Source organism: Folsomia candida, unplaced genomic scaffold, assembly GCF_002217175.1.
Source record: "Folsomia candida strain VU population unplaced genomic scaffold, ASM221717v1 Fcan01_Sc033, whole genome shotgun sequence".
NCBI classification, from domain to species: Eukaryota; Metazoa; Arthropoda; class Collembola; order Entomobryomorpha; family Isotomidae; genus Folsomia; species Folsomia candida.
In genome coordinates this window covers 1-57055 of record NW_019091225.1, presented here as the reverse complement: position 1 = coordinate 57055, position 57055 = coordinate 1, and the positions used below count along the sequence as shown (strand labels likewise).

General features: G+C 37.8%; 5 protein-coding genes and 2 non-coding genes across 12 annotated transcripts; 4 read left to right on the top strand and 3 right to left on the bottom strand.

Annotated features, from left to right (window-relative positions):
* Positions 1 to 23169: 23169 nt before the first annotated feature.
* On the bottom strand, positions 23170 to 23243 carry Trnam-cau. Its single transcript has one exon. It is a non-coding gene; the product is annotated as a tRNA-Met (tRNA).
* Positions 23244 to 23816: 573 nt separating this feature from the next.
* Trnam-cau lies at positions 23817 to 23890 on the top strand. Its single transcript has one exon. It is a non-coding gene; the product is annotated as a tRNA-Met (tRNA).
* A 4971-nt stretch (positions 23891 to 28861) lies between these two features.
* On the bottom strand, positions 28862 to 35478 carry LOC110860580. 5 transcript variants are annotated; one of them, XM_022109640.2, is made up of 8 exons: positions 34961 to 35478; positions 33004 to 33080; positions 32659 to 32910; positions 32085 to 32164; positions 31934 to 32008; positions 30590 to 30661; positions 30400 to 30491; positions 28862 to 29488 (listed from the first exon to the last, which is right to left on the bottom strand). In XM_022109640.2, exons 2-8 carry the CDS (start codon positions 33024 to 33026, stop codon positions 29279 to 29281), a joined length of 804 nt encoding a protein of 267 aa, XP_021965332.1. In that variant the 5' UTR covers positions 33027 to 33080; positions 34961 to 35478; the 3' UTR covers positions 28862 to 29278. The 5 variants fall into 5 exon arrangements, with proteins under 5 accessions (XP_021965332.1, XP_021965333.1, XP_021965334.1 ...); XM_022109641.2 differs by lacking the exon at positions 34961 to 35478 and adding an exon at positions 34473 to 34491; XM_022109642.2 differs by lacking the exon at positions 34961 to 35478 and adding an exon at positions 33983 to 34279.
* Positions 35479 to 39156: 3678 nt separating this feature from the next.
* On the top strand, positions 39157 to 41064 carry LOC110860534. Its single transcript, XM_022109593.2, has 4 exons — positions 39157 to 39390; positions 39453 to 39545; positions 39623 to 39736; positions 40029 to 41064. The coding sequence occupies exons 1-4, from the start codon at positions 39340 to 39342 to the stop codon at positions 40956 to 40958; spliced, it is 1188 nt and encodes a 395-aa protein (XP_021965285.1). The 5' UTR covers positions 39157 to 39339; the 3' UTR covers positions 40959 to 41064.
* Positions 41065 to 41644: 580 nt separating this feature from the next.
* On the bottom strand, positions 41645 to 44195 carry LOC110860533 (vacuolar protein sorting-associated protein 4B). The gene is made up of 4 exons (XM_022109592.2): positions 43825 to 44195; positions 42920 to 43398; positions 42433 to 42586; positions 41645 to 42356 (listed from the first exon to the last, which is right to left on the bottom strand). Exons 1-4 carry the CDS (start codon positions 43987 to 43989, stop codon positions 42138 to 42140), a joined length of 1017 nt encoding a protein of 338 aa, XP_021965284.2. The 5' UTR covers positions 43990 to 44195; the 3' UTR covers positions 41645 to 42137.
* A 1351-nt stretch (positions 44196 to 45546) lies between these two features.
* Positions 45547 to 53533, top strand: LOC110860587. Of its 2 annotated transcripts, none has more exons than XM_035860481.1 (10): positions 45547 to 45647; positions 47173 to 47926; positions 50152 to 50332; positions 50410 to 50486; positions 50711 to 50843; positions 51117 to 51265; positions 51345 to 51855; positions 52129 to 52538; positions 52604 to 52816; positions 52894 to 53533. In XM_035860481.1, exons 2-10 carry the CDS (start codon positions 47842 to 47844, stop codon positions 53028 to 53030), a joined length of 1896 nt encoding a protein of 631 aa, XP_035716374.1. In that variant the 5' UTR covers positions 45547 to 45647; positions 47173 to 47841; the 3' UTR covers positions 53031 to 53533. The 2 variants fall into 2 exon arrangements, with proteins under 2 accessions (XP_035716374.1, XP_021965345.1); XM_022109653.2 differs by having other exon boundaries at positions 45560 to 47577; positions 47646 to 47926.
* A 298-nt stretch (positions 53534 to 53831) lies between these two features.
* On the top strand, positions 53832 to 56981 carry LOC110860562 (glucose dehydrogenase [FAD, quinone]; the record flags this gene model as incomplete). Its single annotated transcript, XM_022109624.1, has 8 exons — positions 53832 to 53934; positions 54560 to 54702; positions 54764 to 54950; positions 55402 to 55533; positions 55590 to 55702; positions 55773 to 55943; positions 56011 to 56167; positions 56649 to 56981. Coding segments are annotated over exons 1-8 (1339 nt in total), but the record flags the coding sequence as incomplete, so codon positions are not given.
* Between the last annotated feature and the right edge of the window lie 74 nt (positions 56982 to 57055).

Below are 57055 nucleotides of genomic sequence, written 5' to 3'. Positions count from 1 at the left end.
TGACTGGCTTGGCTGGAAGGGGCCTGGACGATGGTGCAATACTTTTCGTGGTCTGGTCGCGTGAGGAGAGATGAGAATTGGATGCTTAAAAATCGTCTTATTTTACAAGAATTTTGTTCAAACAGCATTATCGCACTTTTCATAGCAAAGTAGTAATCTTTCACAAATTCCACTATTTTGTGACGCAACTATTTGACCAGTGTCCACCCACCCGTCCGAAAATAGCAGCAGACTGGACACCGGACTCTGAATATCTTGTCTCCATCCGTCCACCAAACATTCAAAAGAAGACGAGGTGGCTAACGAGAATCGTGCAGCAATTTGGAGTAATTTTATCATCTCATCATCCTGATGGCCCTTTCTCTCCGTGCCATGTTCATGTTAAGGTAGTGATGTCATGCATGATGTGATGTGATGAGATATCTCCCCACCACCACCACCACCACCGAATGATATCCATTATTACACAACCAAGATTGAGGAGTTACAGATATAGCGTCATCATTATTACCACGACCAAGAACAAGAAGAATAATAGCTTTACCCAAGTTTCCACTACTACAAATGTTTGTGGGAGTGATGACGATACGACGATATAATATTCGAATTGGGCTGGAATGTCGCCGCTGCATGTTCTTTCCATGCATCTAGCCTGCTTTTTCTCGTTCGTGATTTCCTTCCGAATTCTCTCAGGACGAGCCTGGTTTCGTCTCAACCTTCAAACCACGTTCCCATCGCGGACAATTATTGTCTTCGAGATAGAATGAATCCAAGCGTGCCCGATGCATGGCAACTTTGTCTCCGTGTGGAAATGTTTTATTATTATTGCTCGTCCTCTAAAAACATGACATGGCACTACAGCAGCATTTGAAAATCATGGGAGAACGATTCCTCTACTCATTCATTCATGGATACATAAATTTGGGGACGAACGAATCCTTGCAAACTTGGTCAATACATTGTTTGTGTGCATACATTTCGTCGTTAATCCCTTATTATTCATTCACAATACGTAATAAGGTGTATATTCGAAATTGTGTGCGTATATATTTCGGTTGGACGCCTTATGGGACGTGGATGTGCATGCATGTGGTGGTGTTGCTTTACTGTGTATGTATTGTGTTCATGTATGCAAAGTGGCCAAATAATAAGTACTGCTAGGAAAGGGTTGAGAGCACTGTATGGATTTGGTCCGAGAGAGAGAGAGACATTTCACAACAGATTTATGGCCTCCTCGTTCTCCTTGTGCATTCATTTTCCCATCAAGCCCAAGTGATTTAATGTGGGAAATCTGTTTCAATCAAAGTGCAAATTGGGTGAGTAATTTCATATGCAAAGTAAAGGTTACACATGAGAAAAAGAGAGTGTGAGGGACGTGGCGTGTGGTGTTTTCTACACTTTTTGTGGTGGTGCTGCTTTCTCTGCTACTTTCTAATAAATAGAAATATGAAGGAGCAACTAATAATGGAGGTCTCCCAGTGTATGCTCTCTTGATTTTGACTAACAGTGTGAGGCGATCGCAAATTTGATTAGTATGAAATTTGCATATATGTTCACGTTTGGCAGACATATTTGCAGCCAACAGGAGAAACCGTGCGGAAAGTGTAACATTTGTCAACTTAGGGCACATTTTCTCCTCTTCGAATGCAAATATCCTGCAAAACCTGTACATTTGGATATCGTGTCTTTGCAAATTCGTGATCGATTGATACAAATTTGCCCAAAATCTGATAGCATACGCTGTGAGACCTCCATTGTAAGTCTAACCACCCACAAAAAATGGGAACGATCTCATTATTTAAGAAGCAGGGCAGCAGGAAAGATATTATTCAACACGGTTCATCATTCATCTACCCTACACAACAACCCGAGATTTATGGCTTTTAGTAAAACTCACTGAATCGGATTAGTAGTCAGTCGGTCGGTTGGTTGGTTGGTTGGTAGTGGTTTGGTCGGATAACTAAATCAAAATTCCGTTCCTTCAGGTTTAGCAAACATCTCACTATTGCAAAAACAACTTCCTGGTCCAGTCTTTCCTTCGAAAGAGCACCGTTTCGCAGTTAATGTTGGAGAAAACCGCGGCTGAGCCGAGATAACTCATCTCCTTCACGGGAAGGAAATCAGTGGGGATATCGGGTGAGATGATGGTGATGAGAGAAATGTTGCCCGTCTTGTGAGACGATTTATTTCTCCAGTTTTAATGCCCCCAATTTAACCTGAATAAATACATCAGCCATTTAAATTTCTGTACAAAGTTGCAAAGTAGACCAATTTTAGGAACATTTCTCTAATCGCAAGGCCATCAAGAAACTTCGCAGTACATAAAATGTACGAAAAAAGCAGGATTTTTTCCCCGATTTTTTCACATTCTTATCTTCTGTTCCTGCTATATTATCGTCTACCTGATTGTCTACCTGCCCTGATTTTATTACGTGTGCAGCCCGTAGGATGACGATGACGATGATCATCATCTTCCTCTTCCTCCCAGAAACAGAAAGTTTCCCCAAAAAACGTAGGAATTGGATCAAACCAAGTAAACAACAAAGGTGAAATAGAACGTAGCCCTATTTCGAATCCAATACCATTGAAGAAACCAACACGTCCGGAAAATCAAGCAGGAATGAATTGACTCCCAGTTTCTGTGCTCCTGGTTTTGATTCCGGTCTGGTTTTCCTACATACCTTCGCATCATATCATCCACCATTTATTTATATTTATATTGTATTGCGTTCCCATTTCCATAAAGTTTCTGGCAAGTATTTGCACTCTGAGCACATATTCCGTACGTACCAAAGAATACCTTGCTGCTTTCCTTCCTGGATGGATCAACGTGGATGTGATTCCATTTTATGGGCTTTCTTCCTTCTCATGATCACGCATTGACTGACTTTGAGATTTGTCACCTTTGGGGTTCGAGATTTCATTTCGTGACTCGCAGCAAGCAGATTTCGCTTCATTTGTAATGTGTCGTCGTAGTCGTCGTAAAATAATGATAATAACTTCGACCCGAGGTTATTTGTTCCAAAATTGGCGTGAAGTTATTACCTAATTTCGCCCCGTGTTATTTTCACGGGTGGAAAAACAGTAAATAATGCGATTTCAGGTACCTATTTAGCACTCGGATCATAATAATAGGTAGCTTATTTATTTTTGTCCAACCAAGGTCCGTCCACCCGTCGTCAAAAATATCAACAACCTCGACCAAAACCACTAACTACTTACCATTGCCAGGGACGAATAAGGTACTTATCTCCGTCATCCACCTCTGTACATACTTACTCCCACCACCACTTTCGGATAAAGCAAACCACAACAAGAACCGCACAGCCGAGCCACGAAACGAATGAACAAACACTTTTCATCTGAATCCTATATTTCTCTTTCTTCTGTATTACTCAATCCTTCCTCTTGTTGTTCAATTGACAAAGGATAAAAAAACTCGAGAACCCATAAGTTGGGCTAAATGTCTCTCTCTCGGATTGTGTCATTTTACACCAGATTTATGATACGCTGCTCTCAGGAGGGGAGCTTGCGAGGTTGATAATAACAGATCCTGATGCCCTTTGGATATGTGATAGGGACCCATGAGTGTACTAAAACCCTGAAGTGGTTTAACTCCATGGCCACATTTGCGCCCGCCACACCCACTCAAAAATACCCAAAAAACGCTTTCACTCCAGTTTTCACTCACTCAAAACCTCGCCAAAAATCCAATTTTACTCGGATTTTGAAATTTCTTTCACCATTACACTCCCAGATAGTTGCTTTCTTCAATCCAATATCAAACTCAATTTTGCTGATGATTATTTCGCAGGGATAATTTGCGTTGTTGATTACTACAACAATGCTCATTCAGAATTTTAAATTTTAAAAATACTAAAAATTTCGAAAATATTGAGTTTGATATTGGATTGAAGAAAGCAACTATCTGGGAGTGTAATGGTGAAAGAAATTGCAAAATCTGAGTAAAATTGGATTTTTGGCGTGGATTTGAGTGAGTGAAAACTGGTGTGAAAGCGTTTTTTGGGCATTTTTGAGTGGGTGTGGCGGGCGCAAATGTGGCCATGGAGTCAAACCACTTCAGGGTTTTAGTACACTCATGGGACCCTACCACATATCCAAAGGGCATCAGGATCTGTTATTATCAACCTCGCAAGCTCCCCTCCTCAGACCAAGTCTTGTACTTTTTAAGAGAGAGAGAAGAAAAATCCGATCAAGTGAGAGCATCAACTATACTTTTTCCCAATTGTTGTGTTGCTTGCTTACCTCGGAATCCTCTTAAATAAAGAAAAGAGCGAAATCATTGTTGCAAAATTATTCGAATTGTTGGTCCACGGATCCAAGTGCTGAGCAAGTTATGGGTTCAATCCTATTTTATTTTATTTTATGTCATGTTACACCTTTCTTACAGACTCGAATTCTTTCATCGATTGAATAGTATGCAGTCAGCCAGCGACAACGAGAATTCTGTGATACGGCACATTTTTTACCTCACTCCCCAACGACGCCTATAGTGTCAACATGTCAGCAAAGTTGATGAGCGTATGGGCAACAACGTTGAAACAAAGATTAGACTTTCGGCACGACTCTCCAGTCCAAAAAGACAATTTGTAAGTGTAACAATTTACAATTGTTTTGTCCTCGTGGTGTTTGTTGCTGGCTGGTGACGTGCAAAATACAGCAGGGGAATTTGTAAACCTCGTGAGGAAAGTATTGTCACGGACATTTGCAAGTTTTTACGTCAACACTTGTTTGGCATTATCCACGTCGGGAAAACTTATGGGTATTGGTCATACGACAGTTTAGACACGCTGGACGAATGGGACGCTAATAAATTTGGTGGGTAAAAAGTGAACAATCTTAACAATTTTTCTCCCAGAAAATTTTCTGTTTTACGTGCAAACTGAATTAACCATTTTTTTAATGAGTGTATGTATCACTACCAAAACTCATATTAAGCAGACACACCCACACACACAAAGTGGCCGCGGAAGCGTAGGTGGGGACAGGAGGACAATCGGTTATTCGATGTCCCCATCATCTCCCCATGTTATAAAATCCCTCCTTCCCCTATCCTACAATGTTAATGTCCCCCCGATGTCCCCACGGCTTCCGCGGCCACTGCACACCCAGCTTCTTCTTCTACTTTACTTTTGCCATCAAACTTGTCGTCAAACTCTGGAGATACCCTTGATAATCAAAAGCCTAGTCCAGTCACGAATCGGGACAAAAAATAAAAACCAAATTTATTTTACTCCCTCAATTCCCCACTGACTTTTTGGTAGTGCTCATTCTTTACATATTACCAGCAACAGCACCACCGTTCCAAAATGTGTCGAATCTTCTACAACACAACACCAAAAGTCGAAAACAAACAGAATGCCAGGCAGATCGAGACGACGAAATACGAGAAACAAAGTAGTGGAGGAAACCTATCTAATCTCACGAGAAGACCAACTCACAAACTCGTGAAGAAAATGCAAAAGTAAAAAGAGAAAAATGCAAATTTTTACATTCTTGCTGACTTTTTGATCATCTTCTCACTCAAAACTTGTCTCTTACTTAGAACACGATCTCTTGTTTTATGCAGCAACACATATTTATTTACAATCCATTCTCAATTCTGTGGAAAATATGGGTTTTCTGGAATTGTTTGGGCAAACATTACGGACAATATAAACCGGCTTGAACGAACATAATAAAGTGGCGTCATACAGTAAAATGTAAAATGACAGTACTTGAAAATTATGTGACTTATGACCTTCGACCTCGTCCTCACGGTCATGGGTTGATCGTAGGTCAAAAGTATTTACGGCGTTAATTTCATGGTGAAAGCTCCTTTAAAATGACACCCCGTATAAAAATTAAGTTTAAATTTAATTTTCACCACACCCCCTGACGCTATGGAGTGGTTCGATTTACCCATTATCGAACTCTACCGAAAACTAAAAATTAGTAGAACAACGGTGTTGATTATGTACAGGTGTCCTGGAAGTATCCTGCTTGCAGACGGACAGACGTACGCACGGACGGACAAAACAATCACAATAAACGGCTTACACCACTTCACAATATCTTTCTTCTTTCCTCAGAGATTAGAATATGAAGCGAACGAGTAGGAGCGCAAGTAAGTAATTGTGTTTGTCTAGTTTGTCATCATGAGTGAATTTTGAAAATTTGTATTGTTATGATTATTGCTCTTTTTTATTCGGATTCTTTTTTCCCCATTCCTCCACGAATTGTTTGGTAAGTTGAGTGTTGAGTTGACTTTAATGGAACGAGATAAATAATACGGACGAGAGGATGAGCAACATGGGAGGACGAGGAGGATTAATAAAATAAAATATGGCCAGATCAAGAAGAGGGGAAAAGGACGGATAAATAAAAGTCTTAACGAAATCTCTGCAAGGTACGGACGGAGAATGACCATTAAGAGAAATATTTAGTTACTTTCTGTCCCGTCATGTCTGCATGCATCGCAGTCTGTTAAACTCTCATCGTCGTTACCTTATCATCATTTTCTTCCTCTTCAATGTCATCATTCTTGGCGTGGCAAAGCATTCTTCTTCTTCTCCTTAATTTCTTTATGTTGTTGTAATGTTATTGTTTTGTTTGCGAGTAAGAGGAGGACGAAAATCATCGTCTGAATCAAAAGTGGGAGTAGTTGGGCAGACGAGGCGAACCAACAACCAGGTTTTGGACAAATAAAAGAATTAAAAGGATTACTTAACAAGAAAAGAATTCCGAATCATTCATACTTAACGTTATCTCTCTGATTTAAGGTTATCTTTATCCCCATCTGGGATGCGATAAGGGTCCGTTTACATGCAACGAGTGGGTTGCATTTGGTTGGCTATAGTTTTTAGTGAGGTGCAAGGAGATTCTTTCGGGTTGGTTTTATTATTATTATGATAACGTAATATGCATTCCATGTATTGTGCTGTCAGCTTTGGGTCGGAATTGTGCTTAATTTGTTTTATGTGTGTTGTTTTTGTCAACGAAGAATTACCGCGGGTACAAATTAATTCGGAAAGCGTAATCTTTCCGTTGTGCTAATATTTATTAGGCAGACATGTCCGACAAACAGTGTTTCGGGTGCAAGTAAGTAACCACTTGCAAGAAATAACGGCAAGAAAGTGGTTTCTTGCAGCTATTTTGACCTGCAAGAAATGCAAGGCGCAAGAAACTACACCCCGATGCTATAGATCATACGGTGCGTGGCTGGATGGCGCATATTTCTTGCACTTTCTCCCAGTTTCTTGCACCTCTCATTTCTTGCGTTTCTTACTTTTCATTGCAAAAAATGCGTCGAACCCTTAACAAGCGAAACACTGCCGACAAATGATTGTAAGAAATTTACCGCTGCAAATCTACAAATTTAATAACTCAAGATATACATAATTAGAGATACACTAATTCTATCTGCAGCACTAACAAAAATTACAACATATTTTTCTTCCCACCCAGTCATGAAATATAAATTAATTGAATTCCGCCTTAAATAAGGAAAATACAAGCGGAGAAAATGCACCCCCTCTTTATTTCCCCAAGGTTTGATTTGATTGCCTTTGTTTTATTTAACTTTCTTGTTTTCTTATTATTACGGAAAGATGGGTGAAAGAAAATAACGTATTTCCTCCTCCGTATTCCCTCAACCACGACTACCTTTACCTTAATACGTAGGACAATTCTCCGGAAGAAGAAGAAGCAGAATTCATCTTCCAGTTTACTCACGACTTTAGGCGGTTTTGTTCCTGGCTAAACTAAATAAACAGGAATGAAATGAAATAAGAATACAACAAAACCAAACGCATAACGCAGGAGGGAAGAAGTGTGGTAAATTCTGACAACTAAAAAACACAGAATCATCATCATCTCTCTCTGAATCTGTTGCTCGAACGTACGCAGGTATTTATTTACCAAAAAGCAGTCGCCGCGGAACAGAGGGACAATGTCCCCACGGATATGTGATGTCCCCATCATCTCCCCATGCTATACAAACCCCGCCCTCCCCTATCCTTCAATGTTAACGTCCCCACAGCTTCCGCAGCCACTGACGAAAAGAAGAGTGGATTGGATAAGAAGACGCAGGGATCAAATGCCAGGGACGACACTGAAAAGGGAGCAAGTCTGCCCGCATGTCTGTATATTCTGCTTTATCTCCCTAATTGGATACGTATTGCGTAAAACAGGTAGTAGCTCAAGGCATCTTTTAATGTTTCAGTCGACATCATACACACACTCACATGGAGGAAAAGCCGTCTTCTTTTTTGACGTCTGAGTTCTGTACACGAATGTGGATTTCTCTTTCATCTCTCTCTCTCTCTCCATTTGTTTGCTTATTTATTACTTGAGAGAAGAGAGCTTTTAGGTTTCTGAACTTGTTTGCTTCCACATTTTCAGGAAGTAAACACAGTATTTATTTATATATGTATTTATATAAAGTTGGTTGGAAAACCTGGACGGATGGAATTCGGATTATTCAAAATTCATCCATTTCCTGTTAAATGTTTAATACACATTTTCAACCGAATAAATAGATGCAAACCTTGTCTCGATGATGATAAACTTTATTTCATTTGGTGGTTTGTTTTCACTCTAAATTTTCAGTTTCAACTTTGTGAAGTAACTCTTTTCCGAATACCTGGCGGAGTTGGGCAGTCAAGCTTTGCAACATGACGTAAATTGTGTTATGTTATGTTGAGCAATTGCATAAGCACTCTGCTGGGAAAGGAGCATGTGGTTGTGTCGATGTCGAAATAGTGCGGAATCATCACACAGACATTGCTAAATGGATGTAATGATGAGACTGTTGATTTTTGGAGATGATGATGAAGACACAAAACTTGTTTATTCAGATTATCCAACCTGCACTTTAACATGCAAAGCGAAAGTCCTCATTTATTATGCAATTTGGTAATATATACATCATACATAAAATAAATAAATAAATACAAAATATCAAACCATACTCGGGTAATTTTAATGCTCAATTATGATAACTTTCACTACTTACTTTCTCCACCATTAAAAGTATGAATACGACATCAAGCTCGCAATTACCCACCCATCCACCCACCAATTCAGTCAGGCAACAATAATTCATTTCCTGAAAAAGAAAGTTTCCGAGCAACAAACCCTTCCACACGCCACGCCGTCTACTCTGATTATCTCAATGGCTCCTCACAAGTTCAGTTCATGGTTCATAGTTGATAATAATGGTGATGAGTTTGAAAGCGGGGTCGGTCTCGTTGAATGCAAACAAATGTGGCGTTATTCCATGATGCTGTGCGTACGTATGAAATCCGGTGCGTTTCGGATTTTAAAAGGGGGTCCGCATCCACAACATCCACACCAACGAAAACTGGATGGCGGCGTGGGGTGATTGTAAGCTGCCACTTGCTGTCATCATCATTATGTTCTTAATACCGTGCTCTTTGTGTGATAATGGCTTTATCCATAACCCACAGTGCTTGTGCAGCTATGTATGCGACGAGAAGAACCTCCATGAAATTCTCTCTCGCGATGATCCCAGTTTGCAGTTTGCTCCCATTGTTCTCTGACCCTACGAGTAATAGTCGTCATGCCGCGTAAGTAGGCGATGTTTCTTATGCGCAATTACATACAAAAGTGCACTATGCGAGTGAGTGGAAGGAGACATTAAAATTGTTGATATGGATAAGCCACATTAGTCGATTTGACACATGCATAAGATGCTATTTTACAATCCGCTGGATACACAGTGCGTATGTATGTAAATTTTTGCGTAGACATGGCTCGAGTCGGGGGGAGGTTTCATATCATCCCGAAACAAGAGGAAGACGAGGGGGAAAGTATAATAAAGTCGATTTTTAACCAGAAAGTCGATCCAATATTCGTGCATCATTTGACTCTTCAACTGCACTGCTCACCCATCAAATGGCAGCAGCAGCAGAGTTATGTTAGGTTATATGAGCTTGTAAATGCATTTTTTAATGCGCTCCTCCACTCTCGCTGGCTGTAGGGATGACGAGAACTGCTAACAATGTGCATATACATAAAGGTTTGAGCGCATTATTTTTATGGGCAACATTGAGAATTATGTTTACGACGAGAAACTATCAAGTGTAATTGACTGCTATTGTTTTCTCGGGCTAGAGCAGCAATCAAATGCATATGTACGATATTTGATGGAATTTTTTTGTAAGCATGAAACAATTGACACTAGAAATGCGAGGAAGAAAAACATAGGTAATCCAAATACGCCATATTTGCTGTCTTGTGATGAAATTGGTTTCACAAGGAAAAAATAAGATTGCAAATATTTCTGAAATCGGAAAACAAACATTATTTTCACAGCGTAGTTAAAATAAGTATTTTGCTTTTCAAAGATTACAATTTATCAACCAGCTAATCTAAAAAAAATCTCGAAATATAATTCTTCCCATACAAAATTGCAGTTATCGAACTCAACCTGACTCAACTATCTCTCCGATATCTAAAGTATCTCTCTCCGTAGTTGAAAGGCAAACAGGAACTTAAACAGACCATCACCAGTCGTATGTAGCTGGGGCAGTAAAAAGGGAGATTTTATACTGAATCTTCCCCTGGATCTAAAATAATTATAGTGCTGGGGCGACTTAATTGAACACTTAGGGGGTCATTTAGACTAATAAATAAATGAGTGTACCCGGAATAAAGAAGAACAACTCTTTGGGCCCACCTACCTGGATGCTTTTACATCAATTACAACCCATGTTTTATGATCAACCGTTAATTTCTGGGTTTACGACTCGTCTTCTCCATTCACCTCGTCATATACATACATACGAACCACTAGTAAATAGTATAATCGGGCGATCGTCATCTTAAAAAATGGGACATGAAAAAAATGCTGGCTGAGCATATGGCATTTCCAGGATTTATTCCATTCATCCCCTTTTCCTTTGCCCGATATCTAACACCTCCATCAAGACGACGGGATTAGTGTCAATCACGTCACAAAGAATAAGCAAAAACTTTCAGCTTAGGTTTCCATCAGGTCGACATAAATTATTCGACATAAATTCGTCACGTCACGTACGAATTATTGTCACATCATCACCAGCCCTGATAGAATGTAAAGCTTTAAATAGATCCTCATATTTACATAAAGGTGAGTGAAAGTTGAATAGAAATTCGATAAGTAAATATCATATTTAAAAATATTTTTTATCGCGTATAAAAAATTTAGATAATGTCAAATATTTTTGTACGTGTCATTTTTATCGCGTACAAAAAATTTGTGGGGCCGATTACATAATTTATTTGTCAGTAAACAGCAAAATAGCGTAAAATAGTTGGGCATGGAATAATTTATTCGACCAAAATATATACGCTTCTGATCGTTAGTTAGCACCAAATATTTCTCACGTCCATCCATTGTTCATGTTCTCAAGTATATCTTTTTAGTAACAAATGAGTCCGAGACACGTAATGCAACTATCAAGTGAAACTTCAGAATTGTACTCGCTCCAGCACACCATATTGCGAATGGGTCGTTCATCATGGAATTGTGACAGCCTTGTCCCGCCCTGTTACTCGGATCCGAAATCGTTTTTTACTTACTGCTTGATAGCAGCTACGAATAAACAGCCAATTTTAGTATCGGAATCATTTCTATTATTAGGCCGGCATGCGACCGAAATCAACAGAAATAAGTAGAATGATAACTTCAGTATCGATTGGAAGGAAGGAAGGTTTTCTAATTTTAACCTAGCGATGGAGGAGGTCTCCCAGCGTATGGTCTCAGATTTTGACCAAATTAGGGACAAGCGACCAAAAATTTAATTCTTACGATATTTGCAAAAGACACCAGCTGTCTATGTGCAGGTTTGGCAGAGATATTTGCATCCGAAAAGGAGTAACTTTAGAAAGCGTTAAATTTGTCAACTTTAAGGCGGATTTTCTGCTCTTTTAGATGCAAATATCTCTGCCAAACGTGACCATTGGCCTTTCGCAAATACCATAATAATTAAATTTAGGATCGATTGACACTGGTTTGCTCAAAATCGGAGAGCATACACTCGGAGACCTTCATTGTAAGTATATATGACTCGTTTTACATTTTACTGCATCTGAAAATACTTTTTGGATCGATATTTCTCGACTTTCACCATATTTATGACATTTCACTGATATCGAATGTATCCTGATCACGACGACGACAAATTCCTGTCATTGAATCCCATGAAAAAATGCATTTCCCGACTGCATAATAGCATTTATGCAACAACAGGTCTTCTTTCAATTCAAATATCGATTTATCGAGGAAGGCCACCCGTAAAAAAAGTAATTCCGTCCAGATTTTTTTTGGAAAGACATCCTTTCATGAATTTGGATTGGACTTGATCCCAATATAAATAGAAAGAAATAGGAGAGGAGGCAAGCACAGTGATGAAAATAAGAAGGGGACCAACAAACATGCAACGATATTGTAAAGCTATGGATCTTCTGGCAAAAGGAATAATGCAATTTCACTCCAATCCCATCTTGCAGCCAGTGCAGTGCAGTGCAGCAGTTGCATCTCTGCTGCTGCATTATTATTGTCTGTGAAGGAAGTGCAGTGCAGTGAAAGCAGTCGTAGAAATATATGTACGAGAACGACCAAGCAGTGGCTGCGGAAGCTGTGGGGACGTCTGGGGACATTAGCATTGTAGGATAGAGGAGGGATGGGTTTGTATAACATGGGCAGATGGTAGGAACATCAAATACCCGTGAGGACATTGCCCCTATGTCCCCACCCAGACTTCCGCGGCCCCTGCGACCAAGAACGGAAGGAGATGAGAGAGCAACAGAGCAGAGACGACGAACGCACGAGGGGGAAAGTTTCCCCATTTCCGCATAAATCTGATTTTCACTGTCTCACTGACCATTGTTTGAATAAACAGGGAAATTGATGGTTAAGAAATCGAATCCTCTTTCACCACCGACCTTACATATCAAACCAAAAGGATATTCGTGCACTGACTGAATTTGTGTATTAAATAGTTTGATAGAGAAATACGCCGTTTCGTTGTTTTGTGCAACGTTCGGAACCAAAGTATAAAATTTTAGATAAATCTATTAGATAGTTCCTAATTAGTTCTACCTAAAATATGTTGCAATTAACGTAAGACTCGATGAGACTCGATGAGTCATTATCGAAATCGTTAAAATTAACACACTTTTAATCATTTCCCGACTCTGGGAATTAAAAAAAAATATACACTCCAAATTGAAGAAGGAGATCTCAAGTTTAAGAAGCCTTCAGAAAAATTGGAACTCGTCGAAACTGGCTAAAAAACTCACCGCCATTCTATTAATCAACTTATTGACTGCAAATTTGTCCTCCAGAATTTTAAAATAAATTCCCAGAATGGAAAAATGATTTAAAGTGTACTGGTTTTGACGATGAGTCATCGAGTGAAAGAGAATTCGATTTCCACGTTAACAAATGAATCGAATCCTCTTTCACCACCGAGCTTAAACCAAAAGGATCTTATTGACTGAATTTCTGTGTTATGATAATATTTTGCTAACGCGTTTCGCTAAATAAATACGCCGTTTGGTTATTTTGTGTCAAGTTTAGTAACAAATTATAAAGTTTAGGTATCTCACTTAACATTGATTATTGTCACCTAAAATATCTTGTAATTAAGTAAATAATTAATTACACGAAATATGCAATTATTACATCATATCCACTATGCACTTTTGAAGTGTAAATTTTAAACCCAGGTGAATGCAACGCACTAAATATCCCACCACATTATGCAAACACCGAGATTAATTCCTCATTCTAAATTCAGATTGCAACAATATATTTCACTTTTCCACTTAATGCAAAGGCCGTTCTGTTTGGTTGGGAAGGAAATTTTATGACCATTCCGTACAAACTTGCACCTGGACCCGGTTTAAAAACTTGTTTAAATGCAAATGCCTCTCTGATATCGGGTGGGAATTTAATTTTAGTGATATTTTATAAACCAGAGAGAGAGTAGAAATAAATGAGATGAGGTTGGTTGCTCTGGGCATAATTTTGATCATACAAAACGGCTGTCTCTCGAGCTCTGCAAAAATATTTCTCGCTACATTTTTCTCTGTCAACATCAAGAACATCACGAAAAACGACTGCGACAAAGTTCATGTTTCCCGTACATAAATTCCCTCCGGACAAATTTTCCAGTTTTTATCCTCCTCTTTCAAAAATGAATCGAATTGAATTTGAAATTCAGTTTAGGGCACACTTTTTACCATCATGAACGAACGAACGACCAGATCCACTCTGATGCATGCATCGTTAATGGTTATTTCTCAGCTTAAAAGATGATGATTCAATGTGTGTGCTTTCATTTATGCAAATCGACCCGTATTTTCACTTCACCCTTCGCTCTGAGAAATAGGGCACCCACCCCTCAATTAAGTTTCGTGGTGTAAATTGTAACCTATGCAAGTTGGAAGGATGGATGGATTGCATAGTGGTTGGCACATGGGTAAATATTGGGAGATGATCAGTGATCCAGTTATGCAAATCGGGGGACGGACCCATTCTTTTACTAGCTGTGACGTATGTAAATGTATGCAAATATGAGAACTGGACTCATTTTAGGAGTATTATTGGAGGCAAAATTACGACTGAGAATAATGATAATGACATTGTTAACTGGGGAATAATTCATATTTCATGATAATGAATTGTTTAGTGGTTAAACGGTAGTGAAAATTTTCGAAATTTTTTGAATTTTAGGAGCAACTTAAAAAATTCCGTATTTACAATTTTAAGGTACACTTTAGTGATTTTTTTGGAATTTTCAGTATTTTAGAAGTAAATTCAGGATTTTTTTCTATTTTATGTATAATTGAATAGTTACACATTAGGGAAATTTTGGGAATTTTCAGTATTTTAGAAGCAAATTCAGGATTTTTTTCTAATTTACGTACAATTTCAGCTCATTCTATGCACACATAATTACAAATATTAAAAATATTTGATTGCTTTCTCCCAGAGTTTGAAAACTTTGCAGGTTTTGTTTCACTACTTCAAGTCCCAATTTTCTCTCGACCTGGGAAATAGAGATGGTGATACGATGACACGACGACCCATCCGACCGTGCTCATCCAGCATGATGGTAATGCGGTAAACAAGGTTTGCCTCGCATGAGAGATGAGATCAGATTCAAAGTTGTGGGGTTGTGAGAAATGGAAGTCAATGCGGATCAAAGATGACATAAAATTTCCACATGAAAGATCACAACGAGATCATGCATCTCTCTGAACACTTTCTCCCCGTCAAACATCCTCATCTGTCACCACCACCGAGTCCACCGGCCACGATTTCTCTCTCCAGATCACATCACTGCCTCCCTTTTTGCCTCACTTGGACCTTATGATGTAATAATAATCATCATTTTTTCCCTACATTGTGGTCCATTCGATAGTGCAGTAATATGTATTTTCAGTGCATTAAGTTTCATCATGTTTTCTTACATAAGAAATGACCAGGGAGTGGATATCTAGTTATTTCCAACTTCTTTTATTTCATGACGGTCAAACTTTGTGGGTGTTTTCCTAACTCGAATTGAGCACAAAAATTTCAAAATTGTTTTTACATTTTGTAAGTTCTCAGGCAATATATTGGTAAATATTTCTGCTATTACTTTAAAAATAAGTAAATGTTTTAGATGTTTTTTCAAAAATACAGATATTCTGTAAATATTTCAACGATGTGAGAGACGAAATACATATTTTCGCTGAAAGAACTTGGTCCACAAAAAATCCAGAGCATTAAATTCAAAAATACAAATTTTTTGTTTTTATGTTGTTTTTTGGTACATATTTCGTACATGTTTTGGCCTTTCTCCGTAAATATTAAAATATGTACCAGTTTCAGCGATTTTATGTAAATATATATCCACCCTCTGGAAATGACCGTCAGAAGTTCGATATTCTTATGTCACTTATCCCATGAGGACGACCAACTGCCTCTGACGGGGGAGTTTTGATAACCTCGTCAACGTCGACGGCGACTTCATCATCATTTACGTCTTCATGAATGAACTACTTCAAAGCCTTCGGTACGATTACTTTGTCCGTATGCATTATGACGTTTCGATTGCTGCATTATAAATATCCTTATGTACAAGCCGAGAACGCCCCCGGGGAACCTATTCAAGGGAGAAATTGTATCCTTACTTGCAGCAATATTTTTAGACTCGCCTGGCCGAACGACCAAACCAAATGTCATTTTTTTAAGATATGATGATGATGATGATTGTTATAAATAAAATAAAAAAATGAAAGTAATCAACTTATTGAGTAATTTGAGAAGACTGGCAAGTATCCAGTCAGCCAGCCCTTGTCCATCCGATCAAAACTGGATCCTCCCCCTTCACATCGTTTCGTCTCAACGGCATGGAAAAGAGTTCAAATTTTGTTACGCGCATCTCACACGTGACGCCAAAATTTTTGTAATTAATGATTTTTTCACCATTTTACGGAAACTACTTCCTGGTATTTTTCGATGGATGCATGGGTGACCAATTTTTGTGCATGTATGTACATCCGTTCTCTTATCCATTTCACATATATCGGTTGTTCGATGTACAACGTACATTGCCATTCGACCAGGTGAGAAATTTCAGTCTGCTTTTTGGCCCTCTCCTCCGACAAATGAAGGCCAGGCACGTCAGAATGCTATCAAGCGAGAACCTGGAGGAAATACGGAGGCGTTTTCTATTGCCTTATGAGATTGCTGGGGGGCGTAAGTTTGCTCGCGTAGGAAAAAATCTCGATGTCCTAAATTCAAATCGGAATCCAATACTACGACTTCAACATGCTATACATCGCCGCTTGCTAAAGGTGAGCAAATGTCAATCCAACAAACTCCTTCTTCAGTCAGTGTTTCGTTTCTTGCGGGTTTGCTAAATACATTTCTTGCACTGTAAAGCAAGAAACGCGAAAAATGGGAGGTGCAAGAAACTGGGAGAAAGTGCACGAAATATGCGCCATCCAGCCACGCGCCGTATGATCTATAGCGTCGGGAACTTATTTCTTGCGCCTTGCATTTCTTGCAGGTCAAAATAGCTGTAACAAACAGAGTTTAATTTCTGGCGGGTTTGACATTTCTTGCACTTCAAACCAAGTAACGCAAGAAATGTGAGGTGCAAGAAACTGCAAGACAGTGCAAAAAATGTGCGCCATTAAGCCTGCGCCGTATGAAGTACAGCGGCGAGGGGTAGTTTCTTGCGCCTTACATTTCTTGCAGGTCAAAATAGCTGCAAGAAACCACTTTCTTCCCGTTATTTCTTGCATGTGATTACTTGCACCCGAAACACTGTCCTTCCTATTGTTACTTCTTCGTCTTTGGCGGAGGGTGAAATTATGGATTCGAATACGGCATAAATGAGCAGTCTTCTTCTTAAGGTGTAAAAAAAAGTTGGGTCGAATTCGAATTCGAATACTAGCAGCTATTTAATTCTTGTTCTTTTCCTGCAACGAGGTGGGAGCGAACGAGTCGTCCATCAGATATTTTTGACGGACAGGGATCCGCCTTCTCTTTGCACATTTGTGTACAATTAATGACTTACACCATTACGAACATGCCATGCTCTCTCTCTGAAATATTTCAGCTCCAATCTGCATTAAATTACTTTCCGGCTGAAGGGGACTAGTACTCAGCCGTTCCTGAGTTATTAACACTTATTCGGGAATTGTAATTAGAATTTTTTAGTATAAAATTAAGTTGAAGAGTTGTGACTGAATTTGGCTTTAATCTCGTCTCAAATTGAATGGAAAAGGAATGTGTGTAGGAGAGAAGAACAAATTAGTGGGCTGGAATTGCCAAAGGAAATTAATACCGGGTTTTCACCACGGCGGTACTATGACACGGACGTAAATTACTTTATGTGTTAAAAATTAAGCAATTTTTCATGTGCAGAAAAAGGGCAAAAATATATGAATATGTATGTATGCAAACGATATAAATTGTAAGGAAAGGATATTAACAGAGGGCGGATATATATTTAAGAAGAATAGCTGAAATATGTATTTAATATGACGCCAAAATATTTACGAAATATGTATATGTACGAAAAAAAATCTAAATTTTCGCAAAATTTGCACTTCTGAATATAAGTTCTCTGGCTTTTTTTGCAGTCGAATTTCGCTGAGAAAAAAATTTCATCTCGTATCGTTGAAATATTTACAAGATAAGTTGTAAGTATATGTACTTTTGAAAAATATCCAAAATACTTGGAAATATTTGGAAATTTTTATCCATGCGAGTTCGGGAACACACCCGCAAGGTTTGACCGTCCGTCATCATCAAATGAACAGGTTGAAAATAAATACATATCCGCACTCTGAAAATTAAACTTATGGCTGGTAGATTTACACTTATGCACACATTACTTGGAGGAGGCAAAGATAACAAGCAGCACGTCATAAATGGAGACGAAGCGAAATAGGTGTACGTAATCAAAACATGGTAACAATAAATGCTCTTGGCACTTCTCGGATGAGATGCGAGTTGATTGTTTTTCTTAATGAGATAAGAAGAAAGTCAAGTCGACTTGATGGACTCGGGGGAGGCGAGTACAACTTGTTGTGCGTCAGTGTGAAGGAAGGGTTGTCTTTTTAGCACCTTTGGATTCGAGAGGACTTGTGAAGGGCAAGTGTTAAAACGAGTACTAATTGCTAGGATGGACGCGTATTGGATGTCATGTTTGGCCAGAGGAAGAAAAAGAAGAACATACAATGATCGGCATATTTATAGAGAAACTTGTTGGTTGAAAATATACATAAATGTTGTGCTGTTTAAATATGCTCGTTTCATTATCATTCCAGCATTAATAAGCACTAATACGAGTACTCGTACATGTTGTGTACACTAAAATGTATAAAATTGTACATTTGCATTATGTACATATTTCCTGCATTGATGTTTATGTATCAGAACGGTGTAAATTATTCCGGGATGAATAGACTATTCAGAATAGTCATATTCTAATTTTACCAAGTTTTACCAGTTACAAAATCGATAATCACTACTGTCAACTGGTGGCGATTGCGATCTGCGATTTACCTCTTTCTGAATTAATTAATTTCATTTTGCAACAATGATTACATAAGTTTTGAGTTTTATATAAAATTTATGGCAATTTCTAAAAATATGTAATCATCTCATCCATTGCATCTGCATGTATTTGTCCGAAATTCAAATTTAAACCTTGTGACTCTCCAAGCAGAAGAAGATAACGTCACTTTTCCACATAATTATCCTCTCTCTTGACACTTGCACCACACCCGTCCATCCATCCAGCCTTCCACACCACCTTTCCCCAAACTGGAAGAATATTACGTATGCATTTGTTCCCCCAGAATTTTGAATTTAAACCGAACAACAAGAAACACGACTTGGCTATTAGACCTCACGAATAATTGATAACATGCAAATCTCACACGGAAGTGGAAATGGAGGGACAAATACAAATGGACAAGAGCACTTCATGTATTTCCTGCCATCCATCCACCCAGTTATGCAATAATATTTATCCTTCCCTTATCTCCACTTCACGATAAGTCAGACGACGGCTCCCATTATTAGATGACGTCAAGTATGTATGTAACTAATCAAGATCCAACATTTTACACCGTATTGCACTCCTGTCTCTCATTATATGAGGCATGAAACAGGTACTAAACGGGTTGTAAAAGTATGTACGTGGCACAAAATGGGCATAAAATGAAATTTCCAGTTTACTTACTCACATATTAGCTCACAATTTCTCTAGGGAGAGAAGAATAGAGTGCGTAGGCAGTGCCCGCGGAAGCGTGGGGATTGAGGGACAATGTCCCCGCGGTTATTCGATGTCCCCCTCATCTCCCCATGTTATTTAAACCTCTCCCTCCCCTATCCTACAATGTTAATGTCCCCACAGCTTCCGCGGCCACTGTGCGTAGAAGGTATAAAGTGTCATCAAAATGCAAATTTAAACCTTGTCATGTGTCTCTTTATTCCGGACGTGATGTGAGTTTGATACCTCATGAAGCGATTCACATGTTTCAGTGTCAAACGTTAATGGCTTGTGTGTGATGTACGTACAGCAGTTTCAATTAGTTTATTACTCAGTTATTTATTACGTGTCAGTCATCATACGAAGAAGTAAATGCGTGTCATTTAGACGGAACTTTAGCCTGTTAAATATTTAACTTCTTCATTATATTGACAATTTCGGATGGGATGAGAATTATAATAATTACATTGGAACAAGCGCTTTCCGACTTTCTCGTGGATAACAACCTTTCTCCATTTTCTTTAATTACGACCAAAATAATTATAACTGACGTTTAATTGCTTTAATCAAAACATTAATTATTACAGAGACACGTCGCCTTGTTCTAATTGCTCTTCCTTTAATCATATCAAGTTTCATTTCAAGGAGTCGCATATTTAATTCGTTTTTGGGATGGAAATTCGAACCCGTGTCTCATCTCAGGGTCTCACTTTATAAGATAATTGCTTTATTAAATCTACTTAATTGTTCAGTTAGTTAAATACTTATTTCTCCCACTCAGAATCTCGTTTGGCACTTATTTTGTTGATTATCCATCCGTACAAGTCAGTAATTTCATGCTATATGTACGTACGCATATCCAACTTTTCACGAACTAAACAACAGTTGCCGTCTTTTAATCAATGTCTCTTCGCCCCCTAAGGAAACGCCCCTTCGTCGAAAGAGTCAAGTGTTAACGTCGCTTTATCACGATAAAATATTCTTAATCATAGAAAAGAGGGAGGACATTTTTAGAAAATATGAGAAAACTTTCAACTTTGTGTAGGAAGGAACTGTCGGTTCAATTACTTTCTTATACTGTTACTGAACATATAAAAGATCACCAATCCTAACAATTTCCTATACAAAATGACAATGGAGGTCTCCCAGCGTATGCTCTCAGATTTTGGTCAAGTCAGTGTCAAATTGACACTGTCAATCGATCACAAATTTAATTCGTGTGAAATTTGCGAAAGACACGATCTCCCAGTGGTCACATTTACTAGAGATATTTGCATCCAAAGAGGAGAAACGCGCCATAACGTTGACAAAATACAAAATTTACTGCGCATTTTCTCCTCTTCGAATGCAAATATCTCTGCCAAACCTGGGCATTGTCGTTGGCAAATTTCATACTAATTAAATTTGTGATCGGGTGACACTAATTTGGTCAAAATTGGACAGCATACACTGGGAGACCTCCATCGTTAAGTACACGGGATTCTTGCACAAAAAAAGGATACCAATAAAATACGGAAAGTTACATTTTCGATTTTTTAAAGAATTTTACCATCAAAATTATTATGAATGATAACTTGTCCACTGTAACAATATGCACCCAACAACAACAACTTTCACCAACTTCGACTCCATGCTTAATGGAGAAAGTACAGATAAAATTCAATTGTTCGGTCACACGTCAAACGAGAGAAAGTTATAACTTTAACTTGAACTTGTTAAAGATTCCGTTTACAAAGCGGTTGATGATGATCATTGCTTTATTTAGTTTGGTGGAGTAAAAGCAGGCAAGGCGAGGCAAGAATTGGTCTCAACTGCCAAACTAACTTAACAAAGGGACAAGTCTAACTCCATTTTGAATTTGTACTGTGTGGCCCGTCTTCCCCTTGTTGTGTTGTCACTCATTCACTTTTCCTGGCATTATGGGGACGTCAAACTTACTTACTTGGTGATGGTACAGGAACAGGATAACTTTAACTTGCTCAATTCTTGGACCAATTTCATCCCAAAGTTTGGTTTCGTTGGTAGGGTTGAGTTGAGTTTGGTTTATTTGTCCTCAATAAGAAAGTAAGTATGGAAGTGAAGATTCCGTCACTTTCTCCCCTCGCTTTCTTTCTTTACAAACCTCTTCACCAGGAAGATATCGTGGAAATAGAGGCGTCTCTGCGTAGAAAATCCTGTTTTTCTGCATACTTTATACCCAGACCTTGGTGGATGTACCTTTCTGTTCTATCCTACGACTCACTAGTGCGAGTGACCAGTGGCCGCGGAAGCAGTGGGGACATGTGGGAACATTAACATTGTAGGATAAGGGAGGAAGGGGTTTATTTGTCCCTCTTTCCCACCAACGCTTCCGCGGTCACTGCGAACGACCTACGTTTTATTCTATCATTTGTATCTATATAGAAGGCAAACAAAAATAAGTTTGGCCGAACTTGGGTTGAAATAGCTCAACAACACGAACCCTGGATTGCGATGATGATAGTAAAACAGTGATATGTATCTTACAACAAGTAGTTTTATTTAGAGTTAGACATGCATATGCTCTTGGCAATTTCGTAGTGAAATAATACCAAGCGGTATTCATATAAATATGACTATACCAACGTGGTAAGTATGCAACAGTAAATATACAGATGAGGTATTAAAGTTTTACCATACCGGTAGCAAAATTTTACCGACCAGTGTAATTTTAATACCAAGCGGTAGCAATTTTAATAACTAGAAATCAATACCTGCACGACTTTATCAGGTTTCTAACAATTAATTCTCCTAAGTTTCTTCGTATTTTTTTCTTCAAAATTCCACTCTTAATATGAGCTAGCTTTCTACGAGTTGGTTGACGAGAGGAGGAAATAATCGAATGAACAAACGGGATGGAGAAGGAGGGCGAAATCGGAATGAGAATGAATTGAAGGATTCGATTAGTCGGTGGGGGACGGATTGTGTCATGACGATGTGGTCCCCAGAGGATGGGAAAACTCCTTCGTCTTTGCAACCCCACTTTCTCGTCATGCTCGTTCAAAGAGGTTTCACATCTGGTCCATCGCATTACCACCGTTCACTTTCCAAGCAGTGATACATTTTTAGAACAAAAATCCGCTACTGATTTATAAAATGTATTAACATTTTTGGGTGACATTATTACACAAAGTTTCAAGGGTTCCTTAGGGCATTATTGATACATATGTATCAATAAGGCCTTTATCCTAAAGGTGGTGACTAAACGGCTTATTAGCTACAAAATGCTACATTTTCGGGTGAGCGGAGTAAAATGCAGCAAAATTAGAGCTGTAATGCGTTCTATTATGCAGAAATGTGCTAAATATTTGCAAAAATGAACTAAAAATGAACATTAAATTTGACAAAAAGCAACCGCTGCCCCGAGTGAGACTCGAACTCACGGCCTTCAGATTATGAGACTGACGCGCTAACCAACTGCGCTACCGAGGCGGAGCGTAACTGGAGTCGCACGTTTAGCTGGACAAGTACATCTTTGCTGTCTTGCACAATGCCATTGTTTCTTAAATCTGACCTTGATCCTGCTAGTGACCATTCGTGGAGTGGCGTGTATTATGTTAGGTTAGTTTTTAACTCGATTGAAAATAGCTCATCTCAGATGGCTTCGACAGAATGGAGAGGAATTTGCATTATTATAACGCAGTTGTTTGTCTAAAACGGTTTGTCGAATAAATTTAGAGCATAGATTTATGTTATGTGCAACACAATTGGGTGGAGAGGTAATTCACGATAACAAGAAAGTCAACTTGTAAGTTTTAAATGCCCTCTGAGGATGAGAGGAGCGTATTTTATTCAAGAGACAAGTGGCATGACAACCATCTACCGTTTTATGCATACATATAATGCAACATTCTGAATGCGACATGTAAAAATTAGGTGAATTAACTAATTAATTCCTGACATTTTGAAACTTTAAAGATTTTTTCAACATGCAAACAACTAACTTGTCCAGCCACTTGTCCTGATCTACTTGTCCAGCCAAAGTTACCGGCCTAACTACGCTCCGCCTCGGTAGCGCAGTTGGTTAGCGCGTCAGTCTCATAATCTGAAGGCCGTGAGTTCGAGTCTCACTCGGGGCAGCGGTTGCTTTTTGCCAATTTTTTAAGATTTTTGAGCAAATTTTTATTAATTTTTGCAGATATTTAAACCTTCCTTAGACACAAATGTCCAGTTCTAATGTTGAAACATTTTAACTCAATTTTAAAAGCTTTTTTGTAACTTTGATTCAATAAAATAAATCCGTATCTCACTTACTATATTAAGCGCGTTAATTTTAATACGTACATAATCGTTGATCTAGATATTATTGCCCTTCGTTTAAAATGTTCCATTAAATATCCACGTTTTCAAAAAGACCTTCAGTTACACTTGTATGAGCATTTTTTAAGACCTTTCTTTACAAATCTGAATCATATTTTTGGCTCAGAAATATTTCATACATATGCAATATTTGTTAATAACACGTAAACACGGAAAAAACGTTCCCGAAATTTGGTTCTAAATATTATTATGCTCCAAAATTTATGACCTTTCTCCCCACGCATGCCACCCACTCACCCTAAAAACAGGTCCAACTTATGCATGTATTTTATGCATATTTCACTTTCACCCCAACATGCACATTATTTTGAGTCGTATAATATTTGTCCAGGGTAAAAGAAGAGGAATAGTTTTGGGTCCTTCCCTCTTCGCCGTGGTGACAAATGAGGTCCATTATTTCGAGAATTTCTTCGACCCTTGGCAGCAGAAGAGTGTGTGCATCGTCACGCTTCCTGCTTTCACTCGGGCCTCGCGTGGGTGAAAGTCCATCTTTTCCTCCGTTTTCAGGACGGGGTAAAAAGGAGGGGTTGCTTTATTCCGGAGTGAGTAATGTGGGTCCATGACCGGTATTACCATTTGGAGAGAGAGGGGGCAGAAAAGGGTGATATTTGCATTGTCCGTATTATTTATCACTTATCATGAAACACTTAATATTAACTGTTTTACAAATTTTGTTTAAGAAAATTATTGCAAGATATCAAAATTTCTTAAAAATAAGACTGCTTTTGTGGAAAAGTCGATGGTAAATAGTAGATAGTTTAAAAAAATATTTTTCTCCTCAAATTATGGAATTTCCCGACCAATGTTAAAAACAGAATTTTTCGTGTTTTTCATACAAAAACTAAAAATCGGAAACTCATCGAAATAAGCATTCATCTTTTAGAGGAAATAAGTAAAAAAAAATTAATTGGTTGATATCTTGTTTAATTATGAAGTCAAAATTGTACTTATGACAAATTTTATAGGAAACTCGTTCAGTTTTTGCTAAAGAGGTTTCTGGAATTTTTCTGCTATTTTTTTTTACAAAAAAAAACGTTACAAAATCCAAGCTGCAATAATCCCAGTCTCATTTGAACCACATGAACCATGGGATTGGCTAAAGTATCCTTTCTTACTGAATTGATTGATCGCAGATTAACCTGCCAGCCCCCAAATTGAATCGGAATCGGGGAATTAATCTCGGTTCCTTGTTTTTCAGATGTGAAACGTTAGGTTACAAATAAAATCCGTGAACATAAGAACAATCCGTCATCTTATATCTGTAATTGGGAATTATGAATTAAGAACAATGATCCGTTTACTCGAATCAATTTTACGAAAGAAACTGTTCTCTTGATTCGTTTACTTATGTACCACCTGAGATGCTGTCTCAATAAGTATTCATCATTTTAAGGCTGTAATCGGACCTTCAAAACAAGCCCTACAACAATATTTTGTTTTCTCCTTTGTTATTTTTTACATATTATTTTCTCCCCAATTTGAAGTAGGAGTGGTTTGGTTTTTGCTGGTGTGGCGGTAATCTTGAAATTCCTTCGAAAAGGTTACGGAGGAGGAAAAGCTAATGGAAAATTCATGAAACTGATGTCGCCCGTGTGTCATAAATAACCTTGCGATTGTGACACTTTAGGCACGACCCTGAAGCTCAAAAGTGAAAAGTATGTATTTTCCAACCCCTCGTCTGACTTTCTCTCCCTTTTCGAGTACTCTGTGGATGTATGTGGTGAGTAAGATGACATGAAATGGATGCACTTTTCCAGACTGTAAAAACTAAACGCTTTCTTCCCCCGTCGGTTGGTTAGTTAGGTACGTAACATTAAGAAGAAGAAGACTAAGAACAAAAAGAAAGGGTCGCATTTCTCAATATTTAACCTCCCCTACCATGTCGGGAAGAAATACAAGGAGCAACCAACTCTTACCATCATTAAGTGGCATCAGTCGCTTTTTGTGATCGTTTTGTCCGTCCGGCAGGATATCTCCAAAATGCCTCAACATAATCGACCGCCGTTTTCCCCATTGTGCATCCAATTTTTAGTTCTCGGTCGATTTTGAATATGAGGTCAATCGGACCACCCCCCACAGCGCGAGGGGGTGTGGTCTAAAATTAAGTTTAATTTGCATATGTAGTGTCATTTTAAAGGAAACCAATGCCGTCAATATTTTTGACCGCCGACTAAGCCATGACCGTGAGGACGAGGTCAAAGGGCATAAATCGCATAATTTTCATGTGATGCAATTTTACATTTTACTGTATGACGCCACTTTTTTACGTCCGTTTGACCCGGTTTATCGAGTATTTACTTAACTTCCCTATTTTATTTCCTCCTCCTCCTTTGGCACTTTCAATTACTGCATTTCGCCAAATTCACTTCCTGTTTTCAACTCCTGCAGGAATACGACGAGTGGAGAATCATGCTGGAATTTCAGGGAGAGAAAAGAAACAACTGAAACAAACTCTTACATACACGCACATTTCACATAGAATCTCGTCAAATAAAATTTTCATGGAGAGAGATTAACTCCCAAAATGAGTTTTCCTCCGTCCTTTTCTCCTCCCGTACATGCATGGCTACTGAAGTGGACGAATTGTAAATTGTCTTGTGCTCCTGAGAGGTTAAGTGTTTCTGGATTTTTGTCCAGAGGGTTTCCACCGACTGGCTACTTGTTCGTTCCCAAAACTATTGTGGAAATGATGTCGGGTGAACCCACATTAAACATAAATAGGACCGAGACACGAATCAGGAAGGAGAGAGAAGATGATCACGAAACGTTGTTGTTGAGATAAAGTTCACCATTGTTGCTGCAGACTCAATTATTATTTTGGATGAAATAATATAAATTCTATACGTGACCAATTAGTGAGAAATGTCTTATCTGCGTTATGCTTACAAATTGTATGTATACTGGTTCACCCCGCGAAGACTTTCTCAATTTTTCAGACCCATAATAAATAGGTACATATTTATTTCATGCATTTTTCCCATCACGCCATATTTTCTGCTTTCTCTCTGACCGATACAAAAACTGTCCACACTAAGGAATCTAAATTTTTCAGCTAACCGAACATCCCGTTTCCTAAGATGTGTTTAGTAGTAGTAGTAGTAGTATGGTTTATTATTACTGTGTTAAGACATAAATCATTACAATTATTTCCAATATCGAACACAGGTTGCAATAAGTCAGTATAAAATAACTAAAAATTGAATCTAATTAAGTAAGTTTAACAAAGTATGATCATTTCATTTGTGGTTTAAGAGTAAAAGTTTGTTTACAGTGAGTATTTTTGGAATACAAATTCGTCATTTCGTTTTTGTAAAATTAACTGGCGTAGGGCTCTGTTAAATTCTCCGGAGGATTTAATTTCTTTGATACTTGTAGGCAAATTATTCCAATACTGAGTGGCCCAATAAAAAAACGACTTCTTCCCTATACTTGTTTTAGGATAATTAAATGCAAGATTACCATTACTTCTGGTCGAACTTGTGACTAAAGTAAAATAGCTAGAGAATTCTTGTGTAACATCAGTTTTATGTATGATGTGCTGGAAGAGAAACTTTAAACCATATAATACTTTTCTCTCTTCAGTGTATAAAACGTTGGCAATTTCTACCCTGTCGTTGCACGAAACAATATCTATTTTAAAATTCAAAATGTTTTTGATCAATTTGTCCAGTTGCATGCAAGTGTAAACATTTGGGAAGTTGGCTTTAAGAATTTGAGTTTTTATATCAGAAAGCTGATCAGATCTGATTTTTATACCCTGTCGATATAAGTGTTTCGGCAGGGGTTTCAAGTTGTTGCTGAAAAATGCGCCACAACAAAGAGCAGAAAACGATGACTAATTTCCCGGATTGTGTATAGTTATCATCGTGGCGAGAATCCATACGTAAAAATTTCGATAAAACTATGTACCTAAACTATGTACATACGCAAATTAAAGTAAAAGCAACAAACAGTTCCATTTTTTCAACACATTTTCCCTTTCTCATACAAAAACTGTCCACACACAAATCTAAATTTTTCGGCTGACCGAGCATCCCGTTTCCTGAGATGTGTTTAGTTGCAAGTGTAAACATTTGGGAGGAGAGGAGAGTGATGCGATATGAAAGGAAAAGTCTCAAGGGAGGAGACAAAGGAAATTGCTTCGGGACACTTTTTGTCGCGAGATGATTCCGACGACTACGACGGACCCTCTTCCAGTTCAAATTCGTCTCTCTTCTGTCACCTAGTCATGCATAAAATGTAAAAATGGACCACAGATGCATATTCCATCACCACCCACCCTTCTCCCACCGAGGATAAATTGAGGCACCAATTCGTTCCTCTTCTCGACTTGGTGTGGACACAATCTCCTGAGATTTATTGGGGGTGAAAACAAGTATGAATAGAAATTTGTCAAGGAAGAGAGAAAGTTGTCACACACGCCAACAAGGAGAGAAGAAGATGGACGTGGGTAGAGTTGTGGTTGTTCCCATGTCCAGGACATTTATGGCATGTCAAATTTGCCCTGTATTTAAATTAAGGCCTCTAGAAGGCAATATTGTACAAAATGGACAGGGATGTTTATGCCGTGCTCAAGAAATGCTCGGGATTTATTTTCATGCCATGGGCACTGTGCATCTTTATATTTATGGCATGTCCTAATTGCCATGTATTTAAATTAGTGCAGAGAGGTTGTACAGATATTTATGCCGTGGTCAAAAATGCATTTATTTTCATGCCAAGGACATCAATATCATTTATACCTAAACCACTTTTATTTATTTATTTTAAAACATTTTCGAGTTAGGGAACGAACTAAATAAACAATGTAATCTATTTTAAAATACGGATATACTACTCAATTAATTAATTCATCTTTTAAAATATTTAAATGCGTAACTCTTCACACACAAAAAGAGCAAGTCCTACGACGTTACTTAATATATTGCATTCTGTAATAATTAATAGTTTAAAACATAATAATACGATTGCATTCTTGATCATTTCCTTCAATCCAGATCATTTTCACTTATTACATACTCTGTAGAATAGCACTGCTAAAAAATGTGTACTGTAACTAACTCTAATTACATAATTAATTGGATTGAATACTTATTATTTACATAATCTAAATGTAATTAATTGTCAAAAAATTATGTATGTAAATATTAGTCAGCTCGGAAAATTGAAATTCTCGTCGACCAAGTGTATTTCACCTTCGACCCGTTTTTCAAGTTGCAATTTTTCTGAAAGTACGGTTTCAACTGGCTCCATCGGATCGTATAGCACACATTTGCGGAGGGTTGCTCGTCGCGATAAGGCTGCACAGGAATGGTCCATTGGAGGTCTGGCGTTTTCTTGAATTTATTAAAGAATCCCTGCAAACAAAACAAGGGAAAATCTGGATTAAAGTCACGCCACATATTTAACACGGGGTAAAATATCCCGTTTACAGTAAACGAAATGTAGCAATAGGGTGAAACAAGATTAATTTTCAAAAATTTTGTGACCACACCCTTTGACCTCGAGGGGGGTCCGATTGACCTCAAAAATTGGCATGATCCTCCCCCTGGGGTCATATGTACTATGCCACAAACCGATCTCGACTATCTCGATCCGTTCTCCCGTTAACCTGCTGACGGACAGACAGACAGACGGACAAATTCTTGTCTAACATGGCTTCACTCTATAACAACGCAACGGTCCAGCTAAGTAAATATTTAGCGCTAAAATTCATGCAAACTTCCGCACATAAATATTAACCAAGTCAATTGCTAATTTAAGCAGCCGCTATTTCGTTAACCGTCCCGTCATCCAATTGAGGTCAACAGTCTCCAATTTAAATTCAAATTAAATCTATAACTGCGAATATAACTTTCTCACGAGGAAGGTTAACGATGCAAAAAGATGCAAATCGAAATTGCACCAATTTCACAATCCTCTTTTGAATGGCCGCGTTAATTTGCAAAGTTGGAGGTGAATGCAATCGCACAACTTAAAGATAAACTATTTAGTTATGTAAATGTGTAAAATTATCCAGTATGAACTACTTCAATACTTGATCCTATGTAGTACCAGCCTGTTCTATGTCATGTCATGCCATGCCAAGCTATGTGCTCAAGTGTTTATTTATGGTATGCAGCCTAAAATAACTACATCAACGACGAGACGCAATTTAAGATCGGACACATAATCAGCCAAAATTCAGTGTACATAAATATTTAGTCGGTGATGATATGCCCTGGAATAATCACGTTTACATAATTAATTCATCACCCATTTAACTCACCTTAGATTCCTGCGAGTAAATTGTTATCGTGGTTAAGTAACGTTTCGCTTCCTCCTTCGACCCGAGGAATGAAATCCAGCCGTGGAATACTCCTGGGAATTATAATTAATTAAAGTTCTTATCGATTTTGCACGCATTTGGTTTGACAGCTTCCTTATTTCGCAAATCGTAAAAATATGTATTTGCGTACCATTTTCATTGCATCCTTGCGAAAAGAAGTAGCGTCCACCTTGACATATGTAGTCAGGAAGATATGTCCCATCTAAGGAGGAGGAGAAGATATCGTCATAAATATTCGCAATTTCTGGCATTTCATCATTTCATCCACACCATGGTTCTTCCTCCTCTCATTATTTTGCTACATATTTGCATATAGAATTTTGCATGAATGTATACAAGTCAAGTGCATGGCAAAAAATTTACATGATTCCCATCAAAACAGTTTTATCTCTAGTTTACATAAACACACTTCTGTTAAATTGAATTGAAAATCTGGCTGGATTATTTACTTATTTTGGTGGCGTGGTGTGGTCTGCTTAAATGAAATGTGTGCAAAATTGAGTGAGATTGACCCCTTTCAATCATTTCGTTCGTTATCCGAGAGTCGGGACTAACTATCATCGCAATAACAAAATGCGGTGCTGATAATCGCTTAATATTCGTACTGCATACATAATTCGAGCCGTAATCAGAATAATAATGCAATACGACAAAAGACACGGCAAATCGGCGTAGTGAAACCCCTTATCGTTCACATTGTGTAGCAAATCTACCCAAATTTGAGACGCAGTAATAAATGTAAATTAATTTGTTAGTAAAAACTGATTAACCATTTATCAGATGTAAATAAATATGCCGTTGAGTTGAAGTTGAAGTTGAGCTTAAATTTGGGGGAGAGGATGGTTATCTTCATTTCATGCCATGCCATGCCGATTTTTGTGTATAAACAAAGTATCACATCTCAATTGTTGTTGTTGTGTTGTTCAACAGACGATTTTTTCCGTTCTGTATGAGACCACATATTTGCACATATTAAATTAATTATGCGTGGCCAAAATACATACATAAATAACTGTAAAAATTAATAAAATTTCGAGACAAAAATTGATTATAAAATCATCCTCATTCATTCACGCAAGCACGTGCTCGTCTTCCATTAAATATGGAAATATGACCTTATTATTGAGCTAAATCGGGGAGAAAAACACTTTTTGTTGCGGATTGCAAATTTTACATAAATATGGAAAATGCAAAGTAAGAAGAACAATGACACCAGAGTGACAAGCAGTTTTGGGGATAATGGTAAAATAAACATGGAAAGAAAGTGGTTGGTGGTGTGACTCAGGTGTTTAACTTGACAGCAGATGCTACCACACAGAGTATACAGCTTTTTTATAAATTATGTCGGTGTGTGTGCCCTGAATACCGAGTTTAGTTAGTCGAAAGCTTAAATATTTATAAAGCGTACGTAAACGTATGAAAATGAAAACGAAATAATAAAATCACTTGAGAAAAATAAGGAAAAAAAACTCACTCTGTCCAAAATGTTCCTTGTCACATCCATTTTTAAACTCGTAAAAAATCTGGTCATTTTCAAACCCGAAGGCGGCTGAAATTTCAAATTTGAAAATTTTTTAGTCATCGTAAAGATGCTGATTATAAAAATAGAAGACAATACAATTTACCATGCCGCGTTTTGAGATGATTGATGAAGTTGGAGGTTGGAAGGATAACCGGCTTTGGACAGTAGGTGCAACTTATGCTTCTGAAATTCATGAAAAAAATATGGAATTCTCTCAGTTTACGTAATATTTATGTAACTGCACTTGAGTGAAATGACAAGTAGGTAGGTATCTTATAAAAGCATAAAATTTGACAAATGTGGAGTGTCACGAGTAAAGGGCGGATATGTATTTATTTACGGAAAACATTTACGAAATATGCAAGAAGCAAATTAATAAAATAAAAGTTGGTATTTCTGAATATAATGCACTGGATTTTTTGTAGTCGAATTTCTTTGAATACAAAAAATTTCAAATAATGCCGGAAATGTCTAAAAACCTAGAAATGTGGAATAATATTTCTAAATATTTATAATCTATAAAAGTTAGGGAATACACCACAAAGTTTAGCGTCGGTCGTAATCAAATGAAAAAGTTAAAAATAAATACATATCCGACCTCCGCATCTCGTGTGACCGGCATCTCAATGAGGACGCCATACATTTCTTGAAGAGAAAGGTTCTACAATTAAACTCACCTTGAAACATCGAGATCTTCGAATTTACTGTCTTGTGCGGAATTTTCTGAAATGGTTCCTAAATCCGAGTTTCTTCTCAGTCTTGGCTGCGATGAGCGACGGCGTTTGAATCTCGTGAAGCAGTCTGAACATGGAAGTGGATCCTTGAAAGCACCCGTGTGATTGTTATTCGGAGGAAGAATCTTTTTGCAGATCGGACACTTTAATACTGTTTTCCCACCCGGCACGATCGGCACCCTGTTCTCGTCGTCACTGCAAGAAAAGCATAAGGATGAAAAAATTTGCAAAAAAAAAGAATGCAAAAATTTTCAAACTAAAAACTACTTCAAAAGAATTCTTACATACCTTAAGTACTCGTCGTCAGACATGATGTCACGTGTCTTTAGTAATTAAATTAATCTTCCTCGTTATCCAAGTCACATCTAAATTCGCAAAAAAATAAATATGTAAAGTATGTCACTTGTTAATTATTCGCCACTTCCTCCTTCCTCCGTCTGACTGGACGGTTGGTTAAAGTTAAAATTCATCCCGATTCCATTCGTTTCAAATCATTGCATAATTCTCTACTACTTTTGCAACTCTTCCTTAAGTGTTGCAATTGCAAAACCAAACAAGCCAATAATACAAATATAATGGTTCAAACATTTAATAGTTGACTGACTGGAAAAGTTGAGACTTTTTGTACCCAAGTCCAACCACATACGTACATACAATCATCCTCCTTTTACGTACGTATGTATTGTGTTACGTCAAATAACATAAACATCCACTCACTTACTACAATTTCCATGCAGTTTAGAGGAAGAGGAAATAAACAAGTTCGTGTATCTATAGTCGGCTGTTCAGTTCTGTACTAGTGACACAAAAACTTAAACTATAACCAGTCTCACTTTATCGCCACTGCTGCTTTTATTACGTCCAAAAAACACCAGCAGCTTGAATGAAAATGAAATGCAAAACGCCGACAAAATAAATCATACAAAAGTCGCCTCGTTTTAACTGATCTGTTGTAAAAAAATGGTCTTTTAGCACACAGACACACACTGCGAGACTAAATAATAAGTACTAAATAGACAAACAGTTTAATAATAATCGCGACTGGAAATTTCCTGGACTATTTTATGCACACCACACAAGACAAATTATAGTAACAAGTAGTCCCATTCAGTACACATCTAAATTAATAATGCCAGCGATGAATCGACTCCGGGTACAATGTGGCGTTTGTATTTTTTACTATTGTATTGTTACACACCACCTACGACGCAGATACATGCTGCTTTTTTTCACTCCTTCATGTATTCAATATGTATTATGTACGTACAATGATGAGACTGTTAAAATAGTCGGCCTGGCCTCGGTGTTTCCCGGCGTTTTAGAGAACAACGATAAAAAATAATGGAATGTGATGAATTGCAGTAACTTTCCGTGATAATTAAGTAAAAACAAAAATCAGCACTGACAAGTCTTCAATACTTGTTAAAAATGGTTATTTATCATAATCTCCAACTGAGATTGAGCAACTGACTCTTTGCTTTTCTGAAATCGAACTGAGATTGGTTTTTTAGTGGTCATTGGTCAACCCGTGACGAGTAAGGAATACGGACGGACTTTCAGATCTTTCTGTGTGCTAACTCTGACTCAAATAAAAATTTAAATGTAAGATGAGTTCCTTTGAATTATAAATTATGTATAGCAAAGTAAATCTGCTGCTTCTTCTCTTGTGAATAAAATGAATGGCAATTCACGTCATGTTTTCTTAAAGTTAAATACATTACAAAGTCAGTCAAGATGCTTCATATGCACTCACTCACAATATGCAATTCAATGAAAGGAAGGACTTCTCCGTATAATAATTGAGTGAGATGAGATTAGTCAAACTCAAATTGAACGAGACTCGTCGTTTGTGCCTCCTTTTTCACACTGGCTGACTAATAATTTCCAAATATGTACTCCTTCACCAACACGAAGAATCAAGTACGACATGCAAACTTTTTCCAGATCAGATTAGATTAGACCATTCTCGGGTCCAGAAATAAATAAACTTCTTGACTTGTAAATTGATTTAATTATTTGCACTCTTAGAAATCTGGGATGAAATCAGTACTGACCGGAGTGCATGCATAATTCTACCGGTACTGGTAATAACGGGCATTAGTAATGTCGTGGTACTGAAAAATTTACCACTCAGAAACAAACTACTACCAATCCGGTGATAAGAAGTTATTACCAAATCAATACCAGTACGGAGTATATATGCGACTCTATTACCAGATTTTTAACAGTGTATCTATTTACTTACATGTTTATTTGCGGCGTGTAAATTACTCGTGTAAACTTCCCCACAGCGTTTTTTTGCTATTAAGAAGCTCTCAAAAGAGTCAAAAGTCTCAACTTGACCATTTAGCACTTTATTCCCCCGTCGTCTCACTCACTCCAACTGACGATTAGTTTTAGTTTGGTACTTGGTGGTGCAAAATCGGGATGGGATAACTGCACTTGAAACTATTTTAGTAGATGCACTTGCTTCTTTTTTATCGCGCAGTTACATAAATTCAGCTTAATTTTTCTATCGATATTTGCAAAGATATCATTCATTCATTCGCTTGACTGATTTGCAGCTTAACACTTATGTATTTAGCTTTTGTTAGTATTATTCAACAAAGTCTGGCTGGATTTGGACTGACAAGTGTTAAACCAGTGAGGAATTATTTATTAAGTGCAAAAATGTGGAGATTCAATAATTTCATCGACTCCAGTGAATTACAAAAGAGCGAATGATGACTGCCACCAACTAAACTAAGCACATTACGCGTTACATATTTTATTTAACCGGTACGATACCGTGCAGAGGATGCTGTTTACATGCGATCATACCGAGTTCTAGGTCTCTGTAGTAGGAGGTTCAGTTGATAACATTAAACAGATTCCGTATCGCCATCATAATAATAACCAAGTGAAGCTATGTATTATATAAGCCGTCTTCACCCGGTAGACCAGACCACACACTGCATTAATACTGCTTAACTTTACTTAAATATACCCCCTGATTTACCAATAGGTCTAAGAAACTACGCAATTTCTGTGGGACAGAGGTTACGTAAAATATTATGCAGGAGACCTGGGTTAGTGAGTACTATTTAACAATACGTACTTTTCGCTAGTTAGTGCACATGGGGGCTTGGCAGTGTACCATAGGCAATAGAAATAAGCTGCGTTTTATTTACATACAAACTCACTCCTTCTCTCCAAAACATGATGATATGTACGATCAATTTTGCAAGGCTGCTTTTTACCCAGGAAAAAATGCAACATTATTGGCACACACTAGATGAAACTTTCAGACTCCAAGACAGATTGACGAAAGGTTGAGCTCCGTTCTACAAAAAGAATGGTTAGTGCCGGGGGCAAAGTTTTAGGTAGTGGATGGACAATCATGTTGTTGATACAGCAAAAAACATGTACGCAAAATCTAATCAGCATCAATGGCATTTAAATTCACATTATTTATTTAATGAGCGCTGAGATGAGATGATGCGGGGTACGTAAAGTTTATTTATTTTTCAGGGTTCACGGGAAATCTCTCACAACATCGACGGGTTTTACAGCGGTGTGTACACACATAACAAATTAATGACAGGTTATATTTTTTTACGATTATACAAACAATTTGAGAGAGAGAGAGAGATGCATAATAATAATTTTGACACGACATAACCTTGAATTTGGCAGGACATTTTTAGCCCAGAGGTAAATACACGACCGGTGCCGTCGTGGTGGTACTTTTGTAAACCGACTTGTGTCAAACAAATGTGTTGCATTTTAAACTCGATCCACCAAACTCTGTTTTTTTTTATCCTGAGCTGTTTCCGATAAAGAGAGAGGATCAAGGATTTTTCAGTTATTATTAAATGTCAAGTCCTTGATCGAGTCGAACTTGTTAGAGGATTTTATCTCTAAAAATAAAATGAATGCATGCATTCCAGCATGTAATGCAGGAGATGATTGATAGTTATGGGGATGTGATTGGTATCATGTACACACGAATTATCGCATCATTGATGATGTGTTATTGGATAAATAAGTAACTGGATGATGGGGACACTTGATGTGTTTATTTTATGTATAGTTAGATAAGCACGAATTCATACTGGACAGCATTTACTAAACGAAACATACCTGCACAGTTGGTTAAACAATTAATTACAGAAAAAACACACACACATAAAAATGTATTATTACCCATTCAGTAAAATTTTAGTGCAACATGTGTGCACGTTATGTTTGTAAATAGTTATTAGTTCGTGGAGCTATAAATGCAATAATTATTATGATGTCCGAGAAGAAGGAGGTATCGTTACGTTAAAATAATGCATAATCATCACAATCCGCAAAATAATCACTTTACAACACATGACGTGTTCACTTTACGAAATTAGCATGCTTTGAAGGCCGTACAAATTATCCGGGGGATCAATAAATAAAAAGTTTGCTAAATTTTATTCTGTGGGAGTGGTTTTGCCGTACCCGGAATACGCATTTAGAAATTATTTTTACACCTTGGTTCTCATCCAATTTACACCTTTTCCAATAGTCAACAATGGCCAAGAAGACCAATAATAATTGATTTCGACATGTTCGTCACTACATAAATTTTATGATGATGATACATTTCTTGAGTAGAAATAAGCGGTTTTCATTCATTAAGATGCAGTGCAAATTACCAGTCAGAATGTGCATGCTATTCGGAATGCGCGTGTAAGCACCAAATTTTACGAGCTACCTCAAATTACTTGCTTGAATAGAATTCCCGAATTTATTACGATAGGCGGAGGAACATGGGTGTGAAATATGTAAATAGATCAAGATTGAGCCATAATAAACGACGTACATGAAACTGGTTCCCGTGTTGATGGAACGTACAAGTTAGTGACTGACACATCGTCATGTGGTCCATCTTCCTGTGTGTGTCCATCAATTCACACAATTTCTGGACGAGTCCGGCTTGACCCAGACCTCGCTTTCTCGTCACTGATTTGTTTTAGATTTCTATTCATAACGTGAGTCAAGCTAAAAGTTGCATAAAATTCAGGATTTTAGTAGAAAATGTTGATTTATGATGACAAGACGACATTTGGAATTTTCCAGAAAAGTGTGGTGACCTCTGACACTTTATTTTGATGATAAAACCATACTGAAATGTTTACAGAGATTTGAATAAAAAGGGTGATTATCTCTTCGTCTGTTGATGATGTAATCTATTAATGATATTTTACTTCGTCCTCTTAACGGCCTACACGTGAATTGACAAAGATTAGCAAATTATTATGCACAATAACTTCTTTATGAATTGGCATGTGCGTATGTTTGTATAGCCGCAGTTACATAAATTATTTGTGACGACGTCCATGACCAATGTTCTTTCAAAGTCAGGAAGAAATGGACCCAGAAAATGAATCAAGTGTTTATAATAATCTCACCCAAATAAATATTTGTAAAAAAAATAAGCAAAACATTTTTTCCGTTATTTTACTCCTTAATCGCTCAGAATGACGTATGAATCTTGAGATGAAAAAATTGGAGGTGATGAACGTCGATAATGATTTATTTAGATTATAATAAATTGTTTTTATTTTATTAGATTAATAAACTTGCCAACAATTATTTTCGAAATGGTCAAAATGCCATGGATAGAAGATAACTTAACTTGTGATCTCTCGGATGTACTCAAGTTCATCTTTCTCTAATTAATTATTATAGATACCTATTATGCGAATACTTTATCCGTCTCTCCGTCCGTCCGTCAGCAGGATAAAGTGTGAAAGCATCGAGATAATCGAGGTCGGTTTCCGCCATCATATATAAATATTTATGAGCCCCAACTTTTGTGGCCAATCCAACCACCCCTCTCGAGGGGGGTGGTCACATAATTTTTTAGACAATTATTCATTTGTATCACCCTATTCCTACATTTCGTTTGCTACGGTTTATTAATTCTCTACTACCACAAATAAATATTAAGTTCATGTATGTGCTTATTGTGAGAAATCGTGTCTTTTACTGTAAACACTTTTTTCCCCAACAAGGAAAATTACTGGGACAAGTAGAGTAGTAAAGATTGTGGAATTGCCATTAAATTCACATCATACATATTAAACCGATAAGATTGTGACATTCTGCTGATGAATTTATGTATGAGACACGCGGAGAATTTTTAAGACAAGGCATCGACAAGTTGCAGTGTTTTAGAGGGTGTAAAAATCATGCTTTTTTAAATGCTAACTTTTTGTAGCCTTCTTTCCTTCCTCAACGGTAATCTTGTTATGTAAATGTTATGAAGGGGGATCCCTCTCACTCATCTAAATGAGACTTTTAGCAGATGTGACAGAAAGCAGGACGTGTTACACAAAATCTCCGAAAAATCGCGAGAGTCGGGATCCTCCGAAAAATTGGGGTTACACGTTTATCTAAAAATAAAATACGGGATGCACCCTTCTTCTCATTTCAGGAGATGCGTTTTACATACGTGCATATGCATTTACGATCTTTTAGTCAGATTTAATTTTTAGGAGTGAAAAACCGGAAAGAAATATGATTACTTCAAGGTGTAGTTTTTCACGAATTTTTTGAAACGTTAAAAATTTTGAGAATAATATGTTGACAAATTTGCAAAATTAAATCATGTGCAAATCGGTCAAAGGTGCGGCTTATTTTGGATCAAGTGTTCATATTGTGAGTAATATTTTTAAAATACAAAATTTCATAAAATATGCGAAATACTTTTAATTTTTCAGGTTGCCGCGTTCGTATTTTTGGTTTGGTTTTTATTTGACACTGTGATAACTGAGGTTCACATAAATCTGTGGAAATGTCTTCCCTCCGGAGATGTACGTTCTTTAAAGAAATTTAAATATTAAAAAAATTTATGAAGATCGTAACATTTTTTTCACACGTATGCAAATAGGACCCTCCACGGAAGTACAACGAGTTAGTGCATTATCTCAACTTGCCGTTTAAATTTTTGTACTACACATGCCTCTGTGTGACCGGAGTGTACATTTTTAGAGGTGTTGAACGCGTAAGTATTTTCAGGATGATAATTGATGTATAGATCATAAAAGTCAGTATGAAATGCAAAAGACACGATATGCCAATGGTCACATTCGGTGGAGATGTTTGCATCCGAAGAAGAGAAAGTAAAGCAGTAAATTTGGGAAGTGTAAAATTTGCCAATGCGCGTTTTCTCCTCTTCGGATGCAAATTTCTTCCCCAAACGCTACCGGTCATCCTTGTGATCGATTGAACATACGCTGGGAGACCTCCATTACGATTGACAATTAATTTCTCAATTACATCCTCACACATTTCAGAACGCACCTCGCGTCATAAAATTTGCCCTCTTGGTCTTCGTCATCGTGCAAGTCATCAGTTTAGCCCTTTTCATTACAATCAGTCTCAACTATTGGGACGATGAGAATCACAGTAACGGCGAAAGACTTCCCGTCGCCGCGAGTCGACTGGTCGATCCGAGATCAATCCCAATCCAGTCCTCCTCCTCAGACCCCGACCAGCTCTACGAAGTGGTCGGCAGTGACGAGGACAGTGGTGAAAGTTACTCCATAAACATTGAAGTATTCAGCCATCCCCCGGAAGTGCATCACAGTGGTACCTTGGACATTGTCACGCAACGTCCAAGAGTCCAACCTGTCAATTTTAATAGTAATAATCTTAACAATGGTGACGAAATTGGTGGTGGTGGTGGTGGTGACGACGTTTCAAAAAGCTCGGGATCTGGACCGGAGAATTTAATAATTCGGACAGCAACCAACTCCACCGAAGTGACGACGACGACGGAATCGCCCATCGGCTTTGATGTCATCACAGCCACCACCACAGGTCGAGACTACTCATCGTCATCCTCCTCGAACGGTGACGACGGCGTTGTCCGCATTGTGCATGACGACGGTCGAGAATTCCTAACGTATCCCTCGGCCCCACAAAGTATGCTGTTGGAGCCTGAATCTGATCCTACCAGTCCGACCTTCGGGGATGAATTCACCGCAGTACTGGAACCTCCCACTCTGCTCCCTCCAATCACGACGCCAATGCCACGCCCGGCCGATCCCGTTGAGCCGGACGTCGTCCTGGTGAAAGTTGTGCGGGGAGGAAAAGTCGCAGAGAGAAAGTTGTCGCATGAGCAACTGGTCACGCTCGTGTTTCAAGTTCTGCTCGTGGGTTTTAACGCTGTGGGAAGTGTTCTCTACGTCGGAGTACTAATCGTCCATTTGACCACGCTTTGATGAAATGATATGCAAATTAGCACACTACTTATTCCTGGGGATACGTATTTATGTATTTATGAATGTGGAAATAATTGAAATAAAGCAGTTTCATAAGAGAGAAAAATTTTTATTTGACCACGATGTAAAGTGAGAATTATGGAACTTGCATATTACGAAAAATTGTGAGAATGTTGAGAAATCTGCAAAATTAAATCATGTGCAAATCGGTGAAAGTATTCACATTTTATATTTTACATTTTTATATCGTGAACCATATTTTTGAAATTCAGAATTTCAAAAAACAATATGTACTCGAAATACCTTTAATATTTAAATACAACAATTTCATAACTGGAAAATTTATATTTTACCACGATGTAAGGTGAGAATTACGAAACTTGTTATTATCTTGTTCATATTATCAGTTACGTGTTAAGTGTCATTTATCATGTCCGTACATATTTACATGCATGTCAATGTCCTTGTTGGCGTTGAATTTTTTAAATCTAAATACTTCCTGGCAACTTCGCGTCAAAATAATCTCATTGAAAAATACCCTCATCTCAATCAGTACAGAATACAGTACAATTCAATTCATAAAGAATCATAATGACAATATTTTAATCGTTCTTTCTGTAAAGTGCGAAATAAATGCTCAAGTTTTGCATACAATAAGGTATACCTTATTGTAAGAACTATAGTTCTTGTGCGCGCATGTTTTATTAACCTATGTAGTTTAAATGGCGTTATGTAAGAAATCCAAAAATTTCTCAAACAACCACTCAATATTATTCTGCAGCATGAATCATGAACTCAAAATTATTAGTAAATTAACAGTTATTTAACAAAACCCAATTATCTTGCATGATTTTCATAGAATTCTGAATAAGGGACAACAAGATAAGGAAAGTACTTTGTTGTTGTTTCATGGACTGGGATTCAAACAATGCAGCTAGTTTTCAAACAAATGTTATCATTGACTTAATCTCACTCTGATTTCTAAGAAGTCGCTGGTGTTGCTTACTGTTCAAATCAGTATTTTAAGAATAATAAGTTTTATGAGCTATTTATTTACATAACAAAATTGTGCAAGTTACGATCATCGCATAAAGTAAAATTAATTGCATAATGATTATTCATACGTAAAAAATCATAAATATTTTCGTATCATGACTTTTCTTTTCTATAAAAAAAAACTTAAAAACACAATTCCACAGCCTCCGCAAAGAATCCCAAGAAACTTTCCCACCCTGTTTTCTCCTTATCTTTTTTCTCACAGGGATAATAATCCACAGGGACGACGGGGTTCGAGTACACCTTGATTCCCCACCGTTCTTTAAACTTTTTCAAATCCTCGAGTTCGTTACAGGACGAGTTTTTGATCTTCATTTGACCCACGGCAGCCCTCAAGTGCTCCTTAGTAATCAATAGTATTCCGAGTGTTAGTTTTAATTTGTAGAAAATTACTAACAATCAAAATTTTATTGATTACAGTGGCAATGATGAGGCTCGATTTCATCACGTCTTCCTCCCCGGGGTCCAAGTTGATCAAGTCGAGATCCTGGTCGGACGAGAGGCCGAAATAACTGCGGACAGCGTGCTGAAATGAATCGACTGAGCAGTCATGCAAATCCTTCCATGTCGCCCTGAAACGTTAAATGCGAATTTCGGGGGCAAGAAACCACTTGCAAGAAATAACGACAAGAAAGTGGTTTTTTGCAGGTATTTTGACCTGCAAGAAATGCAAGGTGCAAGAAACTACGACCCGCCGCTATACTTCATGCAGCGCGTTGCTACTACTGATGGCGCATATTTCTTGCACTTTCTCCCAATTTCTTGCACCTTGCATTTCTTGTCATGCAGTGAAAAAATGTAGAAAACCCGCAAGAAACAAGACACTACCGAATAATAAAATGCAAATCACGTACATAATCGTAATTAAACTTGTTTGCTTAAAAAATTTATGAAATATATCTCACTTTCTCATGGACGGAAGTTCCACAATCAGCTTGAGATCGGCGTTGGACATTTCATAGGATTTTTTCAATTCGTTCTCAGTCCTCACCTCGGTCAAAAAAGTGTCCAGCAGGGTCGCCCTCGCCTCATCTGTTGGCCCTGGAATATGAATCTTGTGCTTGAACAGCGTCAAAATTTTGTCCCCAATGGTCCACGGCTCCGTGGCGTGGACCACGATGAAGACATTCGCCCGGACTGTGGTCACCAAATTGTACACTTCTTTCAGTATTTGTTCCCTGCAGTGGAGCGAGAAGAGCAGGTCGTTGAACGACTCGATCACGATGACGGCACGTTTCGCGTCCCTCGCCTCTTGGAACACGTTCTTGACATAGTCCGGTTTCGGGCGGTGTTGGAGGGCTTCCCATTTCAGGGGGAACTTTTGAACGCAGTCGATCTGGTCCAGCACAGTGTCCAGGAGGTGTTCTCCGCCACAGTTGGGGGGCTGGGGGAGGGGAAAATAGCAACCTTAGTGTCAGTGTTTCGGGTGAAAGTAACCACTTCGAGGAAATAACGGCAAAAAAGTGGTTTCATGCAGCTATTTTGACCGGCAAGAAATGCATGTCACAAGCAACTACGCCCCGCCGCTATATTTCATACAGCGCGTGGCTGGATAGCGCATATTTCGTGCACTTTCTGGCAGTTTCTTGCACATCGCATTTCTTGTGCTTTTTGCTTTCCAGTGCAAGAAATGTAGCAAACCCCCAAGAAACTTTTTACACACTTTTTAGTATAATTTGGTATGAAATAATTTAAGAATTCAATTTTAAGATGACCTAGCTTTCTCCATTAAAATTTTTAGAGAAAGTTGTATTCTTATCAAATAAATGGCATGTATGCATAAATTAATTAATGAATGCCAAAAACTGACCCCAAACAGCAGGATTCCTCCCCCAGGGGGGACCGGATTAACGGGCGAAGTTTCATCCCAAATGAGCGTTTGCAACGCTACGGCCAACTCGTTGAGGGGCATTTTGAGCCCAAACTTGACCAGGTCGGCAGTGCTGTATTTTGTTCTTCTTGTCTCATCGTCCATCTTGGATTGATCGTGGGAAGGCACTTATTTTATTTTTTACAAGTAATGTGTGATGACGTGCCAGGAGAAATGAGACGTGGAATTAAATGTGTAAAGAGAACCGAGTTCCTCTTGAACTGATTATTAACTGAGGAAGCAAGATTACCAAATAAAATAATTATGTCCCTTTGACTAAATAAGTGTATAGGAAAGGATATCTGACAACCATGAGTGTCAAAGTGCATTGTGGGTTGGAATTTTCTTCATTTGAAATTCTTTCTCAAGAATTCGTGTCCATGTTATTATTTGAAATCGGACCCTAATCATAACATTTATTGCGACTGACTGGCTAACTGGCTGGGCTAACTACTCGATATTTTGCAAGCCCAGCTAAAAATATAATAAACATTCAGCAATTCGCATTTAACGATTATTATCAAATTAATTAGCCATTTGTTTAAGGTCGGCTATTTTTCTTGGCGTGATTTTTGATAGGAAGTTTATCATGTCTTGAACTCATGTTCCAAAAATATGAAACCGAATCCTTTACATACATAATTACAGATAATATGGTAAATTTAAACCAGTCGTCTGTCTCAAACGGCCATGTCAAAAAAATAGTTAGTTGCATATGTACATATCTAGATCATCATTACACTCTTAGAAAACTGGTATCAAATAATTACTGACCAGAGAGCACTCTACTCTACAGCATTTCTGTCCGTTTAGTAATGTTGTGTTAATGACAAATTTACCAATCAGAAACAAACTACTACCAATCCAGTAGGAAATTATTACCAAATCAATACCAATACGAAGTATAGTCTGACCCTACCAGATTTTTAACAGTTTGCTTAGATATTATTATACGACGAAAAATAATAGTAATAACTCCAACCAAACGGCCATTTCTTAAAAAAATAGTTAGTTAGATCATCTTACTCATTACTTATTATTACACTACAAAGAAGATGAAAACTAATGACTCGTCAAAGTAGAAATGTCCACAAATTTCGCCTTATTTAACATACATAATATCACCCCTGAACTCGTTCTTATTTGACTTTCTACAACATAACAATTTCGTCCTCGCAAATGCACGCCGACCAATCGACCGATTGGAAAAATGGAAAGCAAACAAACAGGAGGTTAGATAACCAACCCTTCTTTTTCCTCCTTCTTACACATCGACATGCAGGTATGCTATAAAATTCTTGCAAATATTACCACCAACCTGCCCTGTGTCAACAAAACACATTTTTAAGAAGACAAAGATTTACACAAATCCTCAATTCAAGCCTCATTTCACGTTCGTAGGTATGCAATGCATGCAATCCAACGACCAAACCGTCATCCAGCAAAATAGATAATCCTCTTATCGGCACGTTGCCTTCTGTGCATTGTACTTATTGCTTGCTAAAATCTTGACGGTGTGTTTTTTTTATTTCATCCAACCGATAAGTTAAACAGCGATAAATTCCTGTAATTGTTTGCCCAACAGATTTTTCGCATCGTCACGACGAACGAAAGGCAAGCCATTAAGAATAAAGTTGTTTAGTTTTCATCTCCTCTCCTCAGTCAGCGAAATGTGACACGAACATTGCCCAGCAGACGAAATTATTTAGACGCCTTCTTCTACTGGCTGGAATTGAATGAGCTACTCAACATATTAATTTAAAGTGAGTCATTTTGTTCAATTGTGATGAATTCGTTAACGCTTTTTACGACCTCGTGTTGCCGGGTGTGATCAGATATCAGTTTACAAAAGAGGGGAGGCAAGAAGTCGTCCTGTGGTTGTGAGTGAGTGATAAGCAACAGAAAATGGTTTCCAAGAGTGTTGTGAATTTAATCCGGTAGTTAAATTCCAGTCTTTATATACCAACCAAAGTTTGTTATCTTTATCAATTTCTTCCCTGTTAAAAAAATGAGACTTTATGGTCCCGGATTTGTTCGTGGAGAAATAAATCTGTCATGAGTTTGGTATTACACAATCAAATCAAGCCTTAAGCCGGGCATGACCAAACTTCACGTTGACAAAAAAAGTGGGTGCCGTTATTTGTTTCTGTTGATGGGATGTTGATGACAGTTTTCGTTTTTATTTCCTCCCAAGCATTTCAGATTAAGATTGTTGATACGGTGTTAATGAAATCGGAAACTGGGAAGAGGCAACAACTTCATTTCGTCTCCCCTGTTTGAGTACCCTCGGTCGATCGGTGGGTCGGTAGAAGGCTTAGGTTTCTCAAAATCTGCTGCCTGCCTGCTCCCCGTTTATAATAGAATACGTGAGATTGAGGAGTATCAAGGTATCAAGTGACGACGACGCTTGAGTCGACTCCTTGTTTGAAAACGTACAAATTAACTCACACCCTCCCCGATTTTCGATTGGGTTTAGAAGAATGCAAAGCCTTCTTCATTCCACTATATTGATTACAATGCAGTCGTAAATCTATGTGTAGGATGAGTCAGATGTTATTGTTTCTGAGTTTTATGAAATTAACTGAAAGGGTAGCGGAATTTTCTGGCGTGACAATTATTCTCTATTTATATATGCATAATAAAAAAACCCGCAGTAAAAGCAGCTTTATTTAGCCTGAGTCAGATTGTTATCAATAATTGGGTGGGTTTATAGGGCCATTGCAACTTTTTTTAATTTATTTATTTTTTACACATTTTTCTCATATTTGAACTTGATTCCAAATTTTGTTCCATGTGTGAAAATTTGAAGTCGATTGGATAAGCTTTACGAGGGTAATAATCGATAGACATACAACCATGATGGGTACGTAAGCCTTAACTCAGTCTAAAAATGTGTAATGACACCGCCATTTCTAAGACTTTTGCTCTTTCTCTAGTTGGAAATTAGACAAGGGTCACCAGTTCAGTTCTGATAAGCAATTTCATGCAAGGTTGAAAGTTATATAAAATTTTAAATGTTCTCATAACCCAAACAAAGAGAGAGTCTACAGATTAAATATTTAGACCACGATCAACTAAATATATTGTCTGGATGGATAGCTCAACTTGACGTAAATCTCATGCACTTCGTTCCTGTCCCCCAAAAGTATATTGTGAGGATTTGCTTGCAGCTCTGTACAAATCCAAGCTTTATTTGCATACGTGGGCTGGATATGAATAGTTTGGTCGCTTTGCTAAGATAAATACAGACTCGATTTAAATTTAAGACTTTTAATTTAACCCTTGTAGACATATCGTGATTGCATGGTCAACACTTCTTTGACCAGGCGATGAAGAAGAATTGGCCACGCTACGAGGACGACTCAACGCAAATCTTGTTATTAGAGTTGCACCATTGTTTTGTTTGCTCAGGATTCCTCGGATTTATAGTTTATGTACTTACTGGTTGGTTAGAATTGAAAACTTTTATAAGCTGGTCGTAATGGGAGAGGGATTGAGGCTCAAATTCAATCAAAACATGGAAAATGTAAACTAAACCGATATTCTAGAACTTTACTCATCACGAACAGTGAGTCAAATTCAATCCGTCCAATCTGGAGAGAAATGCGATTGTAATCAACAACTCCATGCAAACAAGTCCATGTTAAATGTGCATGGATGGATGGATTTGGTCAACCCAACCGTACAGACAAGGTGGCTATTCATTCAAGTGAACAAATAAAAGATAGTCAAATAACTCACTAATAGATAATCATTGCCAGATCGGTGTATAAAATAACTCTGATAACCACTTCCTGTCCCTGGAATTAAATTGTAGTGAATGACTCAAAAATTGTAGTGTGTAGTGACGAATCGACTGAATTTTATGGATTAATACGTAAGAATTTTAGTAATTCAGAGTAATTTTGAGAATACGAATTGTTAAATCAAGTGAACCACGCCTACACAATTATCAAAATGAAGAAACTTCAAAATTTTTGGGTAAATGGAATCATCCCAATTTTCACAATGTTACTTCTTCTCATCGCTTCTGCAACTTCGGGTAAGTTGTATTTTTATTTAAGAATTAATTAGCAGTTAATTAGCAATTACAATCAGTGAAACTCAAATTCTGAATGATTAAAACATTTAGTTTGAAAATCTCAATCCTAAATAAAATGAGTGAAAAATGAGACAACACACACAACTTGACACAACCTGCGTACATACATATGCACAGCTCAACTCTTCATTCTCTTAATTACCGTAATCCTGTCTTTTTAATGCCAACAACAATTTCAAATTAAATGGTACAACAACAACAGTAGGCTGGCCTGGACAGAACAGAACCCGGTTAAGCAATTATTGTTGATTAAGAGAATGATTATAATTTTAAGGTAAGCACTTATCTCGCATTCAATCTCCTTACCCACCGACTAATTCCTCGAGACAACCAACCTCAAGTTTCCAGTTTTTTTCTACTTACATACAATCCGCCATCATCTAAATAGATACGTAACGTAAAAAAGTTGGGCAAAGTGTGGAAACTCGTGTAATCGGCGCCCTATTGCCAGTTTCATGAAGAAAAATCCACCCAATTTTTATTTAATCCATATTTTCCAACTTTGCTCACTCCACCGTCTCATTTTGGATTTCTTTACCCAATTAAAAAGTCAAGGAATGCATATCTATTCCTCTTAATCAATCTGATTATTCAGGTTTAATTGAAATTCTAATACATAATTTATGTCATGCTCGACTCCAGTCACACCTTCAAACTTTTTAATGAAATTCCCGATTTGGATCACACCACGTCTTGTTTATTGTCACATCAGAGAAGACATGCCACTCACTACCGGATAAATAAACTTGGCAGATTGGTATATCGATATCATCTTATCCTTCACAATCCTAAGCTGGATTTCCTAACTCCGAATGTGACGTGATTCATTTAATTGAGTTCTGAAGTCAGTGTCAGTCACAATTTGAATCCTTTCCATTGTTATTTTATTTATCACCCTGGATTTCACGTTGGTCGGCATCATCCCTAAATTATAAATGTGAATATGTTGTTATCGATTGAATGAATTAACGAGAGGTGAACTCAACTCGTACCAAAGTCATCATCATAAATCCTGTGCTCAATTCAGTAGCAGAATTGAATCATGTCCGTCCGCATAATAAACTTGTTTTTATCGATTAAAAAATCAGATGAGATTAGGACGGAGTGATTTTGAGTGAGACGTATGTAGCTAAGGATAAGCTGACCCAGCACGGGATCAGTAAGTAAGTGGTCAAGGAATAATAATAATAAGCTGTAGGTTCGTATTTATTCTTGCGTGCATATTTAGATGGATGGATGCAGGTTATGGATGCCCTTTAATTGTGAGACGTTTAATGAGACGGGTGAATAAGTCGGTCGGGTGTATAATTTCAGTCCTTTTTTATTTAACAACTTGATTCAAATCCGTGAAGGGTCGCTAGGTCAGTAAATAGAATAGAAATAAATGCATATGTACATATTATGAACACGGATTTGACTACTGGATTGACTGGACTGGACATTTGAAATATTATTGAGATTTTACATACACAGTTGGTGTGTTGGGGTGTTGAGCCAACAGTAATTTCCTTTTGTTTGTGCACCGACATTTTCTTAATAACGCGTATATTAAATATTTAACTACCACGAAATGAAGGGTCGGTGTTGTTACGACATGATCGTGTTTCCCAAATAAAATTATGCCCTCATTTATTTAATACATAATTTTGTGGATAGAGATTGAACAAAATGAAATGAGGTCTTGAATAAGAGAAAGCTGAATCTTGTTGCATTTGGATTTTTTAAACATTTGGGTTCGTGTTTAGGAACGATTTTTTTTATCCGTGTCGAGATTACGAGTAAAATAAATGTTAAGAACCAGTTTTATATACGTACTGTATTTCAGGGTTTCTTTTATTCGAGTGTCTCTCTTATTAATAAATGTTTGACTGTGGTGAGGTTTGATCGTATGAATTATGTAAGAAACTAAAATTATGATTATGGGGTTCGCACCAAAAAAATGTTAGATTGTGCCAGATTCGGACTTCCTGTAACAAATGGTTTATTCGAAACGGCAAAGTTTACGTTGCATTCTTTCAATTATTTCACTTTTATCGAAAAAAAGTAACAAATTGTGACGCCAGTGCGTGTCATTTTTATCAGAAATGAACGATAAATATGACATATCGTGTTCCTAGATCAGGGGAAATTTGTGAAATTAAGCTGAATTCACTACTTAATTACAGATTGTCAACTGCCCAGCACTTGGCGTGGAACGTGGTTCCAACAGGAACATTTTGAAACGACCAGGATCAAAATTGACAACTCGTCCATTAACCTTTCGCTTTGGGACCCGGACAATCACTTTGTCAACCGTGAACTTTTAGGATCATGTGTAAAAAAAGATGAGGATCTTTACATATTTGTGTAAAAACTATACAAAATTGTAAATTCGTAATATTCAATAATTTCATACATAATTTGTACATATTTTTTATGAGCAGAGACAACATAAGTGGAAACTGTACAAAATGCGTCATCATTAAAGACCTGGATACAAACGTGCTCAACTACCGACACAGTAATATGTTAGATAATGAGATCAGAGGTCAACGCCGACCAATTTTGCTGCTGCGGCGGAGCCAATTTTTGTGATTTTTCGGCAGCGTCAGCAGCGTGGCGCGGTGTTAAAGGAATAGGAAACCAGACTTATCTGCGGCGGCGGCGCGACCGGTTTCTTACGGCGTTGACCTCGGAATGACATTAATTGTTTGGCGTTAATTTAATCAAACTAATGTATTTTAGCCGACTGTCTCGACGATGGAATTGACGACATTGACACATCTTCTGTAAAAGACCTCTGCACCGGACTTCACAATGTAGACATGGATTATTACCTGATACGAGACCCTTTCACCCCTGTTCCGTGTCCGTTCAGGTAACCAAAAAAGCAAATACTCATGATATGATTATGCAAAATTGTTTATACATTATTAAATAAAGGCAATTCAATTCTGTAATAGTGGATACAAATTTCATGCAATTTTGTTCATATTTAAAGAATTGACAAATACACAGAATGAATGCACAGAATCACTACTATTTTAGTCACTCGGCTGTACATATTTATAAGTCATTGCTAATACATATACAATGTAAATCGCTAATTGCATAATACTTTAAAATGTGTGTCCTTCATTTTTTTTTACAGGAATGAAGCCTTCCTTTTCAGCTATGGCAAAGAACTCAATAAAGATGCTGTCTGTCCATCTAACAAATCGCACACGGAAACCTGCTACGACGACACCCAACTCGTCTTCAAGTATGAGGCGTGTAATGATATGAATTACGAGGCGAAAGGTGCTCCAAGATTTACATAGTTAATTTTAATTGGAGTCAATTAACGTTAATTTGGGTATTTTATACGCAAATCCTCCAGTTGAAGAAATTCAGTGTGTCGGAGCTTGGAAAGACGTTGACCACAAGTACTTCATCGCAACCGTGATGGACTCCCAGAGGCTGAGATACGTTTCCGGAATCTACCGCTGTTTCATCTACAACGAGATCAAGGACCCCGTCATCCAGTCCAGAATCCGTCCTGACGAAGTGGTCGGATACAATGTGTCCGTCTCCATATCGGAGACCGCGACTTGTGCAGGGCTCCGAAATCCTACTTCGGGATCGTTGTCGCTCACCTTATACGCAGCACCCAAAGACCAACCCCCGTGTCCGTTTCCAACCTGGCTGAACACAAAAACAAGTGTCTGGACGTCTCTGGACCATCATTTCACCCTCAGCGGGACAGAGAAAGGGTCCGAAATGTTGTTTAAGGACTTCAAGGACAGCCGACGTCGCGGTGACCCTCACAATTTGGGAAAGTTCACGTGCCTCGAAGCCGTTCAGAGTGATGGTGATGATGTTGTAATTCTGGCGAGAGAAATTATTGGATGGTAATTATTTAGTAATTACAATTTATTTTAGTAACTTCAGCTCGAAAAGTATTTCGTTTCTTGCCGGTTTGCTTCATTTTTTGGACTTCTAAGCAATAAGTAAACGTATATAAAAAATGCGAGGTGCAAGAAACTATGAGAATATCTAGCCACGCGCTGCATGAATAAAGAGTTCAAAATAGCTGCATGAAACCCCCTTGCCGTTATTTCTTGCATGTCGTTACTTGAATGCGAAACACGGAGCTCTAATGCTACATTAATTTTTATTTTCAGTAATGGCCAAGATGTCTGCATCACGTTGAGCACAAAGTCGGACTCCATCTCCAACTTTGACCTCCACTTTAAGGACGACTCCTTAACTCAGCCCGACTTTAGATCGGCCTGTCTCAACAGGACGTTTTTGGACAGTGTCACGAACTTTCAGACTGACCACAGGGAGATGACACTTATCGAGGAGAAAGCAAAATCTGAACCGTGTCCAATTTCCGGGGGTTACTTACTATCCGGGTTTTACAAGCATGACAACAAATACTTGGGGAAAGACTGCAAATCGAGCAACCCCATGATGTGGCCCCCTCAACAAATGCTCGCTGGACAAGGCAAGTATCAAGACGTGGTCAAGTTTGTTAGTGGGGACTGTCACGCGGGTGACGAAGAAGGAGAGCCGGGTCACAAAATTGCTGGCAAGTTAAATAATGGTTACCTGACTGTTATACTTAACAATTAATTTTAATTGTATGCTTTGCAGTCGCACAATGTCTCGGATCATGGCAAGATCCCAATAACACGATAAACCTTATCTTGACCTTCGTCACTTCAAATGATACCGTCCCGATCCATTACTGCTTCAGTTTTGAGGGGAACAATACCAGCGGTTACATCCTCGTCCACGCTTCCACCAAACATTGTCCAGGTGTGAATCCATATCATAATGAGCTTGCATTCTACATGCACAACTGTGGTGAGTACCTATCAAAATTATTCGAGTTTATAGAGATAGGTGGCAAGTGCGGAAATTAATTTTATGGCGTGATACAGGCGACTGCGTCGATCAGGATGAGATGACGGAATCTAATCGTTCTTTGAAGCTGGGCTCATCCGGAATTAGTCCGTCCTTCCCGTCGTCTCGTGTCACCATTGTTCTCGTCCTCATGGCATCGTTCTTTCTGCAATGATGGGATGGGTTGTGATGTGGTCGTATTTCATTTAAATGTACTTGTGACAATGTGTCACCAATTAATGGACTTAATTAACTAGTTATTTAGTGATACTTAATGTGAGACAAAGGAGTTGCAATTTCTAATCGAAAATATGTATGTATTAGTCAATTAGAGCTTTAAAGTGCCTGAGCTTTACTATTTACTTAATGCGGACGCTTAATTGCTGTGTAACGCGAAGGGACACATGAACTGAACTATTTTTATATTTGTGAGAATTGCATACATAAGTTATCAAACTCTAGGTTGGATTGTGATACTATAAAATGCATGTAATTGCTGAATTATTTAATTTAGATAAAATTTGAATTCGTGTAATTTACTTGTGAAAAGCTGTTTAATATATATCGAAATTTCGAGACCAGTCCGTTCCTAAAATGTGCGTACCTTACCTTGACTTTGTATTTCCGTTCAAATAATAAACATTTTATGTCGACAATACTTGGCAAACTTGATTAATTGTATTGATAAACATTCGTCAATTGTTTTCCAAGTCCCATTTATTTATGCATACGCAATGAATAAAGTTCTAAAAGTAATCAACTATTTTCTATCGCATCCACTAAGAATTTTACCTTTTTCGCAACATATTTAGTTTCTTGAGGGGAAACCAAATTCGCGATAAAAATGTCAGACTTGGTCATGCTACTGGTGAAAGGTGACAACTTTTACCTATTCGTTTTTTGACCTGAAATTCCGCTTACAATCGAATTTGTCATATTTCTAGAGTTTATATTTGCTTCGTTGGCAGTCATAACCATGAAATTGACCTCGTTCCTGGCTGCGATTAATTATTCGACTGACCTGGCTACTAATCCAAACCAAATTGGAGATCAGGCCATGCGATATGACTTTATCATTGGTAAAAAAATACGTATGTAACATATTGGTTTCCGAAACTTTTATTATTTTTTTTGCATCATTTAGTCGGAGCTGGGTCTAGTGGAGCAGTAATAGCGAACAGATTATCGGAAAGTGGCCAATTTAATGGTGACCCTACACTTTTTCATACTTAACACTTACAATTAGTTTTTTTCTCTTCAAACGTGTTACACAAATTTTGAGGTATATACAAATACACAATTTGTGTATATATTTGTGTATTTACGTATATTACCTCAAATACCTCTAATACCTCAAAATTTCGCAATTACGTACATAAAGAATCCACAATAATATCGACGTCGTACGAGATATTGTCCAAATTGCCGATTTTTTGCAAATTTTGCAAATTTAATTTTTTCTCGACAACCACAACTCGTTAAAATTTGATTACAAGTTGAAAAATGACAAAAATACAACACATATAGTTTTTTATTCGACAGAAAGACTCAAAATGTTTTGATATGAAATTTAGTACGAAAATATTTGTACTTTTCTGCTCAGCAAATGCCAAATACATGTGTCGGAAATCGGAATTGTACAATTGTAAAGGCGTACAAATACTTTAATTAACAAGCAATTCTAATTTATACGCTATTATGCAGTGTTGCTGCTTGAAGCGGGCGGTGACCCGTTGATAACGGAAGATGTTCCGTACTTATCCGGGCTAATTCTCAATAATCCCATGACCGACTGGGTCTACAAAACCGTTCCGCAGAATAACTCATGCTTAGCATATGAAAATAATGTAGGTAAACTGGCACATTTTTCGCAACAATTAGTATCCAAATTCTTGCTCCAATATTTAGGTAACGCCATGGCCTCGTGGAAAATCGCTTGGTGGGACTTCAAATCTGAATCATATGATTTACATGCGCGGAAATCCGAAAGACTTTGACAACTGGGCATCCCTCACGGGCGATCCGCAATGGAAATACGACAATGTTCTCCCCTACTTTAAAAAGTTCGAAAATTATGATGGCCACTTTCCCAGCGGTAATTAATTACTTAAAACGGAAGTCTCGCAGCGTTAGCTCTCAGATTTTGACGAAGACGGAATTAGTGTCAACCGGTCACAAATTTAATTGATATGCAATTTGCAAAAGGCATGATCACCCAATGTTTAGGTTTTGCTTGGCAGAAATATTTTCAAGAGGAGAAAACGTGCAGCATATTTGGAAAGTGCAAAATTTGTCTACGTTAGGACGCGTTTCTCCTCTTTTTGATGCAAATATCTCAAGCCTATGCATTGGGAGATTGTGTGTCATGAATTGAAAGCCAGTTTATATTAACTGCTATTTGTTGACATTTTAATAAAGGATTACTGAACTTGACTTGATCGATCCTTTTGTACATTTCATAATAATTAAATTTGTGACCAATTCAAAATCGGAGAGCATAAGCTGGGAGACTTTCCTTGTAAGTCAATAAATTTTTGTAATTATAGATGAATACCACGGGAAAAATGGCCCCATGGAGGTCAACACCCAGTCATTCGAACCACAAATGGAAGACTGGATAAAATCTGGAGAGGAGCTCGGGTTCAAAAAGACGGATCCTAATGCCAGACAGACTTCCGGTTTGTTAAGTATTTAAACCAAATGGAAATTTAAAATTTCATCAGTTTTTACCTAGGCTTCTTCCCATGCGATTTTACTTTAAGCAACAGAAAACGATGGGGTGTTTATGATGGGTTTATAAAACCTGCATTAACCAGGACGAATCTAAAGGTGTATCGATATGCTCGCGTACTAAAAGTAGGAATTTTATGACTACTTATTGCACTTTCAAAGATAAAATAACGTCCATCTTTCATAGATTAATTTGGACGCTCAGAACCAAGCAACGGGGGTAACTTATCTCCGACATGGGCAATTAGTGGTCGTTAATGCGACGAAAGAAGTGATTTTAAGTGCAGGAACGGTAGGATCTCCACATTTGCTTATGTTATCCGGCATTGGTCCTGCTGCCCATTTGAAATCTGTGAAGGTAACGATTACACCTTCCCAGCGACTGCTTGTTGAGTTTACATGTATTTTAACGAAAACTATGTCAGATAGAACCAAAAGTCGACCTTCCCGGTGTCGGACAAAATCTTCAAGATCACGTTAGCTGCTTATATGGTCCATTTATACTCAATTCGACCGAGTCATTCATTATGTCGAGAGATCTGAAATTTTCGTCCCTCATAGAATATGCCACTCTTGGAATTGGTAAAAATATGTATTTCCTAAAACGATAGGATTTTAGTTTCAGCAGTTTTGGACGTGCAAAACTACTTTTGATTGAATACCCGTCCAAAAGCGTCCACCACTAGAAAATTGGCTAAATGTTGCAAATTCTTTATTAACAACTTTTTCCAAATCTATGCACAGATACTTCCCTCGAGTATCTTGGTTGGTGTGTAATACCACGAAATTTAGTAAAACTTTTGTCTCAATATTAGTCAGTATGTTTTCTTATGAGAAATTAAGAAATGTTCTAAAAACCATGCCGTGTTACACAGCAAAGTGCTCAAAATTAATGGAGATCACATGTACTGATCGAAACATTTAATAACGAAGAACTTGAAACATTTTTCCCCATTTTGTGTTTTGGAAACATAAGTTTGATTATTTTGATGTCCAAAACTGGTTAAAACCGGTTTTGGACAGTGATTAAAACCACAACAAAACGAGTTTATAATCCCCTCAGGTCCACTCTCCTGGACCTACGTCTCCGGGCTGGGCTTAACTCACTCTTCGCTGGGTGACCCTGACTGGCCTGACCTCGCCTTGACGTACATCCCGTTGGGAATTTACCCCACAATTCATAAAGACGTCGCTGCATTTTTTGGCCTGAAGGAAAGTCTCGTCAACGACTACGTGTCAGACTTTCACGACAAGGATGCCAACTTTATTTTGGTGTATAATGGACTGCCGAAGAGCAGAGGGAGCATCACGTTGAGAAGCAGTGACCCCTTTGATGCACCCTTGATTGACCCAAAGTACTTCAGTGATCCAAATGATATGAAAGTCATGATTGATGGTAAAAAATCCACAGTGCAGACTTGTTTAGCCTGAGTCAGGTTGTTCAAGTAGATTATAATTGAGGTGGGTTTA

Excerpts from the sequence above, each read along its gene's own strand:
- LOC110860580 (XM_022109640.2), bottom strand. The coding sequence starts at position 33,026 with ATGTCTGACGACGAGTACTTAAG. Across the intron at positions 32,911-33,003 it reads TCTGACGACGAGTACTTAAG|TGACGACGAGAACAGGGTGC; the intron begins GTATGTAAGAAT and ends CTTTTCTTGCAG. Across the intron at positions 32,165-32,658 it reads GAAGATCTCGATGTTTCAAG|AAGCATAAGTTGCACCTACT; the intron begins GTGAGTTTAATT and ends CATGAATTTCAG.
- LOC110860534 (XM_022109593.2), top strand. The coding sequence starts at position 39,340 with ATGTGCAAATCGGTCAAAGGTGCGGCTTATTTTGGATCAAGTGTTCAT. Across the intron at positions 39,391-39,452 it reads TTGGATCAAGTGTTCATATT|GTTGCCGCGTTCGTATTTTT; the intron begins GTGAGTAATATT and ends TTAATTTTTCAG. Across the intron at positions 39,546-39,622 it reads AATGTCTTCCCTCCGGAGAT|GACCCTCCACGGAAGTACAA; the intron begins GTACGTTCTTTA and ends GTATGCAAATAG.
- LOC110860533 (XM_022109592.2), bottom strand. The coding sequence starts at position 43,989 with ATGGACGATGAGACAAGAAGAACAAAATACAGCACTGCCGACCTGGTC. Across the intron at positions 43,399-43,824 it reads GAGGAATCCTGCTGTTTGGG|CCCCCCAACTGTGGCGGAGA; the intron begins GTCAGTTTTTGG and ends CCCCTCCCCCAG. Across the intron at positions 42,587-42,919 it reads GAACTTCCGTCCATGAGAAA|GGCGACATGGAAGGATTTGC; the intron begins GTGAGATATATT and ends TTAACGTTTCAG.
- LOC110860587 (XM_035860481.1), top strand. The coding sequence starts at position 47,842 with ATGAAGAAACTTCAAAATTTTTGGGTAAATGGAATCATCCCAATTTTC. Across the intron at positions 47,927-50,151 it reads CATCGCTTCTGCAACTTCGG|ATTGTCAACTGCCCAGCACT; the intron begins GTAAGTTGTATT and ends ACTTAATTACAG. Across the intron at positions 50,333-50,409 it reads GAGGATCTTTACATATTTGT|AGACAACATAAGTGGAAACT; the intron begins GTAAAAACTATA and ends TTTTATGAGCAG.